Source organism: Euphorbia lathyris, chromosome 7, assembly GCF_963576675.1.
Source record: "Euphorbia lathyris chromosome 7, ddEupLath1.1, whole genome shotgun sequence".
Taxonomy (NCBI): Eukaryota; Viridiplantae; Streptophyta; class Magnoliopsida; order Malpighiales; family Euphorbiaceae; genus Euphorbia; species Euphorbia lathyris.
This window is the reverse complement of record NC_088916.1, coordinates 26,455,065-26,527,153: the sequence shown is the minus strand read 5'-3', so window position 1 is coordinate 26,527,153 and position 72,089 is coordinate 26,455,065. Positions and strand designations below refer to the sequence as shown.

The following is a 72,089-nucleotide window of genomic DNA, read 5'->3' as shown; positions in this document are numbered from 1 at the left end:
TGGCACGTATGGGCCTTGAACTATTGCAAGCCATGCAATCATGTTTGTGGCTTGGATAAAGTTCTTCATCCTATTCTTCCAGAATGTATAGTTAGATCCAAAGAATAGGGGAGGCCGACTAATTGATAATCCCTCAGGGAGTATCTGTGTTGTTTGGTTCCCGAGAAGGAAACGAGTGCTGTTCTCAGCCATTTATCGGGATCAGCTCAAGATAGTTATATCTTTGAGTAGTGAGCTTAGGCTCTGATACCACTTGTTGGTCCCGTGTGATTAGTTCCAAGGGGGGGTTAAGAACTAATATAAATTTTTCGCTAATTAATCTTGCTGACTTAATAATTTTGGTGAGTTTATTAACTCAGCTTTGGTCAGCTTGGCCGATCTTAATGTAAGACAACTTTAGTCAGATGATGACTAAGACTGTTTCACTTGAGAGTTGGGAATTGACACTTTTGTGGTCAGCTTCCAACTCAGCACTCCAATTTACTCAGTGTCAGCTTCAACCAGTTTATATGCTGAGTAAATATAACAAGCAACACATTCACATATATATATTTAAGAGAGTTAGAAATTACTCAGTATCACTTATCCTGGTTCGGCCTCTCCGCCTACGTCTAGTCCCCAAAATCCTCCGGGCTTTTAGAATCCAATACTGAGCTCTTTAAAGGTAGAGCACAAACCGATTACAGGCAGTTGAATATGCAAGAGTACCTTCCTCTATTCGTCTACTCAACTCCTACTAAGCGCTACAACCCAGCACTTAGATTTCTCTACCACTAAGTACTTAATACCAAGTACTCAGCATACACACTCTCAATATTACAATTGATCACAAATTTGTTCCTTTTAAGATAAAGAACACTTTAGATGATTACAAACAATCAATCTAGCATTTACACAAAGAATAGAAGGTTGGTGTAAGTTTTCTTTCTTGTTTTTGAGTGCTTTTAATTTGTATCTTTCTCACTTGTAATTTTCTGTGAATCGACAATCTTCCAAATGATATCTTTGTCCCTTTTATAGTTGAAATGTGAGGAACAAATCATTTGAAATTGATTTGTCCGTTGAGTCCAAAACGGCTCTTTTGGGGGACAAACTTCTGGTCAGCTTCAGATGTGCAGGCCAATCCTGTCTTCTGAATTCTTCAGACATCAGACTTGTCTTCTTCCTACAGACTTTGTCTTCTTGCAGCAGTTTATCTTATAGCATCGAACAGTTGACCCATGCATCTTGGAATTTGGCTTTTGCGTAATTCAAGGCTTCTATTATTGGTGCAGACAGTTGTCGAATTTGTCTTTTAGCTAACGGATCATTCAAGCTGTCCTGAAGATCACTCAGCTTCACTTCGAAAATCATTGTCTTTGATTTTCACCAATACTCATACTGAGTTCTTTTTCCACTCAGCTTCCATGGTCAGCTTCGTTCTGTAGAATCTATTTCTTGGAGCAGACTTCTTCTGTGCTGAGCTTCGTTTCACTCAGCTTCTTTGATCATGCTTTATTCTGAAGCTGTTGTTCTGAAGATGGCTTATCTTCTCTTATGCTGAGTTCTCTTCACTCAGCTTGTGTTGTGTTCTCATGCTGACTTTGTCCTGTCTTAATCTTTATTTCTTTTTGCATTCATATTACTCAATATTGAACAAACAGATTAGTACAATTAAATCAAAGCACTTAAATTTAATTGTCTCTTAATCATGGATTAAACTTAAATGATTTTGTCAAATCAAAATCTTGTGGAAAGGTGTTTCAAAAATAAGCTCTTTCAAACATCTTTTCATCAAACAACACTATTAGATGTTTGACTAGTCAAAACCTCTAAAGTGACTCAAACCTCTAATTTTACTTCAGAAAGCTCTTTACCACACATGGCTTTATCTGAAGAAGCTCTAGTGAAGTAGAGTGTAGAGCTTTAACAATGACAATGAGTGAAATCAAATGATTTCGTGTTACAAGATGTTGGATTCAGCCAACATCGACCATCTAGCATCTATATTGTGATAACAAATCTGCAATCTACAATGCACATAATCCAAGTTTTCATGGAAGAACTTAACATATAAAAATAGATTGTCATTTGTTTAGAAGCAAATTACTAGCTAGAGCCATACATTTACTTCATGTTCGAACTTCACATCATTTGGCAGACATTTTGACAAAAGCCTTTAGGCAAGCTTGAGTTCTTCAACTTCTTCAACATACTACATCGACTTTGCATATAACAGACATTTATGTACTTTCCATCATGAGGAAATATTGATGATAAACAGATTAAACAAATAGTTAGTTAATATAGTTAACTCAATCATACAACTTAAAGTTAAAGGACAATCAGTTAGGCCCTGTTCTTTTTTACTGAAATTAAATTAAATTAACTTAACTGAAATTAAATTAACTGAACTGAACTGAATGCTACTGAACTGAACTGAACTGAATTAAACTTAACTTAACTGCATCAAATAATTATAATTATAATAAATTATATATAATGATATATTTTATATATAAATAATTATAATTACAATAAATAATGATAAATTATATATAAAAAATTATAATTATAAATAAAAAAATTATAAATTATATATAAGTAATTATAATTATAATAAATAATGATGAATTATATAAAAATCATAATAAATAATAATACATTATATATAAATAATTATAATTATAATAAATATTGATGAATTATATATAAATTATATTAAATTATAAATTAGATATCAATTATAATAAATAATAATACATTATTTATAAATAATGATGAACTATTTTTTTTTTTGATAGAAATGGGGACGAGACAGAACTTGGGCGGGGTGAGCACCTATGGCCCAAGAACTGACAAACCCGCAATATATTAAAAAAAAGGTGAATGTTTGAACAAGAGAAGAGAAAGGAGAACAAACAAGAAGAAGGGGGGGAGTAGAAAAGTTTAGGAAAGGTCAAGAAAAACGCAAATGAAAAATATTACAGATGTCATCATTGATAAACCTGTGACAAAAAGCAGGAGCTGAAGGCCACCAATTGATCACTGAGGAAGAGACTCCAAATTTTGCCAATGCATCAGCAACTCTATTTCCTTCCCTAAAGATGTGAGTAAAAAGAATGTTCATCCTAGAGCAAATGCTGAGACAATGCAACCACTTTTGTCGAATACTCCAAGGAACATCCATGGAACGATGTCGAAGCAGATTAACTACGTACATGGAGTCTGACTCAACCCAAAGCTGATGCCAATTTTTCTCCCAAGCAAGTTCAATTGCGAAAATAGCGGCTCTCAATTCAGCCATATAAGCAAAAGAAGGTGGGGTAGAAAAAGCGAAACAACCTTTGGGAAAGCCTCGATAGTTGCGAAAGATACCTCCCGCTCCCGCCTCGCCATGAGTGCCAAAAGCAGAGCCGTCCACATTGACTTTAACCCAGCCCGGAGGAGGTTTAAGCCAATGAACCGAAATAATGTTGGGAGCCGGAGGCGGCCTAGGACAAAAACCTTTAGAAGAGGCAAAGGACTCTCGAATCATTCAAAATAGGGTGATCTTAGAGTGTTGAATAGAAGGAGAAACTTCCTTAAAGGGTGCTTCATTCCTGCAATGCCAGATTAACCAGATGCAAGAAACAGCGGCAACACGCCAGATCATCGATACCTGAGAGCCAAAATGAATGCTACGAAGAGTGCTGAAGAAGTGGATGAATTGGAAATGACGAGGCAAAGCGCAGTCAAAATGAATCTCAAGGGCTCTCCAAAGAGAATCTGCAAAAGAACAGCTAATTAATAAGTGGTTAATGGACTCAGCATCTCTACCACATAGAACACAACGAGAGGTAAAATAGAAGCCTAGATGCTGCAGGAGGTCGTGAGTCGGAACCCGGCCATGCAAAACTCTCCAGGAAGTGAAGGAATGAGAAGGGGGAGTGTGAGCATTCCAAAAAAATTTATACCAGTCCACCGAGGAGGAACGAGGACTGATAATCGAATAGAACTCTTTGGCAGAGAAAATACCCTTCGTAGAGGGCTACTAAGCGCAGAAATCAAAATCATCTCTACCCATGTGAATAGATCAAATACTGTTTTGAACAACTACGGGAAGAGTGCCTAAGTCAAGCCACTCCGAATTTACCAAAAAATCATCAACAGAGTTAAAGCGTGAACGCTTATCGTGAGGATCAAGACCCAATCTATCCGCCACCGATGGAATAATCCACCTATCAGTCCAGAAATTGAGCGATGAAGACTAGCCAATCCACCAGAAGGTCTGGTCCTAAATGGAAGAATAAACAAACTTACAAGAAGACCAAATCGAGGAAGGAGCAATGGTAGCTTTAGGCAAACCAGAGACAGCCATAAATCTAGACTTCATCAGAGAAATAGCAAGACTAGTGCCTTGAATTAAATCCCAACACATCTTACCCAAGAGAGCTTGGTTAAAGATCCTAAAATCCTTAATGCCCAATCCTCCACCCTCCAAACTTTTGCAACAAGTTTGCCAGGGAACCGTGATTAACTTCCTCTGATCAATACAACCCGTCCAAAGGAAATTCTTAACGCTTCTATTGAGCTTTTTCAACAATCCCACTGGCCACTTATAGACCAAGAATGAGTGAACCAGAGAGCCAGTAATAGCCGACTTAATTAGAGTTAAAGGCCCTGCAAAGGAGAGAGAGCTACCTTTCCACTTGCTAAATTGAGATAGAAATTTGTCTGCAAGGCAACTGAGATGACGAGCCCTAGGAGCTCCTTTAAATAGAGGGACTCCTAAGTAACTAAAAGGGAGAGACTCCAAACGGATGCCAAGACAGTGAGTAAGTCGAACCCTCCTCGTGGGACTCACCTGAGAACCAAAAAAGATAGCAGATTTATCCCAACTAACCTGCTGACCGGATATCCGTCCATAGAGCAGGAAGAAATCATTGAGAGCATGCAAATTGCTCAAGGACGCCACTCCAAAAATGAGTATGTCATCAGCAAAAAGAAGATGAGAAGGAAAGGAAGTTCCGCCAGAATAATACATAGGAGAATAAGTACCCTCCATCACCATCTTAGTAAGCGAACGAGAGAAAAAATCCTCAGCAATGTCAAATAGCATAGGAGAGAGGGGGTCCCCTTGTCTTACCCCTCTAGAATAAGAAAAGTAACCCTTTGGAGAACCATTAATCATCACAGAAATACGAGCAGATGCCAGAATGTTAAGGATCCAATCTCTGAAAGTGAGAGAAAAACCAAAGGAATCTAACACAGCTAAGAGAAAGTTCCAATCTAAAGTATCAAAAGCCTTACGGATATCAATTTTTAAGGCCATGTGTCCACCAAAACGTTTTCTGTCAAGCATATTAACTCCCTCGGAAGCTAAGGCAATGCACTGATGAATGCTTCTACCTTTAAGGAAACCATACTGGTTGGGAGAGACAATCCTTGCAGCAATAACTGCAAGGCCATCTGCAAGAATTTTTGAGATGATTTTGAAACCAAAGTTACTCATCACAATTGGACGAAAATTCTCAATTCTGTCAGCTTCAGCCACTTTAGGAATTAGAGCCATAATACTAGAGTTTAAACCAGGTAGGATGCACCCATGATCAAAGAAAGCCTGAACCATATTGAAAACATCCTTCCCAACAATATCCCAAAAGAAACGATAAAAGATTCCCCCAAAACCATCAGGGCCAGGGGCACTGTCAGGATCCATGGAAAATACCGTGTTTTTAATAGCTTCAATGGAAGGTTTAGAAATTAATTCCTCATTTTCCAAAGAAGTTACTAAGTTGGGAATTACCTCATTAATTGGAGAAAGATCAATATGCTCCCTAGAACTACAGAAGAGATTAGAGAAATACTCAATTACATGATCAGATAATCTTACCGTGTCAGAAGTGGGATCCCCATCGCCGATCCTTAAATGATGAATGCCGGCCCAAGTTTTTCTAACTTTAGAAGACCTTTAGAAAAAACTAGTATTCCTATCCCCCTCTTTAATCCAATTAACACGGCTTTGCTCTCTGTACATCATCTCCTGTCGAAGAAGTTGTAAATCAAGGTTGGAGCAGGCGGCAGAAGCAGCACCACTCAACTCAGGAGAATCACCTTGCTCTGAAATTTGCTTTTGAATATCAGTAAGATGAACTTCTTCCAGATGGATATTAGAATCAATTCTGCCAAACACGTTTTTATTCCAATCCCTGCGAATAGGCCTAAGAGTGCGAAGTTTATGACATAATAGTTGTGCAGGAGGGAGAGAGATGCGTGATGTTGTCCAGTGATTAGTAATTACCCCTTTTAAAGAATCATTAGTGGTCCACATGGCATGGAATCTGAACCTAGCAATCCTTGGATCCCCAGTTCTGCATTGAAGGAGCATCGGGCAATGATCAGAACTATACCTTGCCAAAGCCGTGCAATAGATAGAGTCCCAAGAATCTAAAAATCCCTCTAACACCAAAGCTCTATCCATGCGACATTCAACATGAGCCGCCCCATACCGACCATTGGACCAAGTAAACCTCTGTCCTAAAGTATCAATATCAATAAGATCACAATCATCAATAAAATTCCTGAATTCCCTGCAGGATCCAGCAGCAGGAGGGGAACCAAGTTTCTCATGAGAGCCCGTAATAGCATTGAAATCCCCAAACACCAACCAATTATTATGAGGAAAGGCACAACTATAAAGAGAGGACCACAACTCCCTTCTTTCCGAAACCAAGTTACTACCATAGACAAAAGAAAGCAGAAAAGACTTATCACCCAGCTTGTGTTGAACAGTAACATGTTGGGAATGAGAAGAATGAAGAGAAAGAGAAGAAGCATCCCTAGAAAGAAGCCAAAGAGTCGGCGAATCCTTATCATTCCAGGCAAAGAGAGATAGACCCAAAGATCTCCAAAACCGATCAGAAGTGTCACTAAAACAAACAAGGGGTTCTGCAAGACACAAGAAATCAGGACGATGGTGTTGGCACAGAAGTTTCAGGGCTCGTTGAGTGCAATCATTACCGATGCCCCTACAATTCCAAAATAACACAATCATTGAAACCGCACATGCGGCTTGCTATGCCGTTTACCACTGACTTCAAGGGGAGTGTTGTTATCCTTGTGCTTCTTCCTTTTCTGGACTTTAGACCAAGTCTTTTCCTCTGGATCATTAACCACCTGCAAACAGTCTCTGTTTTCTGAATTCGCAATGTTTTGCAAAATAGGAAGTTCAGAAACCTGAGGAATGGGGTGAGAGGCGTGCCAACCCAAGCTTCCCAGCTCTTTATCAAGTTGATAAGCTGGAAAGCCAAGAGAAGGAGAGGCAGGGGCCGTGTCCGAATCAGAATCAAGAACCGACTCATTAATCTTGACAGAACTATGTGTTGGAAATTAGGCTAAGGTATAGCAACAGAAATATAAAATTTTTAACCTATTTCCATTAACCCTAGGATCCGTTAATCGTTATTTCATATAAAAAGGGATAAGAAGAATTACCTTTTGATGATCAATCTACCATTGTTAATGAAGTGCACACAACTCTTCTCCGAGTTCCCAAGCACGAAATAAAACACGGGAAGATTAATTTAGAATCAACCGTTGAATAGCAACCAAAGTAGATTGCCTCTAATTAATCAACACAAGATCAAGGATAAAAGAAATAGATAAAATTAATTGATCGGAAGGAAGCCGTAGAAAATCTCGTCCTCGAACTGGGGGTGTCGAAATTTTCTCTCTCTTGCACTATAGGGATTTCGAAAATCACTCTAGGGTTTGCACTAGTGGGTTTCGAAAATCCTAGGGGAGGGGTATTTATAATCTCTTGTATCTAATCCCTAGTTAGATAGAATTAGGTTACTGAATAGGAATTCAATTCGGAATAGAATTCCTAATTATTATCTCATTATATATCTAATATATTAAGGATAATAATAATAACCTTATTGGATAATAATAGGAGTATTATAATCTAATTAAAACTCCTAACTTATTTATCTCTTAATTAATTTAATTCATAATCCTAATCTAATTAGGATTAACAAAATCAAATTAATTATTCATGTATTTCACTACATGAATTTCGACCCCCCTTTGGTCCATGGGCCTTATTGGGCTCAATTGGGCTTCCATCAATTAATTAACATCTATCTCTCTTTTAGGTTCCAAGTCTTATGTGTGACCCATTAGGTTCTTATTGCTTCTAGCCGTATGCAACGTTATTAAATAATTTTCAAAGAATTATATTTAATCTTTGCATAACAGAATGATGTACAGAGTATGTGATTAGCAAGTCCGTAATCATTCCCCCAGAGCTATAAGAAGACAGGTTGATTCTGTCGTTAACCTTTCCGTATTAGTTACAGTATAATTCGATCCTTTATCAACTACATCCTTGAACTGAATCTTATGACTATGGATGATGTCAAGTCACATATAGCGAGACGTTCGTTTTACTTGTACAGGCCGAGTCAACTCAAATAGATAGGTTAAGTGAAATCTGTATTTCAAGTCTTAAGCTATCACCTTGCAAGGATTTAGAGTCGAGTCTTCCACAAGCGATCCTTGGATGTATCTCCCATTTATCGGGAGTGATAAATGCTTAATCCAATATATAACGATCCCGCAATCACTTCATGTGATACCCAACGTCTACTGTTCACACCATAGAGTCATCTCTATTAAGGATCGTGTTACACCAGAGTCAAAGCGTCACATTCCGTAATCCAGAATACCAATTAATATTCCTTTGAGTCTGATGATTAGTTATACCTATTAATACCAATGAGATGAACAGGTGACAAGGATGAATCTACCCATCCTGTTATCTCAAATGGGATCCCCAATCCTAATGAACTACTTTTCATCGGATCCATGTAACTGTCCAGATATCTGTATATATGAAGCTTGTGAGATCAGCTTTCTGTCGGACAGAAGACATTGTTACATGCAAGTCTCAATAGTGATATATCAATCCTAAACATATCATTTGACTTGGGGTGGTTTTAAGTTTATCAGTTTATTATAAAGTTTTGTCTCACTTCATGCTTGCATGAACACTTTATAATCACTTTAAATAAACTTACGGATTTCCTTTTATTAGACTTTATTTAGTGCTTAAAAGGGATTGCCTTTATATAGTTATAAAACATATATCTCATTAAAACAAATGATATAAAGAACAATTCATTTACATTAAGTTTGTATCCTAGAACAATTGTCTATAGGACACTAAACCCCAACATACTCCCACTTGGACTAAAGCCAATTGTTTCTAAAAAAGCCAATTGTTTCTAAAACTTATCTCAGTAGAAGTTAAATGATGATCATGTACTCTCTGGGTTAAGGGCTTTGTCAACGGATCTGCAACGTTGTCCTCTGTAGGTACTCTTTCTATTCTCACATCTCCTCTAGCCACAATCTCTCTTATGATGTGGTATCGCTTAAGGTAATGCTTGGACGCATTATGAGACCGTGGTTCCTTTGCATGCGCAATGGCTCCATTGTTATCACAATACAATGTAATGGGATTTACAATGTCAGGCACCACACCAAGTTCTGTAATGAACTTTCTAATCCAAACCGCTTCCTTTGCTGCTTCTGCAGCTGCGATATACTCTGACTCGGGCGTAGAGAAAGTTACGCTTCCCTGCTTGGAACTCTTCCAACTGACCGCGCCCCCATTCAAAATAAACAGGTATCCTGATTGGGATTTAAAATCATTCTCATCTGTGAGATGACTTGCGTCTGAAAATCCTTCTATTTTCAGATCACCTTCTCCGTACACTAGGAACATATCTTTAGTTCTTCTCAAGTACTTAAGAATGTTCTTGACGGCAATCCAATGCTCGTCTCCCGGATTTCCTTGGTAACGACTCGTTACAGATAACGCGAACGCTACGTCAGGTTTAGTGCATAACATAGCATACATAATCGAACCGATTGTGCTGGCGTACGGGACTACAGCCATGCGTCTTTTGTCATCATCGGTTTTAGGACATTGATGATTGTTTAACTTTACTCCATGTAGCATGGGTAAGTTACCTCGTTTCGATTCAAGCATGCTAAACCGATTTAGCACCTTTTCAATGTATGTAGCCTGTGAAAGACCAAGCAGTCTTCTCGATCTATCTCTGTAGATCTTTATACCAAGTATATAAGCTGCTTCACCAAGGTCTTTCATTGAGAAGTTACCAGATAACCATACTTTTACCGACTGTAGTAGAGCAATGTCATTTCCCATTAATAATATATCGTCCACATATAGTATGAGAAATGCTATAGAGCTCCCACTTGCTTTCTTGTAAATGCAAGCTTCTTCGCAATTTTGTTCGAAACCAAATTGTTTTATGGTTTCGTCAAAATGCTTATTCCAGCTTCTTGATGCTTGCTTGAGTCCATAAATGGATATCTGAAGTTTGCAAACTTTATTTGCATCCTTCGATATGAAACCTTCAGGCTGCATCATATATACATCCTCAAGCAGGTTTCCGTTTAGGAAAGCTGTTTTCACATCCATTTGCCAAATCTCATAATCGAAGTGAGCGGCAATTGCAAGCATGATTCTGATTGATTTGGACATAGCCACAGGAGAGAAAGTTTCGTCATAATCAATTCCTTGCTTCTGACGATATCCTTTCGCTACTAACCTAGCTTTGTAGGTGCTAACCTTTCCATCCATGTCTGTCTTCTTTTTTAAGATCCATCTGCACCCAATGGGTTTTATCCCTTCGGGTGGATCAACCAAAGTCCATACTTGGTTAGTATACATGGAATCCATTTCAGAATCCATGGCCTCAAGCCATGCTTTAGAATCTGGACTAGTAAGAGCCTCTTCGTAGTTTTCGGGTTCGTCGTCTAACACGAGAACTTCATTATCATCTCCCACTAGAAAACCATATCTAACTGGGAGTTCACGAACTCTTTGTGATCTACGAATAGGTGGCACTGGAGTCTCATCTAATGGGACTACTTCGGGTACCTCAACCGCCTCCGTTGTTTCAGTCGGTGTTTCTTCTTCTTGAACTTCGTCAAGTTCAATCATGCTTCCCTTTTATGTTTCTTCGAGAAACTCTTTCTTTAAGAAGGTTGCTTGTTTGGATACTATCACTTTCTGATCATCTGGATGATAGAAGTAATATCCCACAGTTTCCTTAGGGTATCCAATGAAGAAACATTTATCAGATTTCGAATCTAGTTTGTCGGACGCAATGCGTTTGACAAATGCTGAACAACCCCATACTCTCATGAATGAGAACACAGGTTTCCTACCAACGAACAATTCATATGGTGTGGAACTAGCGGATTTAGTTGGTACTCGGTTTAGGGTGAAGAGGGCAGTTTCTAAGGCAAAGCCCCAGAACGTCTTTGGAAGTAAGGCCATGCTCATCATGGATCGTACCATATCTAGTAGGGTATGGTTTCTCCTCTCGGATACACCATTGTGTTGTGGTGTATAGGGAGGTGTCCATTGTGAGCATATCCCACATTCAGTTAGATAATTCAGAAAATTATCTGAAAGATATTCGCCACCTCGATCAGATCGAAGCGTCTTTATTTTCTTTCCTAATTGATTTTCTACTTCAATCTTGAAGCATTTGAATTTCTCAAAAGCTTCTGATTTGTGCTTCATCAAGTAGATGTAACCATATCGGGTATGGTCATCTATGAAGCTTATGAAGAATCTAAATCCTCCTTTTGCTTGGACTGACATAGGACCGCATACATCTGAATGAATGAGTCCTAGAGTGTCTGATACACGCTCACCTTTATTGCTAAAGGGTGTCTTTGTCATTTTACCTTTTAAACATGATTCACATGTTTCCAATGATTCGGGATCGATTGGATCTATAAGCCCATCTGAATGTAGCTTTAGCATGCGTCTCTTGTTTATATGGCCTAAACGACAATGCCACAAGTAAGTTGAATTATCTAGCTTATGTCTTTTGGTATCAATTGCAAAAACAGGAATTTTGTCATCTAACACATAAATCCCATTTTGTGATATTCCTGAAAAATAAAAGATCGAATCTTTATAAAAATTGCAACTCTTGTCTTTTATTGAAATATGAAAACCGTCGTCAACAAAACGACTAATAGAAATAATGTTACGAGACATTTGCGGAACGTATAAACAATTCCTTAATTCTATTACAAGCCTAGAGGGCAAATTCAAAACATAATCTCCAATTGCGAGGGCGGCAACTCTTGCTCCATTTCCCACTCACAAGTTTATGCTTCCTTTCTTTAGTTCCTTAGTCTGTTTTAGCTCCTGCATATTTGTACAAATATAAGATCCACATCCGGTATCAAGTACCCAAGATTCAGATTGTGAAATTGTATTTATGTCAATATAAAACATACCAGATGCTGAAGCACCGTCATTTTCCTTCTCGTGGAAGATTAGGTACTCCATGCAGTTCCTCTTCCAATGCCCCAAGTCACCACAATAGTAGCACTTTCCTTTGGGCTTCTTTAATTCCTTTCCCTTCGTTTCGGTGAGCATAGCCTCCTTTCCTTTATCAAGATGATTTGGATTGGGAGAGATCCCTTTCCTTTTTCTTGATCCTTCAATAGCAAGGGCCAGTATCTCCTCGTTTTATTTTATAATGGGCTCGACTGACTCGAGCATATGTGCAAGCTCTACAAGAGAGGTTTGCAAGCCACTCATTTGGTAGTTCATGATGAACTGTGAGTAACTCTCGGGGAGGGACTGAAGAAGTAAGTTTTCACTTAGTTTATGGTCCATCGCATCTCCAATACAAGAAAACTTGGTGATAAGGCTGATCATCTTGGCACAATGTGCCATTACAGATGTGCCCACCTGCATCTTGCTTTTATATAACTCCTTTGTTATTTCGAAGCGCTCGCACCGAGTTTCATTCACAAATAACTCTTTTAGGTGCTTGACCATGGAATAGGCATCCATATCTGAATGTAGTTGCCTTTTTACTTCCGGTGTCAATGATGCAAGTATGATGTCTCCCGTTTGATCGTCATCAGATTTATGCTTCAAGTAAGCATAAAATTCTTGGTAGGGAGCATCATCCATTGGGTAAGGGGGTATCGGTGTATCAAGTACATACCCTTTCCTCTCGAACTTCAAAACAATTTTGAGGTTGCGATACCAGTCGGTGAAGTTTGAACCATTCAATTTGTTATCGGTAAGAATGTTTTGCAGATTAGTGTTAGTCATGATTTTAATAGTGTGTTTAATTAAACCTGAGAGTGAGAAAGAGTAAACATATGTCATTCATTTGCTTAAAGTATATCAATCTAAAATTATAGGCCTTTTAGTTTATTTTAGATTGCTCCCACTATTTTGCCAAATTAATAGCCCTCCATATTAATTCGAAGAATTTCACAAATCCTTTAGTGAGCTAGGATCCTAACTCCTGAGATTTCGCCTTGAGTTTGCTCAACAAGCTAGTCTCATTCGTTAGGTAGATTCATGTAATCAATCACATCTTTAATGTGATTCCTAGGTTATTGGGTTACTAACCACATTAGTAACTAATATGCTATTCACATTAATCCCAACCATCTTGCCCATTAGTTTATGAGAACATGAGTTTGCTCATCCAATTATCATAATCTAATTTAAGTATTACCCCATATTCATGAAAAGTAATTTTCGATAATTCAGGTGTTACCGTAAGACCCCGAGCTTGAGTTTGCTCAACAACCCAAAGGCCCCCAGTACTGCCGGCTGAATTATAATATTAGGGAGGGGCAACCGATTTTAATAACTTGTTTATTTACTTAACTTTTTAATGAGGGATTTTATTTTAGGTCTCATAATCTAACTTAGTCTTGATTTGCTTTAGCATACATCAGACACATACATTCACATACATTGGCGTTATGGACATATCATCTAAATTATTCCGTCGAGCCAGAGACGGAATAAAAGGGCAAACCTAAGGAAATACTAACTATTACATATTTCTCTTTAGGTCCTCCGTCTTTTCCATGGCGCCTTGAAATTACATATTAATTTCTATACTACTAAAGAAAACTTCAATTGAATTGAAGGGAATCAGATGAGAGGAGAAATTACAATAGATAGTAGAAAGGCAGGACTCGCAGGCCCTATTTCAAAAATACTAAAAGACTAAAAGAGGGTCCAAATATGTCCATAACTCCAAACATGCATAGACTCAATTAAATAAATTTAATTGGTTGATTACATAACTATCTTATGTAATATTTATTTTAATCACATTAACTTATCAAATTAACTTTCATCCAATTTTACTTCTAATAGTTTCGTATCTTTTATATTAATTTTTAGATTAATATAACTATACAAAACTTTAATTATGCACGTCCCAATTATTTTGATTTTAATTCATTTAACATTTTGATTTACAAATTGGTAAAACAACTTTTAAACAAATTTTCATTCGATAATCAAAACAGAAAACTATCAATTTCTGAAACATATATATTTAAAATATATAAAAACCGATTTTAAACAATTTAAAATTCAAGTGGGTCTCGGGCCGGGCCCGAGAGTGGGCTGCTGCCGATTGGCAGCAGCCCTAGGACGGCTGAACCGCCGCTGCCGCAAGCCAGGCGTCGCGACACAGCGGCCAGTCGCGCCGCGAGGCGCGACTCGGGATGCTGTCGTATTTTTTTTATATAATAACAATTTTAAATATATATATATCAGTTCTAAAACGATTTTAAAACGATTTTCAGAAAATAGGAAAACTACTATAGATTTCCGTTTTATCTTTAGAATTAATAAAACTGATTTTATCAATCTAACTATAAAACTAATAGATTTCATTATAATGATTATCAACCAAAATAATTAGGAACATACGCATAATCTATTTTAATTAACAATTAATTAAAACTTATTTATCTTTAGAATCAATTAATCAAAACAATTTGTTAATTAATCCTAACTATACATATTTATTCAATCCTATTGAAAAACTTCTAAATTTTCATATATGAAATAACGGATTTAACGATGTCTCTGATACCACTGTTGGAAATTAGGCTAAGGTATAGCAGCGGAAATATAAATTTTTTAACCTATTTCCATTAACCCTAGGATCCGTTAATCGTTATTTCATATAAAGAGGGATAAGAAGAATTACCTTTTGATGATCAATCTACCGTTGTTAATGAAGTGCCCACAACTCTTCTCCGAGTTCCCAAGCACGAAATAAAACACGGGAAGATTAATTTAGAATCAACCGTTGAATAGCAACCAAAGTAGATTGCCTCTAATTAATCAACACAAGATCAAGGATAAAAGAAATAGATGAAATTAATTGATCGGAAGGAAGGCGTAGAAAATCTCGTCCTCGAACTGGGGGTGTCGAAATTTTCTCTCTCTTGCACTATAGGGATTTCGAAAATCACTCTAGGGTTTGCACTAGTGGGTTTCGAAAATCCTAGGGGAGGGTTATTTATAATCTCTTGTATCTAATCCCTAGTTAGATAGAATTAGGTTACTGAATAGGAATTCAATTCGGAATAGAATTCCTAATTATTATCTCATTATATATTTAATATATTAATGATAATAATAATAACCTTATTGGATAATAATAGGAGTATTATAATCTAATTAAAACTCCTAACTTATTTATCTCTTAATTAATTTAATTCATAATCCTAATCTAATTAGGATTAACAAAATCAAATTAATTATTCATGTATTTCACTACATGAATTTCGACCCCCCTTTGGTCCATAGGCCTTATTGGGCTCAATTGGGCTTCCATCAATTAATTAACATCTATCTCTCTTTTAGGTTCCAAGTCTTATGTGTGACCCATTAGGTTCTTATTGCTTCTAGCCGTATGCAACGTTATTAAATAATTTTCAAAGAATTATATTTAATCTTTGCATAGCAGAATGATGTACAGAGTATGTGATTAGCAAGTCCGTAATCATTCCCCCAGAGCTATAAGAAGACAGGTTGATTCTGTCGTTAACCTTTCCGTATTAGTTACAGTATAATTCGATCCTTTATCAACTATATCCTTGAACTGAATCTTATGTCTATGGATGATGTCAAGTCACATATAGCGAGACGTTCGTTTTACTTGTACAGGCTGAGTCAACTCAAATAGATAGGTTAAGTGAAATCTGTATTTCAAGTCTTAAGCTATCACCTTGCAAGGATTTAGAGTCGAGTCTTCCACAAGCGATCCTTAGATGTATCTCCCATTTATCGGGAGTCATAAATGCTCAATCCAATATATAACGATCCTGCAATCACTTCCTGTGATACCCAACGTCTACTGTTCACACTCCAGAGTCATCTCTGTTAAGGATCGTGTTACACCAGAGTCAAAGCGTCACATTCCGTAATCCAGAATACCAATTAATATTCCTTTGAATCTGAGGATTAGTTATACCTATTAATACCAATGAGATGAATAGGTGACAAGGATGAATCTACCCATCCTGTTATCTCAAATCGGATCCCCAATCCTAATGAACTACTTTTCATCGGATCCATGTAACTGTCCAGATATCTGTACATATGAAGCTTGTGAGATCAGCTTTCTATCGGACAGAAGACATTGTTACATGCAAGTCTCAACAGTGATATATCAATCCTAAACATATCACTTGACTTGGGGTGGTTTTAAGTTTATCAGTTTATTATAAAGTTTTGTCTCACTTCATGCTTGTATGAACACTTTATAATCACTTTAAATAAATTTACGGATTTTCTTTTATTAGACTTTATTTAGTGCTTAAAAGGGATTGCCTTTATATAGTTATAAAACATATATCTCATTAAAACAAATGATATAAAGAACAATTCATTTACATTAAGTTTGTATCCTAGAACAATTGTCTATAGGACACTAAACCCCAACACTATGAAGTACCATCTGTAAGTCACAATTGTTAGGCTTGTCAGACTCTCCTTTGGCAGGAGCCCCTTTAGATGTTTCACCAGTTTCAATGTGAACTCCTGGCTTCTTCTTCCAAATCCGAGTAACAGACCTACCTCGGGGCTCGGGAGATCCCATCTTTTGCTTCCCATTTCTTTGCTTTATGTCAACATGATCCTCCCGACGAAGGTTCCTCCTACAAGCTCCAGCAGAATGACCAATGGAATGGCAAATGGAGCATAAGTCAGGAAGCCTTTCATATTCAAGGGAAATCCAATGTATTGAGGTGTCAGTATCCACCCTTAGTTTGTATTGAATTTCCTTAGAAAGCTCCACATCAATCACGATACGAGCATAATGACCCATTTCACCCTCCACAGTATTTTTGTCAAAATGAAGGGGCACCCCAATCGCCCTTGCAATGCTTGCCATGATCCGCTTATCCCAGAATTCCCAAGGAAGATTGTAGAATCGGACCCAGACTTGAGCAGAAGTGGATTTGTGAGAGTCCGGATTAAAGCCCGGACTCCAAGGAATGAAACGCATAATCCCAGGCCTGAGAGCAATGGCACCCCGACTCCAGACAGGTTGGAGAGCCTCTGCGGATGCAAGAATGATGTGGTAAAAACCTCTACCCAGAGAAATCAATCTCCAATTAAGAGAGCAACCCCAAATAGCTGAAAGTTTTGCTTTCAAGTCCGGCTGTTTCCAAGGAGATTCCCCTTTAGCAAGAGTGATACGCCCTATAATAGAGTGCTTACAAAGATTGAGCCTTTCATTGTAAATATCCTGCTATATTTTGACGGCTTTAAAGCCGCCTTCTTCAGATATAAGAGATCGATCCACGGGGGGAGGAACATCAGGAGAAATAGCCGCAGAAGGAGCAGCACCAGCAAGCGTAGCCGCATAGGATCTAGGTCCAGCAGAAGGCCCGGGACGCGAAGAAGGACAAATCGCAGCATCACGAGATTCAGGCAAGGCATGTTTCAAGAAAGAGGATCTAGAAAAAAGATGAGCAATTGAGCAATCCATCTCCATCAGATCTACGAGAGCCGACCAAGCAACCAAAGACGACAGTGGTGGCGAAAGGGCGGCGGTGAAAGAGCCAAAATCCTAGCAACGCCAAATCTCCAAAACGACAAACCCTTTTCAAAAACAATTCAATTAAACCATCACAAACCACTTATTAATTAATTATTTCATTATGGATTTATGGATTTATTTCAGGTTGGATATATTAGAGTAAGGTGCAGATTATTATTAAATAAAACACGGCAGGTAGCAGGCGGCAGGCGGCGGCGGCAGGCGGCGACGCAGCCGCGCGCGACAACCAGAGCAGATCCGCGAGCAGACGGCACGGACGGCGGAGGCGGCGAAATCGCGGCGAAGGAAAGATTCGCGAATAAAGCAAACCGACGACCAGATCGGCGAAAAACCTTGCTCCAATAAAGAAAATCGGCAGCGAGAGAAAGCGCGGCGGCGTCGAAAGAGGAGAGCGGCGACGAGAGAGATCAGAGAAATCCTTTGCACATAATAAGAACCCGGCGGTGAGGGGAAGAAACGCGACGGCGGTAGAGAAACCAGCGGCGGCGTCAGATCAAAAACTTATTAGAGCCTCGAAAACCCTAGCAGCGTCTTCGGCTACACTAACTAACTATCAATTCATGATGAACTATATATAAATAATACTAAATTATATTAAATTATATATAAATACTTATAATTATAACAAATAATGATAAATATAAATAATATTAAAATTATAAATTATAATAAATAATAATAAATTATATATAAGTAGTTATCATTATAATAAATAATGATGAATTATATATAAATAATACTAAAATATAAATTATATATAAATAAAAATAAATTATATATAAATAATTATAATTATAATAAATAATGTAATTACTGAAATTAAATTAACTGAACTTAACTTAACTGAACTGAACTGAACTGAATGCTGCTGAACTGAAGTGAACTGAACTGACTTATGCTGAAATTAAGTAAAAAAGAACAGGGCCTTAGTTGAGTAACTATATATATATGACTAGTATATATGTAGAGAAAGAGATAACATCCTAGGAAAAATACTTTCCATACGTAGAAAAAAAAATATACTCCAGATAAATGAGAAATGATCAAATCTACCATTATATAAATAATAAGGCCCTGTTTGGTAAAGAGTGCTTTGCGATAAAAAGAGCGGTTTTGACCAATTTTAGCGGTTTGACCATTGAAACCGCTGATTGGAATGTTTGGTGGAGAGATGTTTGGGATGAAAACGTTAATTTAGAAAAAGCTCTTTTTTCAATTAGTGTTTTGCAATATTAAAATTAATGGAATTCTTTAACCCTAATTATTTTATGTATATTTTTATGTATTAAAAAAAGAAATGCCCTTATTCGTCTTTTTGTACAAACCGCTATTATCAATCAGCTAGTTTTTACCAAATAAGTCTACACAAACAACTAGTCAAATCAGCTAATGTAATCAGCTAACAATTAACAGCTAATATAATCAGCTAACAGCTAACAACTAATTCTCAAACAGGACCTAAGTATTTTCAATGTGGAAATTTTGTAAAATTTGATAACGGTTGTGGCTTAACACCATCTATACGAATGTGTTGAATTTGAATCAAAACTTTTTTTATATAGAAAATTTGAATCAAACTTGATATCTTTTTTCATAAACTTGCATTAACAAATTATATGTAGATTAATTTTTATATTCAATTAAATTAATCATAATTATAATAGAAAACGTATACTACTATTTATTAATTTAATTCCAAAAAAAATGTGTCAAATCCATTCATGTAGGCGGTGCCTCGTCTCTCCTATATAAAACCGTAATCCAATAATAAAGATTTAGGAAGGGACCCTTTAAACGCAGTTATTACGGGGTCACGTCACTTTCCACGACATAGCGCGAATGCATTTGAGTTTTTGACTGCGTTTTGGGCAGCGGTCAAGCAGTTTCCCTCCGTCCGGGTAGCTTTAAATACACACTTCCTCTTTCTTATTAAATAAATAGATAACTCGGCACACTCTCTCTGGTTTCGAGAGCTCGCTCGCTCGCACACACTTCACTTATTAAAGTGATGCCTAAAATGTGGAAAGTTCTTTCCTTTTTTCAGTTCGAGCTACAGCTAAAAGGGTAGCAGCACCAGTGATAATGTTTTAAATTTGTTTCTTATTTTTGGTTTTTTCTTGCGCCCTTTTTGGAGCTACTTAACCACACTGGTCTAGATCAGGGGCTTCGTTGTACTTGTTCTTTTTTAACTTGGTTAATGAATGGTGGATTTGTTCATTAAGTTTTAGAAAAAAACAAGGGTTTGTTGGGTTCATTTTTTCTATTTCTATTTCTTTCTCTGTTTTGGGGGTTCTCTAGGTAATGGTGAGCTGGGTTTTGGTGTGTTGTTGTTTGGATCTGCGGAGATTGACAAGTTAAAGTTCAAAGGAGATTGTTTAGAGAGTAATGGAGAATAAAGCTAGAATCTTTGATTTTAAGTGGTTGATCTTGTTGTTGCATCCGTTATGGCTGGTTTTGGGAAATATGGAAGGTCTGTCTTCTATTTAATGCTTTTTTCCTCTATTCCTCTTTTAAAATTTGATGAATTTGGTCTTGGTTTTTCAATTTATGGAAATGAGTATCTGTTTTCTCTTCCTATTAATGGCTGTTAGTAATGCTATACAATTCACTATTTGCAAGCTTTTATTGCTTTCCCTATTGAATTTTGACCCTGTCTTGTTTTTCATTTACTTATTTCAGCTTAATAGTATATGGTAATATCAGGGCTCAAGTCAAAATGGCTTTTGCTAATTAACAGGAAAACCTCCCATGATTCAAATGTATTTAGTCAACTGATTCCAGTATTAGGTGTATGACACTGTTGGTTGAGACTAGTTCCCAAGTTGTACCTTATGCTTTAGTTTCTTAATTTTGTTGAATTAAAATGCCTTTCTTCCCCAATTTGAACGTTGAATCTTTGTAGTTTCCTCAAAAAAAAAAAAAAAGAATAATCTTTGTAGAAGTTTATCATCTATTTGTAGCATTGGGTGGTATTCAATTTTTCCTTGTTAATACACTGTTTAGTGATGCATTCCCACTTGAATTTAACAGGTGATGCTTTGCACAGCCTTAGAAGCAACTTGATTGATCCTAATAATGTCTTACAGAGTTGGGATCCTACCCTCGTAAACCCGTGCACGTGGTTTCATGTCACATGTAACAACGATAACAGTGTGATACGAGTGTAATACTCTTGCTCTTTCACATCTTTGAAGCACACACTTCTTATGAATTGCGTAATTGTCTTACTCAAATATCTTCTTTATGTCTTAGTGATCTTGGGAATGCTGCTTTGTCTGGTCAGCTTGTTCGAGAGATTGGCTTGCTTAAAAACTTGCAATACTTGTAAGTTAGTATCTCTGGTTCTAAAGTTCTTTAGAAAAATATGCTCTCTTGCTTAAAAATGTGTTATTTATTTAGTAGAAATTTCGTGAACACTATTATATTATGCCATTTCTTGAACCTTTTCTTGCTTGAATCATAAGCTAATTACTTATGACAGGGAACTATACAGTAATAACATAACTGGACCAATTCCTAGAGATCTTGGGAATCTGACTAACTTGGTGAGCTTGGATCTTTACTTGAATAGTTTTACTGGTCCCATCCCGGAAAGTTTAGGCAAACTCTCAAAATTGCGGTTTCTGTAAGTATGCTTCCTTTGCAGCTAGAATATATGATTTCCATGTTTAATGCACGCATGCCAAATTGATATGATATTGCTGCTCAGGTACGGAAACGGACACTGAAAACGTTATTGCTAAACCATAACCTTTATAAAATAGCCTTCAAACAAAAACGGAGACGGACACGAAACTTCTACTAAAAAGAAGTGTCCGTGCAACATAGGCTGTTGACATTGGTTGCAGCTCTTTTATGTACTTCATATTGCAGATTGTAATATTTGTTGTCAATGTCATGTATCCTGTTGTGTTGAAATTTGTGCAATGAAGAGGAAGTAGGAATATTCAATGTTTATAAAATAATGTATTAAATTAAGTTCAAAATCGGTGCATGTTATCCTTTTCTTTCTAGGTGCACACACTCAAATATGTCCAGTCTATTCCCATCACCGCATAGAGCTGCACATGTTTATACATAAATATGAACTCCCAAACCAAAGAGGAGGCTATGTTTTCATTACATGCATCTTCTTATAAGTATAAAGGTCTAATATACCATTTACTACGTGTTTATTCATGATTATATTTTATTGCTATCTCTTGATTGGTTTTAGATATAATTTTTTTAAAATATTTGTTATTGTCGACTTCTATGCAAGAATAGCCGGCTTAACAACAACAGTTTGACTGGTGACATTCCAATGTTATTGACTAATATCTCATCGCTTCAAGTTCTGTGAGTTGGCTTAGCTCATCTAGTTATATTGCTCGGAAAAATTCTTGGACAAGCGTGCTTTTGTGTGTGCACATGCACACATAATAATAACACTTGATGCTTGATTAATTTGTCTATTTACTGTACTTTGTGATGCAGGGACCTGTCAAACAACCGTCTCTCTGGAGTTGTTCCAGATAATGGTTCCTTTTCACTTTTCACTCCCATCAGGTTGTTTGCTAATAAATAGACCTAACATACCTCAAGGCAATTCCGGGATATCTTCTAAAAGGCCTGTTTGCCTTGCAGTTTTGCTAACAACTTGGATCTTTGTGGGCCTGTTACTGGACATCCATGCCCCGGGTCTCCTCCATTTTCACCTCCACCTCCATTTGTTCCAGCACCCCCGGTCTCTTCACCAGGTAATCTTTTGTTGATGCTTATTTTACGGTTTGTATATGATGCTTATGAATATAAAACATTTACCTAAGCTTTCTTTCATGTGATGTAGCTGGTTTTTATTTTGGAATTTTATTTAGCCAGCACAATTGATTTTACGAGACTCGCAATTTTGAGAGTTGCTTTGTTGTCAATATAGAGAGGCCGGGTTGTTGTGGTAGTAATTGCTACTTACCTAAATGTGGCTAAAGATCTTGTGCCTTTGTCCTTGGTCATTGTTGGTTTTTCAACTACAGTTTCTTTTGACTTCATTTGCAAAGGACTTTTTACCTTGTATAGACGGATTTTCTCATTGTAGCTTCTTATTGAAAGTACTATAACTTTTTTGCTGATGATTATAGTTCTCCATGTATCCTGCTGAAATTCAGGAGGTAATAGTGCAACCGGAGCAATTGCTGGAGGAGTAGCTGCTGGTGCAGCCTTACTGTTTGCTGCCCCTGCGATGGCATTTGCTTGGTGGCGTCGTAGGAAACCACAGGAATTCTTCTTTGATGTACCTGGTTAGTGTTATTACTGATTTCCGTGCTGTTTTGATCTTTATTGACAGTGAAATAATCATGTGTATCATCTCCCGACAGCTGAGGAGGATCCTGAAGTTCATCTCGGACAACTTAAAAGGTTTTCGCTGCGAGAATTACAAGTTGCAACAGATACTTTCAGCAACAAAAATATTCTTGGTAGAGGAGGATTCGGTAAGGTTTACAAAGGACGTCTAGCAGATGGTTCACTGGTAGCTGTCAAAAGATTGAAAGAGGAGCGTACACCTGGAGGGGAGCTGCAGTTTCAAACAGAAGTAGAGATGATAAGCATGGCTGTTCACCGGAATCTACTTAGATTACGCGGGTTTTGCATGACACCAACTGAACGACTGCTTGTTTATCCCTACATGGCCAATGGAAGTGTTGCATCTTGTTTAAGAGGTAAAGCTTGATATTCTGTTCTATATTACTTTCTTCTCATTAATTGTTCGTCGATGCTTGTATGTGTGTAGAACGCCTGCCATCACAACCTCCTCTTGATTGGCCAACACGGAAGCGAATTGCTCTAGGATCTGCTAGGGGTCTATCTTATTTGCATGATCATTGTGACCCAAAGATCATTCATCGTGATGTAAAAGCTGCAAACATTTTATTGGATGAGGAATTCGAGGCAGTAGTTGGGGACTTTGGGTTGGCTAAGTTGATGGATTACAAGGATACTCATGTGACTACTGCTGTCCGTGGTACAATTGGGCATATAGCTCCAGAATACCTCTCTACGGGAAAATCATCTGAAAAAACTGACGTTTTTGGTTACGGGATTATGCTTCTAGAGTTAATTACTGGACAGAGGGCTTTCGACCTGGCTCGGCTTGCAAATGATGATGATGTGATGTTGCTGGACTGGGTAAAAGGGCTTCTGAAAGAGAGAAAGGTAGAAATGTTGGTTGATCCAGATCTGGAAAACAAATATGTAGAAGCAGAGGTAGAGCAGCTAATACAGGTAGCATTGCTGTGTACTCAAGGATCACCAATGGAGAGGCCGAAAATGTCGGAAGTGGTGAGAATGCTGGAAGGAGACGGCTTAGCAGAAAGATGGGACGAGTGGCAAAAGGTGGAAGTACTCCGGCAAGAGGTGGAGCTAGCTCCTCATTCTAATTCAGACTGGATTCTTGACTCAACAGATAATCTCCATGCAGTTGAGTTATCTGGTCCAAGGTGAGCTCACCAGCTGCCACAGTAACAACTAAAGAAGAAATTCTCACAATTTATTTTATTTTTTATAATAATTCAATTTTACACATTTTTTGATGCAACATGTCCTGTCCTAATTTGAAGTCAAGTTCATTCTGCATTGTGTTCATTTACATTTGTGCATATAATGAGTCTTGCCTGGCATTGTTTGTATCAATTATCGGCTGATCGATCGGCCGCCATTGCGACCGAACAGAGGCAGTTTTCTCTACTCTTATGCTTTACCAAGAGTGTATGCCTATAGTTGTAATATATATTACCACAAACTTAATGAAATTTGTGTTTGATGTGATACATATTAAAGCATGGATTGAATTATATGGTATTACAATTCTCAACTTTTAATTCTAAAGATGTTCTTTTGCTTTGAGAATTACTAACATAACAACTAAGATGGAAAATGCTTGAGTTTCTACAAGAGTTGCACTTTAATTTTGATACAAAAGGGGGGTTATGGTTGATTTAGTAAGGTAGAAAAAAGGCCTAATACATTTATCGTCCCTTGTACTGCTTCCTCGGACTTTCAAAAATTTCAAAGAGACTATTTTTTATCTAATTGAATCCAAGGGAGAATTTGTAACTTTTGAAAGTTTGGAAGTACGGTACAAGTTTTTGGTCAAATACAGCTTAATAAATATAGTGATTTGTTCACGCCGCCCCTTAATTCCCACATACCGCTTCCAAATTACAATTTTGCCCCTTCCCTTATATTTGCAATATTAAGTTCAAATTCAATTTCTAACTTCCAAACACTTTAGTTCAAACCAAAAGAAAACCCGGACTAATTATGGCTGGATGTGGAGGTAAAGGAAAGTCAATCGGACTCATTTCCTGTTTTTAATTTTTTTCAATTTTTTTTTTTTAAAAGTTTTCTGTCCCGAAATTCGGGACAGAAAAGTTTATTTTGACGACCATGGCGGGTCCAGGACCCGCCATGGTCATATGCGTGGCGGGTCCTGGACCCGCCCGTCAAGAGATAGCGGCGGGTCCTGGACCCGCCGATGTAATTTCGAAGTCGTTTTCTGTCCCGATTTTCGGGACAGAAAACTAACAACTAAAAAAAAAATTAGAAATATTTAGCGCATTTATTTTAGAAATATTAACGTGTTTTTTTAGAACATATTTAGCGTATCTTTTTTAGAACATATTTAGTGTATTTTTTTAGAACATATTTAGTGTATTTTTTTTGTAGAACTTTAACGTGTAGTTTTTGTAAATATTTAGGGATTGTATTTAGCGTATTGCTTTTAGTAACTGTTGAATGTTTATTTTCCAGCGTGACATTGAAGAGGGTTCCGGACCTCGCCATCCTGCTAGACGTGGTGTTACAGCATCTGTTCGGAGGGACCGAGAAGCCGAGAAGCTCATGGCGGATGCTCAAAGGGCGCACGTGACAGTACAGTGGCCCATGAGTGACGATGAGGATTATGCTACCATGGATGATGGTGAGGACCTTCCCGAGAGCGACCCTAGCCCAATTCGTCGGGCGTCGAAGGGGAAGGGTGCTCGTGCCGAGTCATCTGGTAAATAATTTACATTTTTATCATAATTTTTATTTATTAATTTACTTTACTATAGAAAAATGGTATAAATGTTATATATTTAATCGGTGGGTTAATCGGTGGACTACTGTGGGCACTGGCATGTTAGCAGCTCTTCGACGCGTAGATGAAGATACGGCAGAGATGTGGGCGCAGGAAGTGGATAAGCTTATGCATGATTGGCATTTGGCCAAATGATTAATGATGTTTAAACAGTATTACTAGTATGTTTATTTTAGTTGTTTCATTCGTACTAAACAGTAATATTAGTATGTAATAGACAGTATATTTTTAGTATGTTTATTTTAGTAATTAGTAATTCCAATTAAACAGTCATTCCAATTACACAGTCATTCCAATTACACAGTAATTCCAATTAAACAGTAATCTGCAATTAAGTAATTTCAATTAAACAGTAATTCCAATTAAACACTAAATGCCATATCCTGCAGCTCTTGATAATCTATCCCACTGTATTCGCCGATCTGCATACAAAAGGTCCCATCCTTCGACACTATTGTCACGACATATGTTCCAGTTAAGTAGTATCGGTGGCACTGGAAAATCACTGGATAAGTCCAGCCAAATATAATGTTCACACCGACGACCTAAATGAGCAATGACAATTTCTCGTTGTGGTCGTGTAGCAGTTGCGGGTGCATACAGTGGCAGCACAGTACCACATGAAAATAAGCTCCCTCCATTCCCATATCCGAAAAAGAATACAGCAGCATTGTATAATGACGCAATCGGATACAGTGGGATAATGATGCACATAGGCAGGCGGGTCCAGGACCCGCCAACATTTAAAGGGAGGCGGGTCCAGAACCCGCCTCCATTCAGACGCGGGCGGGTCACGGACCCGCCCCCCTTAAGACGAGGGCGAGTCATGGACCCGCCTACGTCTGAACCGGGGCGGGTCCTGGACCCGCCCAAGTCTTAAGGGGGGCGGGTCCGTGACCCGCCCCTCACAAAATTAAAAAAAAATAAAGCAATTTATAACTTAAATTTAAAAAATTTAAAAAAATATTAAATCATTACCTCATCTTCGGAGTTTTCGTATTCCGACGTTCTCGGATCCATAATTTTTTGTTACGTGCTTTGTTCGGGTGTGGGAGAGAGAGAGAAGGGTGATTTCAAATTTTTTAAAAAAATAATGGAAGGGGCATAATGGGTATGTAAGGGGCGGGGGCTGTAAAAAAGGGGCGGTGTACGGTAACGCCCTAAATGTATTGAGCTTAGTAAACATTAAAAAGTTCAACTTAGGTTTAGCTGTACAAATAACCAGCGTTCAAAAAGATGGCTGCATAGTTCTCTCAATTAAGCCCTCTCTGCCTGCATGATGCTTAAGACCGCTTGTCAAGACGGTGATAACAACAAAGAGCGTTTTTTTTAATTATTGTTTATTGTTTTTTTTTTATTATTATAATTTACTTTTGGACATTATTTGTTGGTTTTTGGTAAATTATGTTTATTATTTTTAGATTTTTGTTTAATTGTGTTTTCTACTTGTTTACATTATATTATTCAAGACTTAAAAGGACATTGTTCCATAGTTTTTGGTGAATTGTATTACTTAATGAAATTATATTTTACTTGTTTGAGTTGTTTCAATCAAATTGTTGAAATATTATTATTTGCACATTTTTAAAGATATATGTAACAAATATACATGTTAGATATATTAAATCATTTTATATTATTATTTTAAATAGTTTAATAAATAGTTAAATTGCATTTATATAATAATTTTTTTAGTAACAATAAAAAATACAAAAATACAAATCCGATTAATCCCTCATTAATCTCTTAAGGCCCTGTCCACACAACTAGCACCTAGCGTTTTTTACAACATTGCAAATAACAATCTACTTTTTAGTTTTACCATCGCATGTCCATCCCCTTATTCTATTCCGGCTAATATGTGCTAATAGCAATTTCATTTAAATAACAAAAAATTAGGGACTGTTTTGTAATTTTAAAGCCTACTTGAGTAGCGGGTTTTAGAGGTTAAAGTTAATTATCTAACCTAATTAGAAGAATAAGGAATGTAAAGGGAGTAGTTGGCCTAGGAATAGTTTCAAAGAAACTTCAACAAGAAGTGTTAGAATAGAACCCCAAATCAGTATAAGAATTATTATAGGAGACAAATACTCTTCAACTTTGAATCTCCACCGCCTTTGGCTTAAGTTGATTCGCCCTAGTCCATCGGGGACTAGGAGGCAAGCAACCGTCATAGAATAAAATAGGTGGATGCCCATATGGAAGGAGTCCTATGGTACCAAATTTCACGGGGACAAACTTGACTATGCCAAATCCCCGTGTGGAGCCGAGACTTCCTCGACCCTACAGTAAACCAACCGATTACAAGGGAAGTTCATCCCTATACGAGTCCCGCCAATTCCCAGTTCAAAAAGTATGGCTAAACCTAAACCAATCCTCATAAGCTACTTAGGTGTGGTCTCCTTTGTATCAAACATGCACTAATAGCCAATAGTGTGTCCATAGGACTTCTCTCCTATACCCGCCTCTCTTATCCCAAGTCGGATATCCATCTCAGGATGGATCAGTTTAAGCATGTCCATAGGGCTTCTCTCCTAGGAGATATCCGCCTCTCTTATCCTAAGTGGGATATCCGTCTCAGGATGGATCAATTTAAGCATATGGTCAACGTCCACTGACCCAGAGGATATATATTACTTAGCCATGAAATTCCCAATGAATAAGGATATATATTACCAGAACAAATTGTACATTCATCCTGAACCTCATTGGCACATCACAGCACAAACTATCTGAGATCCCACACAAATCGCAGATTTGTTTTTTTAATCCAAAACCTTGCTGAAGAAATTTGCTGCCATGTTATTACTATACTTGCTCTATAATACTACTGACCTGTTACTTTACAAGTTCAATAACAAGTGGATAAATACAACATTATAATAACACCCGTAAACCAACACTGAATCCACTCACTGGCGGGACCTGGAAATAGATGCTCAGCCACTTGGCGATTCAAATCTAATCCGTGGGGCGAATATTACTGCCTCCAGATTGAGCAGTGTGTCCAAGATTCGAGTGCTGTGGAGTAAACAAATCTGGGTACGAGAAGTACGATTCATCATCCATTGAAGGCAATCTCTCTGGCTGGTGATGTATAGACCCTCGATCACGAACACGTTCATCAGGAGGAGAATCATATTCTACCTTCAGTTTATTGAAGGAAGAAAGGTTTTGCAAATCTGATGGTCGGTGGTCTTCATGAGGATGCGAGTCCAGATAATTTTTAACACCATTGGGATCATCAAAGGAGTCTTGATGACTGAAATGCAGCTTTTCTGTTGTATCAGGTTGATTACAAATATCTGTATAAAATGGATTCTCATCACTATCATCAGGGAACTTCTCGCTATTTTTCTTGGTGAGCTCACTAATTCTGGACTGAGCAAGAGAAGCTGCTGAGCGAGCTGCTGCTGCTGCACGTTCAGCACTTTCTGCAGCAGCTTGAGCAGCAGCTAAGACATCCTGCAAATCAACATTGGCCTTGCTTTTTGTCCTTGAGATAGGAGGCGAACTGCTTGGTATTGCCGAGAAGGATGTAGAAGAAACTGATGGAGGAGAAATAAATGGCAGAAACTGTTTTTGTTCCTCGGTACCTTTAACATTGCGTATTTCATCCTTGGTAACCATTGGCTTTTCTTCTGTCACATTCATACTTTCTATGTATGGTTCTTGTGCAAGATTTTCAGAAGTAGCAGAATGATGTGATGATTCATGATCACTGGTACAAAATGAAAAAGCTGGCATAGGTAACATTTCAGGTGCGGAGGAAGCATTTTTACTTGGTCGTAACGTCACCTTAGGAACTTCCGGAAAATCTAGTACATCGGAATCTGTATCAGAATCCAACTGTTCATTACGGGCATGATCAGGCATAGAGTTCAGTGCTTCATCATGTTTCTCCTTTGGAAGGGGTAATTTAGACCCACTTACAAATTCCGTTGGACCGTTCTGACAACACAAACACATATGTAAGCTGAAGGGACAAAAAAACAAACAAAAAATAAGCCGGCCAGCTAGATGACCTCACTTACCAATAAATCTTCATGTTTTTTCGAAAGTGCAGTTTCAGACTCCGCTGGATCCCAATCTAATTCATGCTCTTCAGCAATTTGCTTCAAAAGCTTCAATTTTACATCAGGTGAAGGCGCACGTATAGATAAGAGTTCTATTAACTGCACAATTTAAATTTACACGAAGAAAGTTAAAATAATAGAAAACTATTATGTAGATGTCAACTTTATGTAAACTATACCAAAATATAAGAAAACAGTTCATAAAACCTGTCGATTGACACCACAATCAGGCATAAGTTCAGTTGCAGCAGCCACAAATTCCTTTCCATACTTGGAAGCAAACATCATTTGCACCTGAAGCAACTCTGGCAGATCGGCACATCTTGGTGCAGCAAAACATATACTAGATATTGCTTCTTTTAGGTCTAATGGGCATTCCCTGAAATAAATTTATCCTTTTAGACATTTCATTTATGAAAGAATTCGAACCTTCAACTCAGAGTTTCCCAAAGCTTCTTATCCCGAAAAACCCTAACGTTTTAAATGAAGTGCAGATTTAGCCCTAACGTATGAAATGGTGCAAATTTAATCATAACGTTTCCAAGCAAGATCAATTTTAGGCCTGCACTATTGAAAATTTGAAAAGACTGGTTTGACTATTATTTAACTGCTATATCGGATTTTCCAAACAAGTTTGTCCATAAATTAAAGCAGTTTAGTACATTTTTGGTTGATTTTTTGTAACTATATTGACAAAAGAAAATTGTGATTAACTTGTATGTAGCAGATTTAGCTTTTAGCATTTTACCAGAATTTTTATAATTTTGTTAGTAATACACTAAATATCTTAAACATAATTGATATTTGGAAGGTCTAAAATTACAGTTAAATATCAGTCAAACCAATTTTCTAATTTTCGATAACATAGGGCTAAAATTGATCTTGCTTGGAAACGTTAGGATTAAATTTGCATCATTTCATATGTAGGGGCTAAATCTGCGTTTCGCTTAAAAAGTTAGAGCTAAATTTGGTCTTTATCCCCTTCTTTTTCAACTATTGTGTTCTAAGGTTAATATTAATGCTGAGAAACTAAACAATTTAGTAACAGAAATTGGCAGAAAACATTTAAATTATTCAAATTATATGACTCTAGTCAAAAAAAATTGAAGGCTTTATTTTTCTTTCTCTGATAGGGAAATGGGACCCCACAAACCTAATTAAAGAAAAACAATTTATAAGAATAAATAGAAAGCCTATAACTGGAAGAAAATAATGCCAATCCATCTCTACAAATAAATCATGGCAATGATGTGCAATTTATGAACCCTTCGAAAATTCAAATGCAGATGCAATTGTTCCTTATTTAGCTTATAACAATAGCATTTAGAAGCATAGTTACTATAAGCACACCTCAGGCCTCAGGCTTCAGGATGAGGCTTGTGAGTATGGCTGTAAATGAGCTGAGCCGAGCCGCTCATGAGCGGCTCGGTGCTCAACTCGATAAAAGCTCGGCTCGGCTCAACTCGATTTATAAATGAGCCACTCACGAACACGATTTAGACGCTCTATTCGTAAATGAGCCAAGCTCGAGCACGACGAAACTTGGTTTGGAAGCTTGCAATCAGACTCAGTTATAGGCTCGTGAACAAGTTCGATAAAAGATCGTGAATAAGCTCAAGAATAATATCAAAAATTATTTATATTTAATAATTATAATTTGATATATGGCCCATTCCAAAATTCTTTTATTTGATATTATAGTAAAATATAAATTAGGTTATTAGGATAGGGAAGGGATTTAAGGTTCACTTCTGCTCCTCCCATTCCTCTTTTCACTTCCACCTCCCTCTCCTCACACTATTTTTTTATTTAATGTTTAAAAGAAGATTTTTAATGTTTATGCATGTAAAATTGTATTATTTCATTGCTAAACATGCTATTATTTTATTTGCGAACACAATAAACGAGCTTGTTCATGAACATGCTTAAGGAGCTACTCGCAAGCATAGCTCGTGAACAAGATAAACGAGCTGGCTCGTGAACAAACGAGCCGAGTTCAAACACAAATGTGAGCTCGAACTGAGTTGGAAGCTCGGCTCGAGCGCATTAACATTGAGCCGAGCCTGAGCAGGCCAAAGCTCAGGCCGGCACGATTACAGCCCTACTTGTGAGGTTCCAATCTCATTGCCTCAGCCTACAAAGAGCAGGGTCTACTCATGAGGCGTGCAATTTTTACTCAAGTCCAAGGCATAAAAGGCGTGCCTTCTCAGCATTATCCTATACTATACTATGCTATATTAAATTCAATCCTTTGAGCATCCTATTCATTAATTAAAACAATGAAAAGAGCTTATGATGTTTCCACCAACATCATATTGGATTTCTGGAGATGGTAGGGTTAAAGAGCAGGCCCTATCAGGCTAGATCAGTTAAATATATATATATAAAGAAAACATGTCATTTGCACCCATCAACACAAGCTGCAAACCTTAGGACAATGGACAAAGGACAAGGTAAAAAAAGTATCTTCTTATGTAAGGGCCAATATTCTAGATTAAGAGTTGAGGATCATAATTTTCAAGAAGAGTACTATAATGATGATTAAAAAGAAAAAAATTGGAAATGATCAGCTTTTGAATGTGATGATAACAATGATACAGATCATGTTGAGGAACTCTTGTGGTTGCTTTACGGATTGTTGAAATTTAGTAGGAGAAGGCATTTTAGGTCTATTTAACATCGTCATTTTGGATGTAGAAGATAATGATGCATTGCTTGTTCACGCATATCTTATGTTATGGATAGTGGCAGTTTTACTATAAAAACTTTGTGTGTGCGTGCACGCACATCTCAACTCTGTAAAGGCACATCAATGTGACTTGCACCCGTCTGAATTACATGCCAATAACAAATCAAAATGCTTTACCTGATGAAGTAAACATTTTTTGGGAGTTAAGAAACTAAAATGTCCTCCCTAACCAGTCAATAATGACAATCCATAGTTGGTGGTACAACTTGGCATCTTCTGTCCTGACTTTTTCCTTTATGTTCTTTCCTTTATTCTCTCTCTCTTTTCTGGTGGACCAAACCCAATAGGGCAGCCCGGTGCACTACGCGTCCCCGCTGAGCGAGGGTCCGGGGAGGGGTCCCACCATAAGGGTGTACTAGGGGCAAGCCTTCCCTTGCCGATTTATTTGGCAAGAGGCCGCTCCTAAGACTCGAACCCGTGACCTCTTGGTCACACGACAACAACGTTTACCGTTGTGCCAAGGCTCGCCCTCGTGGACCAAACCCAATATGATTAAAAAAAAAAACCAAGCAACTCAATATAATTCTACAATTTCACCTAAAACTAAGTTCAAATCATTTCATCTAATCCCAACTTGCTTCATACTACTAGTCTTACGAAGCATCAGTACTAAAAATATGATATATGATAGCCCATGAACAGAGCATTATCGGAAAAGATATAGCATGACAATATAAATTTGTGGAATAACCTTTGTGCTTCAATGATTGGAAGTCGCACAGAAATAAGCTCACAGAAAAGCTCCATGATCTCTTGAGCAGCCATCATGTTCTCTTCTCTTATTATATGCTCTACCTGAAACAGATGGGGAAAAGCCATTATGAAACGATAAGGAGATTTTCATCTTACACCTAGGTACAAATCTTTCTCCAAAAAAGAGGTTCATATTCATTGAACAGCATTACTAGCGTACAAACAATAATTTTAAAAGCAGGAACTTATACCCGAATGCGAGCAGTAGCTTCTTGGCCAGTCTCAAGAAGCTTAGCAATGTCTCGTCGCATTTGCTTTATCTGAATCTCCCTCCTATTGCGTAGCAACTTAATCCGAGGCATAGACAACTTGAGTAGCGTTTTACTAGACATAAACAAGACAATGGCAAAGGAAACCAAACACCAAACATTCGTGTCATCAACTCCAAATAACAAATCAAAGCATTCACTTAAGAGACTAACAAGATCAAAAGCCACATGTGAACCAACTTGTACCAGAAGTAGACAAATATCAGGCAAATTAAAAAAAAATACTGCAATGCAAAAGATGGAGGTGTTTAATTGTTTAATAAAAACTCAATTTCTGAATATTTCACTCAATTGCGAAAGATCGGAAGAATAATGTCATAGAATTGACCATCCAAAACGATGTTTCCGTGTCTAGTCCAGCATTTTCTCAGGAATCGAACTAATCTCATAAGCTCACAAATAACACCCAGTAGAAATACAATGTTCAAATTAAACAGAAGCCTCCAAACAAATAAATACAAATACACAAGAATTAAGGAGCAGAAATTAGAAAAGTTACCATTTGGGAGCTTTAAAGCCCTTATTGAAGAAGGAATCGAGCATCGACATGATCCTTTGGGAAAAAAGAGCAACCAAACTCCTAATTAGAAAAACCTATATATTAAAGTAAAATTATAAATAGAAGAAGTGAGGAATAGAAACCTCGGATTCTGTTGAATTAAAAGGATATTAAAAAAAATATTAAAATTGGAGACGCGCAATCCACCAGCAAGAACTGCTTCCTTACGATCGAAGGCTTCTTTGATTTTTGTAACTAAATTTTGTTTGATAATTTGATTATTCTTGCAGAACTGTGAGAGATATTACTAATGCGAGGGCCCGGGAGGGTTGATGATGAAATTTGTGGGGCCAAACGCTGCCTAATACACTTCCGACGAACCTTCTCCAATAGTCGGTTACTGTCTATCGCATCTCTCACAGGCCCAATTTAACGGCCCACTTCATTTCTATTTATAATGAGATATAAGGCAAAAATATATAATCTTTCTCTTAAAATAGTATAATCTTTTGGCAACTAAAAATAATTTTACTTTTAATCTTTAAAAATGATAATTTTTAAAGTTTGGATCAATTTCGGAAATTATTATAAAATACAAATTTTTTTAGCTGGTTCTAAACAAAATTTACATTTTTTTACTATGATAAAAACAATATTTAGCTTTTACAATATTTGTGTTTGGAAAATATTTATGCTTAAACATTTGAGCACAAATAGACACTCTCTTTACCTTATCTAGGTTTATTTGCTCTTTTAAAATAAGTGGAAATTCAAAGTGTTTTGCATGGTTGTAAGGTGAGTAGACATGCTCTTCAAGTTTTGCACTTATTATCTGCTGATAATAGTTTCTTCTTCTTTCAAAGTGTGTAGGTCTGAGAATTTAACGATGAAATCTCTGTTAAGTAAGTATGACAATATTTCGGATCAAACAGTTAATCTTCAAAAGTCTGGAATTTTCTTTACTATCAATGTGGAGGATAGTTTGCAAACTGATATCCAACGCATTTTAGATGTTCATTCTACTATAAATATATGGAGGTATCCCGTGTTGCCATCACTCGTTAGTATAAAGAAGTATTCAGGTTTTATCATCTTTGGGACAGTCTTTGGCAGTGTTTTATTCGCCCAGAATGATAGCCTTTTGTCTCAAGCAGGTAGAGAGGTTCTCTTAAAATTGGCTGCCCAAGTTATTCCTTTTTATTGTTATCTTTTTCCTTCCGATTTCTTTATGTGATGAGTTGCAATATATGATGAATTCCTTTTAGTGTGTGTGTGGGGAGGGGGGGGGGGGGTCGAGTGAAGGGAAGAAACAAATTCATTGGATTAGGAGTTAAGGGATGCATGATATTATGTTGGAATCAGATGTGAAACAGGTAGTTGATAATTTGTACGATACTTGTTTGGATAATTGAGTGTTTGGCCAATTTACCTATCATTGTCGTAGTATCATTAGAGTGCATCATTGTTTAACTATTTTCCATGTATAGCATCAACTCCAATAGACTCTTAATTCCTCCTCAAATCACTAAAGGGGCGTTTGATTGAAGTAGGGGTAACAAAAGGAATCCAGAAATGGGATCAAAGAGAAACGAAAGGAATGACCCTAAATTTCCATGTCTGTTTGTTTCAATTGTGGAAAGGGAATGATATACTTCTGATTCTATTTATAGTTGCTTGGTTTGGTTTAAAGGTAAATCAAAGTTGTGGATTCTTTTTAATAATAGTTTGTATATAGCTACATGTTTTGCATTAATAAATTGATCACATGTAACTATAGGAATCAAAATCAATTATTTCAACCATTAAAATTAAAAGATGGTGAAATAAAGGAAACTAAAACAAATTAATCAAAGGAACTGCATAAAAATCGTATTTAAAAAAATAACTATTTTAAAATAATTAAAAAAATAAATATTAAAACTGAAATAATATGATAAAAAAAAATTGGTCAAAACTATTTTCAAGGTAAAAAATGTAAAATTAAATAAGTAAAAAGATCAAAAGTAAAATTAGTCTAAAAATAATAAATAAGTAAAATAATAAAAAAAATTAGGAGGATGGTAGAGTTGCAGGGTAATAAAAGATGAAAAATAGTTAGGATAAACTCAACACTAAAAATGTTACAATAATTTAGTAACACAAACACTAAAAAAAATATGTAATATGCTATTTCACTTTCCATTTTCTGAAACCCCACAACAAACGTTGCATAAGAGTCTCAATTTCTTCCTCTCGGCTAGTTTCTCCCTCCTCTTTATTGTCTTTCTTATTTTATTAATAATTCATCATTGATAATTGATTAAAAAAGTAAAAATAAATATATAACCATTTTAATGATACAAAATAAATAAAAATGTGTATGAAAAGTATTGTTGGAATGATTATATTTTAGTTAAAAATCAATTGTTTATATTATTTTTAAAGAGCATGATACATCTATTACTTTGCGTTTTACTTAAACTTCAATTATCTCTGAATTTTTTAAAAAATTCAATAATTTTTTATTCTTATCTAATTGCATTCGATAACTCTTTATTTTCTAATAGAATTTGTTGGATGTAAAATATGAGAGGTATATTCCGTCAGGTGTGGATAAAGAAAAAACCAAATAAATAAATAAATAATTAGAAAACTTTTGAAACTTTTTGGAATGTTAGAGTTATTAAAAATCTGTTTCAAAAAAAAAAGTTAAAGGATTATTGAATGAAAGATAAGAAAAATGGATTATTAAATACAATTGCATATTGAATAATTTATAACATTTTGGACTTAGAGTGAACTTCTATTTGGTTTACTTGCCTTTGTTTTGGAGTTGGGAGGTTAATGGAGGTGAGAGTTAAATGAGGTAATGAAAAGGAAAGTGATGGAAAGTAAAATTAAAAATTAACCTTGTTTGAGATTTTATAAGATGTAAACGAGGTTAAATGTTTAACTTCGTTTGAGAGTTTAAATATAGAAGAGAAAGAAAGTTAAATTTACTTTGCTGTAGAAATAAGAAATTTTAAAAAACTTTACGTTACTTCCATTAACCTCCAAGAGGAAGTAAAGATTTAACCCCATTAACCTCCATTTACTCTCAAAAAATAACTTCCAAACAAGATTAACTTAATATTTAACCTTCCATTACTTCCGAGCAAAGCTTACTTCCAAACAAGATTAACTTAATATTTAACCTTCCATTACTTCCGAGCAAAGCTTACTGTCCAAAACACAAAAATGAGTAAACAAACCAGTAAGAGTAAGAGAGCAGATATGCTCTTCACCCTAATCCAACTATTTGGGGACAACTTCTATAAGGTCTGTTGCAGTTTCCAATGTTCTCTGAGTTGATTTTAACAGATTTGTTTGTTTGGCTTAAAAAGAAGAAAGAAAAATACAATTCGATTGAATAAAACTGCAATCGATCTTGTTCTTCGTGCTTCAGTCGTAAAATTAATAATAAAGCTCTGTAACATATTGCTATGGCCTGGCAGACAGGCATTGATGCTCCAAACAAATTCCATTTTTCTTCTTCCTTACCAAAATACACTAATTACGTTCCAATATTACAAAACTCAACATCAAGAATTTCCAATATAAAAGCATTTTATAATTTATACACAATCTAATCTAAGCAGCTAATTGAATATCACCCAAATCAATTTGAGATGCAATTTCCTCCAACTGTTTCTTCACACTCAAATCAATAAGCTTCGATCCAGATTGTCCATACCTTATGGTGAATCCAGCCACCAAGCTTGGGTCAATCAAAGTCTTAATCCTCACATTCTTAGCTCCAGTTAGCTTCTGCACTTGCTTCGCTATCTGAGCCAAATGCTGAGATTCCAATTTCACCACCGAAGTCACTGTCGCCAGCTCTGTATCCGTTAGTCTATTGTACACAATCTCGAATTCCTTCACGATTTCCCGAACTATTTCGATGCGCTTCGCGTCTATCAAGATGTTCAAGAAATTTGAAGTGTGAGGCTGAAGTTCCGTCTCTTTCGCAATTTCATCCACCACTTCCCGTTTCTTCTCGATGCTGATTGTAGGATTCAAGAAGAAAACCAGCAATTCAGGACCTTCGAATAGCTTCTCGATTTTGTCAACGTCCGCAGCGGTGGCCTCTAGAGTGCTGTTTGATCTCGCGATATCGACTAGGGCGGCTGCGTAACTGCTTGCAGCTGTCGCCGACATTCTCGCACCATAGGCACCGCCGCGTCCGCGGCTGTTAGTGGCAGTGGATATGCTGAGAGAAGGAAAAGTGGCGGAGAAGGAAAGGCTGAGGGGTTTTTGAGATGAAATAGTTCCGGAGAGGCGCGCGGTCGGCGGGATTTTGGACTGGAGAGAAATTGGGGCGTTTTGCAAAGCTGCCATTGCCGGAGCAGAAGAAGAAAGAGAGAATTGTGGCGGATAGAGGAAGGAATGAAATAAGGGTATGATGATGAAGAAGGAAAGAAAGATTATGAATATGATAGGATTGGACGGTGGAGATGTGGAAGAAGGAAGAACGGACGGTGGAGGAAGAAGGGGTTATCTTGTGAGTGGACAACCATAGCCACTGAGAAATCTAGAGGAGATAAGGGAATTCACGAAAATTAGTGGGCTGCCTGTGGGCCTTATGGAAACGGAGAAAATTGTTCATTTTTCTGTGGCTAATTCATTTTTATTTTTCTCCCAAAATTAATTTTTCCTTATCTTTTTGGGATTACCTTATTAATTTAAAAACAATTTACTTGTACCAATTAAGTTTGTTTTAGATGGTTAAGGGATTCAAGTTAATTAAACTAAATCTCGAGTTGGAGTTGTAATAGAAAGCTTTAATTTGAAGGATGTTTGATTAGTCTCGAACCGAGAAATCAAATAACTATATGATACTCTGACAGACTGTTTGTAACACGATAAATATTTTAGAAAATTTGACATCACTTCTTCATTTTTTTACTGATAAAAAATATAATAGGAGAAGGGATATGGGTCAAGCCCAACCCAAATCTACCCAATTAGAAGCATAAGACCCACCAAGGGGCTGCCTCTATCTATAAAAGGAGCTCACTAACCACTAAATAAGGTCTGCCTACTTATCTCTCTTATTTACTACTTTATCTCTCTACCCATTCCAAAACTAACTTGGACGTCGAAGTGTTCCCAGGACCGCTCCTTGCACAATGACGACATTCGATCGCGAAGCCTTACCGCTGCCCCATATTTCCATTATTTGGTACGATGAACGTGGAGTGCAAGCGAACCTCAGATCGGTCTAAAGCATACTGCATACAATGAAAGACTCGGCACAAATCACTCCATTGAATGAGATGTTGGAAACCACCATCAGAACTTCCTTAAACCATGGGAGGGAAGAACCATCGCCAAGCCCTGTAATGGTGCCGGTGATTCTAGCCCCCGATAAGGTGGAGCTGGGAGAAGAAGAAGCATGCAACACCATCCAGCTCATAAATGTCATCTGCAACTTCCAAGTTGTCCAGACAGTCTATACGGCAGCCCAAATGAAGATCATCGACCAACAGGCGAGCCTCTAGGAGGAGAATGAGAAAATTTGGCAGTTCCTTAAGGGGGCACTGGACTGGCAGCTATCTCCACCCACTTGGGAAGCTTGGTGGCTTTAGATCCTGCAACATCACCTTTACCGAACCACCCAACGGGCTCCATCCCACCGTCCGGGCCTTGTTTGCCTACGAGCGGAGTATAAATCTAGGGTATGGCACCCCAAGAAGTTGAAGACCTACTGGAAGCCAAAATTCAACGCTTCCTCGATAAAGCGAGCTCTCGATGGAGTAATGGGGGAAAAATGTAACCTCCAGCAAGACCCATTGTCCACCGCATCATCGAAACTCGTTTTCTCCGAGACTATAAGGCCCCCCCGCCTAGTGTTTTACTTTGGAATCGAGGACCCTAACGACCATGACGTCTTTTTTATGAGCACCATCAACCTATACTCGAAAGACGAAGACATTATGTGCAAGGTTTTTCCAACAACCTTATCAAGGAGCACCCATGAATGGTACCATGTGCTGGCTCCAGAATCGATCGACTCATTCGACCTCATAAATAACCTTTTTCTCTGAAGATTTGCGGTAGCTGTGAAGGTCCGCAAGATCAGTTCTTATCTTAGTGGCCTCCATCAGCGACCCATTGAGCCCCTCAGAAAATTTCTATCCAGGTTCCACCACATGGCTTCGCATGTGAAGGGCCTCAATCTAGAGGTCGCACACGACGTGCTGGTGAAGGGAACCTTATGTGAACTACTGATGCAGAAGTGCTTCCAAAAGATGCCCTGATCTGTCGAGGAGCTGATGACCATGGCACAGACCTTTGTCTGGTATGACGATTGCGACCGCTCTTTGGGGTACGAAGAGTCAGAAAAAGACAAGGCGAAAGGCGAGACCAAATGAGAGGAAAAGGGCAAAGCCCCCGCAGAACCCAAAGATAGCACGAAGAGCAGGAAGGAGGAAGCAACATGGCATATTAGTCGCGGAGAGAGCCCGATCATAACGATCGTATGAGCAACCACAAGTCAGAAAAAGCCTTCGGTAGGGAAGTACACTACGTAGCCCCACCGCCTCTACGCAGGGGTGGGCAGCAGCACTCATCTTCCGAAAGACCTACCAGAGCTCGCACAGATAAAGAGCTATACTGCAAGTATCACAAATCCTCCCGACACTCGACAGAGAACTGCAACCAGTTACAGAAGGAGATTGGCAAAATCATCGAGCAAGGAGCACCCCATAGGGCTCCAAGAGAAACAGACCTAGCTCATAGACATTGTGACTCAGCTCCAAGGCTGAACGATAGCAAGAAAACCCACTATCAATGGGAGATCCACGTCTTCAGAGAGGGGGCGCTCGCCTATAATAGAGCCTGACGCGCCTCAACGGCGTTCGGTTCCGCTGAGGCCGACTAAGGGATAAGTGTACCCCGTCGTTATCAAGTAATAAATCTGGAAAGTCCAGGTATCGAATCCACAGGACTTATTTACCACAAGTATCGAGCTACTTGGTCTCAGGTGTTATCTAGGTTGTGTGGGTTTTGAGTTGGTTTTGTTTAAGTTAATCTACTCCTAGTTAAATTATGCTACTCCTAGCTAAGTTATACTAATTCGAACTAAGCTATTCTACTCCTAACTAAGTTATTCTACTCCTAATTAAGTTAAACTACTCCTAGGTGATCTTTAACTAATGCAATTACCCGAAGAAACATGGTATGAACGATAATAATGAAGATAGATTCTTATGTCAACAGATTAAAAACCTAATCTAAGTCACTTGTATTCAAGGCGATTAACCCTACTTACCCTCCTGAAGTCTCTAGTGCGTGATTCCCTTGTAAGGCCGAAACTAGGTCTAAGGCTCAGCAATTTGGGCTTAATCAACTAAGAGGTCATCAATCTCCTAGGCTCTGACTAGGTCAGATTCAGCTCACAATATGTGCCTACTAGATTTTAGGGCTTTTGAATGAGTTAAACCAATTGAATAAAGCGTAAGACAAAGATTAAACAAATAACCATAGAACAAAATAAGAGCTAAGGTATTATTAAAGGCGAAGAACAATGTCACAGGATACAATTAGCCTAGGATTCATAGACTGTATCAAAGAGTACAAACAAGGAAAGATAAAAGAAGATACGAAAATCCCTTTCAGGGAACCTGTCTACTCTGCAGCCGGCCTCCTAGGTCTTAAGGACGGACCTTAAATATTCCTCGGTGAGCGGAGCTTCGAATGTGCTTCAATGGAGGTTGAAGGAGATGGAGGAGGTGGAGAGGAATCTTCAAGGGTGAAGGCTAAAGTAAATTACAAGAATGAAAGATATCTAATTTACAATTGGAAAATCTTATTTATAGACGCGGTTCGGGCCCTCTTTCTGACCTAAGTCATGTCCTTTTGCAGGTGGGAAGTCGTGGAGTCAACGTGTCTTCGTGGGGCCGGGAATTAGTCTTTTTGACTGATTCCCGTAGGTCAGCTCACCGAGCTGGCCTCCAGCTCGCCCGAGCAGGCCCCTGAGGGCCTGCTCGGTGAGCTGGCACAGCCAGCTCGGCGAGCTGGCCTACAAAGGCCAGTTCGTCGAGCGGCAATGCCCAGAACGCCCATGCACATTTGCTGAATTTCCCCTAAACGTGTTTTTCACCCGAATTCATTCCTGCACATGTACGAAACTCCAAACAACATTAGTCCAAGGGCTAAATTGACCCGCCAATCGCTCATTTTAAGTAAAAACTCCATTTGGTGCGACTTTTGGCGGATCAATTAGCTATAAAAGATAATGGAAATCTGACGTACATGTTATTTTGGCCATATTTGCCTGAAATTACCAGAAAACGAGCCTAAACAACAAAAAGTTAATAAAACATTTCCAATTTCTAACTAACTCACACAAAGGCATATAAATGCGAGAATTGCTCGCTTATTCACGAAATAACGCTAAAAACCGTCCTAAAACCGTACCCAAAGATAGGGGGTTTTGACCCCTATCAAACCTCCTCGCACTTAAAACTTTACTTGTCCCCAAGTAAACTAAAAAACTAAACCCGCAATCACAAGCAAGCTAGAAAACCTCCTGGTTTGACTAGGTGCTTGACACAATTTTGAGCATCTGTAATTACATGCATTCGAAAATACAAAGTAGAGACACGATATCCAAAAGCCGCATTTCAATTATCACAGGTCATATGTTTAAGAAAAAGGACACATGTTCAATTAAACGAGCTTAAGGGAATAGCTAAGTAAAACACCTCACCATAGGTAGTTCACTCAATTCACACAATTTTGGTGGCTAAAGTGTTTACTCTCGGCTTATGTTCTTGCTTAGGATTACGTTGATTTTGCACGTTCATCCGAGTTCCTCTACTATAATATATGACTCCGATGATATCAAAAACAGCCTCGAATTGGGGTTGTAATGTGGTTAGAGGGTTAAAGGTACAACAAGGGTTAGGAGTTCTAGCGCTAGAAAAACAAAGTTTAAAATGACTTTAGCAAATTGGGAAGTGATTGAGCTTTTTATTCATATATATTTTCCTGAGACGTTCTAGTTTTAAGACTTAGGAGATATGGTTCTCCTTCTTTTGTTCGTCTCTTTTCTTTTTCTTTTCTGTTTTTCCTTTTTCTCTTTTTTTTTGGGTAGTAACGCTCAATCACTTCTTAGCCTTTTGGCTTGCTACTATGATGCCATAAACAAAGATAAAGCGCTAGAAGAAAACAAAGGCTCAATGTGAGCTTTGCAAAAACTCGGCTTAAGTAACAAACCAAGTGATGGTTTGCAAAAATTGGGTTAGAACGAAAGAAAAATCTACAAACTACAAAAATACAGGCTCAAAGGGGCTTCCTAGAGTAGATGAAAAAAAGAAAATAAGGTAAAGAAAAGGTTAATTCTAATGAGGCTGATTCATCGTTTAACATCTCAAATCATCGCATGTAGGTTCAACTCGGTATTAGGTGCAAAATCTGTAATCTTTCCACAAGTCAAAGCATTCACACAAAAATGTCAAGAAAAATAGCTTTTTGATGTTCGCTCTTAGGCTCAAATTCAACTCACAGTTCTTGGGTTTCAATTTTGTGCTTACTAGTTCTCCCCAAACTCGAGTTTAATATCACATGCCTTCAATTCTTAAGTTATCTACCTAAGTAATGATTTTAGCATTTCTTCAAAAGTAGGGTCTAAATGCAAACTTTAGCTCATGCTTTTACAGATACAAGGATTGTGTCCTACACCTAAACTAGTTGTCATGCAATTTTAGATTCGGTTCTCAGCCCTCAAGGTAAAATAACGAAGTTTAGATTCGAAGGAGGTTCACGGTTTTAGGTCCTAAACATGCAAAAACATAGATAAAACCCAAAAACGCTAAACTAAACTAGACACGACGCAACAAAAATTTAAAAATTATACAAATTTTTGTAAGTTTGTCTACCCTTCATCCTCACACTTAAATCATGCAATAAGTTCCAACATTGCATATAAAACACTAAAACGCATGTGAAAGAAGTTAGGGTGGAGAAGACAACTTACTGATCGGCCGGGGGGTATGGCCATGGCATGTTGTAGCGCTCATAGTAGTCTTTCGCTATATACTCAAGGCCTGTAAGTCTCCGATCCATGTTCTGTTCAAAATTGGTAAATCGTTGGTCCATTTGTTGAACAGTGTTAAAGGTTTGGAGGTTAAGGTCCCTCATCTCTGCCATCATTGTGTTTACTGCTTGGAATTGGGCCTGCATCCCCGGCTCTTGATATTCCGTGTGGTCCCATGCTGCTGCAGCTGCAACTTCTTCCTCCTCAGATTCTTCTTGCTCTTCCTCCCTCTGTTGTGGTGGCTTCCACGCTCGTTTCTGCGCCCTTCCGCTTGAGCTTGCTCCTCCAGATGGGTCCCTATTTAAAACTGTACGAAAAGTAGATCTTCCCAAAAATTTGGAGTTAAGCAATTGAGGGTGGAAACCCTCTTCCTCGATGTCCACATCTTTGAATTGGTCATCAAGGAAGTGGGTTACCAAGTATCCAAGCCCAAGTGAGCCGCATTTTCTACTTGTTTGGCTCTGAAAACCTTCAAAGATAGCTTTCACATTATCAACGGGTTTATGGTTGGCCACGCACCACAATATGAGCAATTCTGTGCTCGAGACCTTGTTGCTCTCGTTTTTGCCTAGCAAGTTGTGTGCTACAAACTTGTGTACAAGGTTCAACATTGGGTCTAGGAGAGAGACCGGACTAGCAGTGCGGGAGTCATAATCTGATGACCCCGTTAATTGGTACCAGGCTTTGCTCACTGTCATGGGTTCCTCAAAACCCGAGACTGCTTCAGGGGAGTTATAGACTCCCATACAAGCTGCTATCACAGTCTCACTAAGACGAAAAGGTTTACCATTCAATCTGAAGGAATATTTATTAGTTCCTATAGGCAGTTCCTTTTTCAAGGTGGTCAGAAATTCCACGGTGTAATTATCATATGCTAGAGTCTTTTTTTGTGGCTAGGTGATACCAGCCTTGGAATTTTAGGATTTCCTTAAAATCCTTTTCCAACCCTAGAGACGCTAGGTATTTCTGATCAATAATAACTCGGGTAGCATGGTCTTGCCTAGAAAACCGATCGTATAATAACGCCTCACGCTCATTGACTAATCTAAAAGGAGGATTATACTTAGCTTGTAAGGCTTCGCTGAATTCAATATCGGAGTCGACATCATTGTCAACCACGACCTTAGCTTTACCTTTCCTGCCCATAGCACCTGAGAGGTAGACCAAACAGACTAGTTAGAACATATTCACATCGTTGAACCTAAATTCCTAAATAACCAACCTATAGGCATAAGTTGTAGTTTAGAAACTTAGGGACCAAAAAGTATAAGTTTTCATTCCCTAAGTATTTTACCCGTAATTCCAAATCCGTGAAAAATCAAAGATGCCCAGTGACCAAAATGTGTTAAGAATGTGAGATAGAGTCTTACTGACAAGTTTTCAGCTATAAACTGAATAGTTGAATTTTTGAGCTAAAATGGAGATTTTACCCAAATTGAGCAATTCCTCCAAAAATTCACAAATTAAGAACTCAAACCATACCCAAGGCACATATGGATTATAATGACATCATAGATTGTAAGAAGATCAAGAAATAAAAGTAAACAAGTGATTATTTGAGCAAGAAGATAAAAATCCCCAAAACCTAGGGTTATCTCAAATTTCAAAAACCAATGTCCTAAACTAAAATCTAATCCTAGAAACATGTTAGAAATCAAAAATAGGTAAGAATCCATACCTTATTTGTTGAATTTGGGTTAGATTTGTGGATTTGGGGGTTAGATTTGTGAAAAAGGGAAAAGGAAAAGAAGAAGAGAAGGAAAGAAAGAAAGAAAGAAAAAAGAAAGTGGGGAAAGGGATGAATAGTCATCCCCTAAAAAGAATATATATATATATATATATATATATATATATATATATTTTTTTTTTTGTTCGGGAAAAAGATCCCGAATGGCCCCGCGTCGGCCGAGCTGGCTTGCTCGGCCGACCAGCTCGGCGAGCTGGGCCTCCTTGGGCCAAAATATGTTTTTTTTAACAGAATATGGGGGCGCAAAACTTGACAATTCAACAATGACTATGAGAATTATGAAAACAACAATCAAAATTAACAAAAAGGAAAAGAAAATTGCAAAAATAATTGTTCAAGTTTTGAATTTAAACCGGGGAGAACCCGATTTCTCCCCCTTACTCAAACCTTTCTCGGGATCTTCGGATTCTTCTCCGTTGTGCTTGGGAGAGAGCCCTGTGGCCTTTCCTGTCTGTCCCTATTGATCTGGGCTACCTGATTGCTCAGATCCTTGCAGAAGGCTTCGTTATTAGCAAGCCTAGCCGAAATCTCTTTCAAGAGAGTCACCACTTCGTCAGATTCCTTGGAAGGTTGCATTGGCCCTTAGTTCTACGACTGATATGGGGACATGCCAAGTCCCTGCTCTCTGTGTTCCTGAACAAAACCACTGGGAGGTCTAAGCACATTCTGGTTTGAATTTCCGTAGGATAGGTTCGGGTGCTGAGGCCTCCTATAGTTGTTGTTGTTGTAGGAGTTGTAGTTGTTGGGGTTGTAGTTGTTATAGTTCTGGTTGTATCTCGGTTGCCCCCCAATATAATTAACCATCTCCACCCCATCTCCAGTGAAAGGGCTACCTGCCTGACAATTCTTTCCATGGTGGTCGCCGCCACAGTGCACACAGGTGGGAGGTTGGCTGAATTTAGCCAACAGGACGTCCATCTTCCTACTTAGATCCGCAACAACCGGATTTTGTTCTTGTTCTTCCACAGCAAACACCCGCTGCCTTGTGGGGCCAGCGAGTTTCTCCTCTTGCCACTGCACACTCTTCCTAGTCAGCTCATTAATCATGTCATATGCCTCTGTTGCTGTCTTCCTGAACAAATCTCCACCCGCTGCGGAGTCTATAGTAGCTCTGTTAGTGGGTGTCAAACCGTGATAGAAGACGCTTACCAATTGATGTTTAGGTATGTCATGATGAGGGAACATGCGCAGCATTTTTCTGAATTGGGTCCAAGATGTGTGGAGCGCTTCGTGCTCGGGTTGGTGGAATGAGGTAATCTCATCCCTGAGCATTGCTGTCTTCGAGGGAGGAAAGTAGTAGGACAAGAACTCCTCCAGTCCTGCCCAAGTTGTGATTGACCCGGGCTCCAGTGTTCTTAGCCATTCCAAAGCTTTCCCAGTTAGAGAAAATGGGAACAACTTCAGCCTAGCGGTATCTTGGGGAACCCCATTTGTTCTCGCAGTGTCTGCGCACATTAGGAAGCGATCCAGGTGATCATTTGGGCTTTCATGTGCTTCCCCTCCAAACAGTCCGGTTTGTTGAATCAAGTGAATTATGCCTGACTTGATTTCGTATGTGTTGGCCGAGATATTCGGGGCAGCGATGCCGGATAGGTGCTGGTGTCGGTGTGGCGCTAAAATCTCACTCATCAAACGAGTGTCAGTTTCCGGTCCGGTATTCTCGCCATTCCGGTTGTTGTTAGGGGGGTTGGTCTCGGCAATCTTGATAGGCTTAATGATCTCGTCTGGCTTGATAGTTCCAATCTGTTTGCTCCTGCGAAGAGTACGTTCAAGTTCAAGGTTAAGAGGGACACACGGTATTCCCGCTGATCGCGTAGGCATATGCTGAGAAAAAATAAATACAAGAAATAAATGAAAGCAGAAATTTTCCTCACGGAAGGAAAGTATAAACATCTAGTACATTTTACAATGCTATCACACAAGATCACACAATTTTACACAAGTATTCTTATCGGTTTATTTTGACAGATATAGTCTGATGTAAACAAGCACATGGTACAAATAAGTAGAGATAAACAAGTATGTATAAGTATGGGTCAAAATATGAACAAGTATAAGTATAAACAAGTATAAAAGTAGACAAGTATTTATAAACAGGTATATGTATAAACAAGTATAAACGATATGAACAGGGATATTCACAAAAAGAATCGTATATAAACAAGTGTATTTATAAACAGGTATATGTATAAACAAGTATAAACGATATGAACAGGGATATTCACAAAAAGAATCATATATAAACAAGTGTATGTATAAGCAAGTATATGTATAGATGAGTATAATTATAAACAAGTATGAATGTAAACAGCTATAAACAAGTATACATGTATAAATGTTATAAACAAAGGATATTCACAAGGAATGCCTAAACTAACAAATCGACCTTTGGTTCGATATTGTAAAAGAAATAAATCCCCGGCAATGGCGCCAAAAACTTGACGCGCCTCAGCGGCGTTCGGTTCTGCTGAGGCCGACTAAGGGATAAGTGTACCCCGTCGTTATCAAGTAATAAATCTGGAAAGTCCAGGTATCGAATCCACATGACTTATTTACCACAAGTATCGAGCTACTTGGTCTCATGTGTTATCTAGGTTGTGTGGGTTTTGAGTTGGTTTTGTTTAAGTTAATCTACTCCTAGTTAAATTATGCTACTCCTAGCTAAGTTATACTAATTCGAACTAAGTTATTCTACTCCTAACTAAGTTATTCTACTCCTAATTAAGTTAAACTACTCCTAGGTGATCTTTCACTAATGCAATTACCCGAAGGAACATGGTATGAACGATAATAATGAAGATAGATTATTAGGTCAACAGATTAAAAACCTAATCTAAGTCACTTATATTCAAGGCGATTAACCCTACTTACCCTCCTGAAGTCTCTAGTGCGTGATTCCCTTGTAAGGCCGAAACTAGGTCTAAGGCTCAGCAATTTGGGCTTAATCAACTAAGAGGTCGTCAATCTCCTAGGCTCTGACTAGGTCAGATTCAGCTCACAATATGTGCCTACTAGATTTTGGGGCTTTTGAATGAGTTAAACCAATTGAATAAAGCATAAGACAAAGATTAAACAAATAACCATAGAACAAAATAAGAGCTAAGATATTATTAAAGGCGAAGAGCAATGTCACAAGATACAATTAGCCTAGGATTCATAGACTGTATCAAAGAGTACAAACAAGGAAAGATAAAAGGAGATACGAAAATCCCTTTTAGGGAACCTGTCTACTCTGCAGCCGGCTTCCTAGGTCTTAAGGACGGACCTTAAATATTCCTCGGTGAGAGGAGCTTCGAAGGTGCTTCAATGGAGGTTGGAGGAGATGGAGGAGGTGGAGAGGAATCTTCAAGGGTGAAGGCTAAAGTAAATTACAAGAATGAAAGATATCTAATTTACAATTGGAAATCTTATTTATAGACGCGGTTCGGGCCCTGTTTCTGACCTAAGTCGTGTCCTTTTGCAGGTGGGAAGTCGTGGAGTCAACATGTCTTCGTGGGGCTGGGTATCAATCTTTTTGACTGATTCCCGCAGGTCAGCTCGCCGAGCTGGGCGAGCCAGCTCGCCGCGAGCTGGCCTCCAGCTCGCCCGAGCAGGCCCCTAGAGGCCTGCTCGGCGAGCTGGCCTATGAAGGCCAGCTCGTCGCGAGCTGGCCTACAAAGGTCAGTTCGTCGAGCGGCAATGCCCAGAACGCCCGTGCACATTTGCCGAATTTCCCCTAAACGCGTTTTTCACCCGAATTCATTCCTGCACATGTACGAAACTCCAAACAACATTAGTCCAAGGGCTAAATTGACCCGCCAATCGCTCATTTTAAGTAAAAACTCCATTTGGTGCGACTTTTGGCGGATCAATTAGCTATAAAAGATAATGGAAATCTGACGTACATGTTATTTTGGCCATATTTGCCTGAAATTACCAGAAAACGAGCCTAAACAATGAAAAGTTAATAAAACATTTCCAATTTCTAACTAACTCACACAAAGGCATATAAATGCGAGAATTGCTCGCTTATTCACGAACTAACGCTAAAACCGTCCTAAAACCGTACCCAAAGATAGGGGTTTTTAACCCCTATCAGAGCCCCCACATCCTCAAACAAGAGAAAGGCAGTTAGTGAGGCACTGACAGTACAACCACACTACAAACCTCACATTCAAAGGCTCTAGTGATCACTCTGCCAATTGCAAACTTTAGTGTCCATCAAATTTTGGTGGATATGGGAAGCTCCATCCCTGTTGACTTGGAAGGCCTTGGAAGCCATGAAGGGATGAGCGAGTGACCTCCGGGAGGGAAGCTTCCCACTTATTGGACTGTCCAACATCGAGGTCCCAGTTAAGGGAATTATCTCTTTGATTGTCATATTCGCGGAAGGAGCTAGAGAAGCTGAGTGGGTCGTGGTGGACATTCCCCTGACATACAGCGCCATCATAGGATACCCACTCCTCTTAGCAGCAATGAGGTCAACGTAGCGGACCTCAGTCTAACCCTCACATGCTCGGAAGGTCAGATACACATTACCAGCAACAGACTGCTAGCCTGGAAGATCCACTGGCAAGCCACATAGCCCCAAGCCACCACGTGCCTGGATGGAGATCTAATGGACATGCGGGGATACAACCCCCACCCTATCGAGTCAGTTGTTGATTACATAATCACCGAAGGCCACACCGTGAAGATCGACACTCAAGTGTTAACAAGAAGTGTTGGAGGGGAAAAGGAAGTTAGCAGCTGCTGGAAGTGAAGATGAAAATAACTTATATCAGATGATTTCGAGTTGTCAATTTCAGCAGCATAATAACATTAATTTTGAAGCGACAACTATGGAGCACCCTCAATCAAAGAAAAGAAAGATCATGGCTGTAAGTGAAAATGAAAATTACTCAGAGATGATTCTAAACCAGCGGAATCACATCAATTTTGAGAATGAATTTGCAAAAAATGAAGAAACTATTATCAAGCAGCCCGAAGCATTAAAAGCTGCAAATGCTGATGATACCAACATAGTTGCATGTGTTTACAATAATCAAAATCTGTTTTCAATTTCAGGAAGTAACTTCAATTTTGATTTTGGAGGTGGTATTAAAAACACGATTGCAAACATCACAATCAATGAAGAAACTACTATGGAGCAGCCTGAATCAATGAAAGCTGCAGATGCTGATGATACCAACATAGTTGCAGGTGTTTGCAATAATAAAAAAATTGACTTTAATTTCAGGAAGTAACTTCAGTTTTGATTTTGGAGGTGGTATTGAAAACATCATTGCAAACATTGCAATCAATGAAAGCAATGAAGAAACAAATATAGAAATGCCTTAATCAATGAAAAGTATATTGGTAGCTGCGGATGCGGATGATGATGCTGATGATACCAATATTGTTGGAGGTATTTACAATAATCCGAATCTGATTTCAACCTCAGAAAGTAATTCGGTTTTGAATTTGGAGGTGATTCAAACATTGTAGTTACCGAAATTAATCCATACCCGATTTCAAGCCCTGAAATTAGTTTCATGAATCTACTAGAATTTGGAGATGATTCAAACATTATTTCAGGTATGGAAAATACTCCAAAACTTGATTCTAAACTCTGAAATCAACTTCAATTTTGAATTTGGATGTGATTTTAATATTGCAGGTATCGAAAACAATCCATACATGATTCCAAGTCCTGAAATTAATATCAATCTACTAGAATTTGGAGGTGATTCAAACATTGGTGGTATCTAAATTAATCCATATCTGATTTCAAGCCCTTAAATTGGTTTCATGAATTTGGAGATGATAATACACCGAGTTTTGAAAATGCAGAGAACTGTCATCAAGCAACTTTGATTGGAAGCATTATGGAATTAGGAGAGCAACAAAAAGTGAGAATGAATGCAACCATTGAAGATGAAAACGTGATTCGAAGCTCTGAAAATACAAGTTTGGAATTAGGAGATAAGGATCTAAGTAGATTGATGGCTTCAGAAAAAGTGGACCTTGAACAGTTGCTGCCGTTAGATGAAGATATTGATGATAGCATGGATTTTGAATTAGATTTGGCTCAATTTCCATTGCCCGAGTATAACCAGCTCCCGCTCTAACTGTGTTTTTGAGTCTAGGGAACACACCAATACACATTTTACAATTGTATACATGTTTTTTATAAATAAACAAAAAATTGGTTCTTATATGTCACATGGAAAGTGTGATTATAGTGAATTACACTCATTTTCTACCTAATTTCTTTTTTTTAACCAGAAAAGAGGAAATCATATAGATGATGGACTCGCGTCCATAACAATAGTGTTCAAAAGCCATTCCAGCACAACAGTTGAAAAGAAATCGCTAGCATTGGAATAGGCAAGCCTAGCTACTAAATGAGCTGCACTGTTTGCTAAACAAGGAATAAAAACTAGTTTAAAATGTGGGTTGGATCCTAACAACAATCGACAGTCCTGTATAATCATTCCGAACTCAGATATATCCTGTTTACCATCTAGAATAGCATCGACGATAAGTTTTGCGTCAGACTCGAACTCAACATATGTATAATCCAAATTAACAAGCCATATCAAGCTCGTACGAATAGTAAGAGCTTCAATAAAGCTAGGTTCTTTGATACCTAGGATAAAACTGCTGCTGCAGAGTAAGAAGGATCCCTTTTCGTCTTTGATTACCGCGCCCATGCCGCTGCTTTTCAATTCTTTGAAAATTGCCCCGTCGATGTTATATTTGACAGAACCTGGATTGGGTGGCCTCCATTTTTGAATCAGGACTGGTCGTCTCGTAGCCCTGTTAATCGAAGCCTCTTGGGCACCTGATATTGAACTGCTACTCGAAGCCGGGTAAGCCCATGTTATCGCTCCAAAGCACGTCTGAACGGTGTTAATTGGCACTAGACGCCGCTGCTCAGAATCGGGATCAAGTGCCGACGCTTGTACGTTGTTGGCCGTGGTGGAGCTGCCCCTCTCTGATATGCGACGATGCCGCTAATGGTTGTCTGGGAGCCACTCGTTGTTGGTATGCTGTCCAGTCTTGAACCGCCTCCAAACTGGTCCGCCAACTAGTATCAGCCGGCCACCACCTCATGTGCCAAAGAACTCTGTTTCTATGATCCCAAATTGCTTTCAGGGCACAACATATTCTGACAATTTTCACCTGGTTTGGGCCGTATAACTCTTGCAGAAGCCACTCAGACAGATTCGAATTGCCCACAATCAGAGAAGGAACACCTGCAATTCGCCAAATGTCACCTACAAAACAACACTCAGTAAATAAATGGTTATCCGTCTCCTCCTGCTCCACACAAACAGGGCATTCGGTTGTAATAGGAACTCTTCTCTGAGCCAACCGAGCTTTAGTTGGTATACATTTCGAGCAAATACGCCATATAAACTGTTTCAGCTTAGGGGGAATCCTCAACCTCCACAATTTCTTCCAACCATCCTGAGCCCTATTAACATCACCCAATCCCATACCCGCTAGGTAGCCTAAATGCACATTATAGTGCCCATCCTTTGACCAATGCCAGATTCTCACATCTTCCCCAACATTGTATGGCAAAATAATATCACTGATGGCTTGCACTTCAATTTCACTAAAGCACCCATACAATCTCTCCATATCCCACCCTCTCCCATCCTCCAATAACAGGTCAGTAACTGTCAAGTTTTCCAATCCAGGGACTAAAAAGGAATTTATGTGAAAGTTCTCTAAATTAGGTACCCAGGCATCCTCCCAAACTCTAATTGATCTACCATTCTCCACCCTCCATCTAATCCCTTTTCTCAATATGCTAAGACCCTCCCATATACTTCTCCAAACCATACTAGGATTATTGCCTAATTTAGAGAAAAGTAAGTCATCCCTAGGAAAATATTTAGCTTTGAACATTCTACTTACTATAGTATTTGGGAATTTTAGCAATTTCCATCCCTGTTTACCTAACATTGCCAAATTAAACACATGTAAATCCTTAAAGCCCATCCCCCCTGAATCTTTTGGCATGCATAGTTTACCCCAATCAAACCAATGAATGTTTTTCCTCCCCTCAGGTTTCAAGCCCCACCAAAAGGAATTCATTAATTTTTGCAGTTCATCACAGATAGATAAGGGTAAAAGGAACGTACTCATACAAAAAGTTGGCAAGGCCTGAGCCACCGACTTTAGCAATACCTCTTTCCCCGCCTGGGAAAGGAATTTAAGTCCCCAAGCACCAAATTTCTTTCTCAGCCTATCAACCAGGAAGGTGAAAATCCACCATTTAAAGCGTCCAATAAGAGAAGGCAACCCCAGATAACGGCCCGTGTCTAGAGGAATGCACACCCCCAAAATCGTTTTAATCTCATTTCTCACACCCTCTGGCGCATTTGAGCTGAAGAAAACTCCAGATTTGTTCAGATTCACGGCCTGCCCTGACGCCACTTCATATTCAGACAAAATTTCCATCACCTTTCTAGCCTCAGTTGCGGATGCCCCAAAAAATAAGAAACTGTCGTCAACAAAGAAAAGGTGTGTAATTGTCGGTGCCCTGCTACATATCCTACATCCTGAGATAAGCCCTTCCCCTTCGGCATTCCTTATTAGTTTAGATAAGACTTCAGCGCACAGGATGAATAGGTAAGGTGACAATGGGTCTCCCTGTCTTAGACCCCTTCATGGGGTGATCTGATCTGATCTGTCCCCATTCACTGCTACTTTGTACTTCACTGTTGTGATACAAAGCATTATCCAGCTGATCCAGGTCTCGTGAAAGCCCATTCGAGTCATAACCGCTTTCAGGAAGTCCCAATCAACTCTATCATAAGCTTTGCTGATATCAATCTTTAGGGCAACCTGGGCATTCTTCCCTCTATTCAATCTTTTCATGAAATGTATACTCTCAAAGGCTACTTGGACATGGATCTACCTGGGACAAAAGCAGATTGAGTATCACCAATAATTTGAGGGAGGATCTGTTTCAGGCGATTAGCTAATGCTTTGGCAATTATCTTGTAAATAACATTGCACAGAGAAATAGGGCGAAGATCCTTGAGCATTTGAGGGTTATCAATCTTTGGTATTAGGACAATTGTGGTGTCATTAATCCCATTAGGAAATTCTCCATCCTAGAGCCAATTTGCACAAGCCGCACCCAATTCCACTCCCAATGTATCCCAAAATGCTTGGTAGAAACCAGGATTTAGCCCATCAGGGCCAGCGGATTTATTAGGACTCATTGAGAAAAGGGCTTGTTTGAATTCCTCCAATTCAAAGGGTGCAGTAAGGAGATCATTAGCTGCAGAGTCAATGAGCTTATCAATTACCTAAACCGTTTCACCCCTTATCGAATTCGAAGCAGAGAAGACGGTCTGAAAATAATTCTGTGCAAGGCCCAGCATCGCAGCCTGACCCTCGGCCACTCCCCCCAAATCATCAGTCAGAGATGCAATAGAATTCTGCTGTCTTCTTGCTTTAACATTAGCGTGAAAGAATTGTGTATTTCTATCACCATCTGTCAGCCAAAAGGCCTTAGCCCTCTGTCTCCAATAGCTTTCTTCTGCTTCCAGGGTATCATTAAGTTTTCTCTTGGCAAGGAAGTATAAAGCAACAGCCTCCATATCATTGCTACCATGTAAAATCTCCATTTGGGTCCTCTATTTTATGATCTGACTTTTGAACCTCGTGTTAAACCCCTTACCCCATTCTGTCATTTTCTGTATACAACTCTTCAGTTTCTCTTGCATCGGCTTACTTCCCTGCCCTCTCCAATGCCTTGATACCAACACCTTAAACTCCTGCTCCTTAAGCCACGATTCCTCAAAAAAGAATCTGTTGACTCTGTTTCTGCTATTCTCATTTTCCAGAGTAAGTGTGAGTGGTAGGTGATCCGAGTATCCCGACATACAAGATCTGAGGTGGTAATTTCCAAACCGATCTAGCCATTCAGCCGAAGCGAAGCCCCTATCAAGCTTTTCTCTCACCCACATTGTTCCCCTACCTCTTTCCCAAGTAAACGGATTACCATTCAGCTCCAGCTCACTTAAACCACATTCTTCAACAGCTTTGGCAAAGTCCTGCATTAGATAAGTAGGGTAAATAGCTCCACCCACCTTTTCAGAATTGTTTAGGATACAATTAAAATCCCCTAACACCACCCACGGTAGAGACGACTCACTTGCCAGTCTTTCCAATAAATCCCAAGACTCTCCATGCCTACTGCGATCAGCTAGCCCATAGAAGCCAACTAGTCTCCAATCTCCATGTACCATATCAGTAATAACTGCCTCAATATGGTGCTCCGAGAAGCTCTTAACGACCACCTGAACTCCTGCCTTCCATAACAAAGCTAACCCTCCATTACGGCCTCTTCTACAAACAGGGAATGCTCCCTCAAACTTCAATTGCTGTTTTATTACAATTAAACGCTGATCTTCTACAAGTGTTTCCATTAAAAATACAATAGGGGGTTTTTGGGAAGAAACTAACTCCTTCAAGGAACGAACTTCCCGGTGGTTCCCCAAACCACGACAGTTCCAACTTAAGCAATTCATTCTCCCCGGTGGCCCTGTGTTTTAGGGCTCGCCGATTCATTTTTGTTAAGAATCCCCTTATCCTTTACCAGAACAGAGACTCCCTCCCCCTGCATATTCTCCCCTTCCAGCTCCTCCTCCTCCTGCCCCTGCCCCTGCCTTCTCCTCTTCCTAGCCTCATTTAGCTCCATCTCAGTGTCCTCAGGGACCCCCTTGTTTAGCCCTCCCTCTCCTCCCTTCCCTTTACCCTCATTTTCTGAAGTTATTTTAAAAAATGGCCATGAGATTGGGCATATCAGAACCTCCCTCTCCCCTTCCCCCACCTGTTTGTTTGACCCCCTCACCCCTCACCCTCACCCCATATTAGTTATGTCCCTCAGGGCTCCCATCCCACCTCCCCTTCCACTTCCAATCCCCCTTTGGCTCCCTCCTAACATACTGCCCCTAGTACTATCCCGTAACCATTTCACCCCACTTTGATCCCCCCTCCTAACTGGTGCCTTTAGCCAGTCCCCCCCATTCCCTCTGAACTTCCACCCCCTGCAGGTTAAAGACTTTTTCACAAAAGCGTTTTGTATGGCCCAGACAGCCACAAACATAGCAGAAAATCCCCAGGCGTTCATACTTGAAAGTTGCTAAAGCCCATACATTTCCTGAACTTTTTATTTTCTTAAATCTTTTCAACGTTCGGTCACAATCTAGACTGACTCTGACACGCATAAACTGTCTATGGATACCAATATTATTATTCACTTCATACTCCTCAAACACCCCAAGAAAGTTCCCTAGTTGTTTACCAACTATCTCGGACATAGTCCCAACAGGCAGACCATAAATTTGAACCCAGATAGAAAAATTCAGTAAAGGCACATCATCCACATGAACACCATACAGTAAAACCTCTATAAATGCATATCCTTGGGACCGGAAAAAATATTCATTAAGCGAGATTATTTATTTATCGATAAATGAATAAATTATTCATTTATCGATAAATTAATAAATTATTTATTTATCGATAAATATTCATTAGATATGTAATTATCTTGTTTAGGAAATATATTATTTGATTGATTTGTAATTATCATATTAGCATAATTACAAATCAATCAAAGAATTGTAAGATTTGTTCAGAAGATGCTAATATTCCTGAACCAGAAGTTGGTCAATTAGATGAAGATATCCAAGGATTAAGTGATGTCATTTCTAATTTATGCTATAGAAATGTGATGGATGTCGAACATCTTTTGAACTATCCTAGCGAGAATGATGCAGTTATGGAATCGCTTACAGACGAAGAAATTATCCAGTCAATAATGAACAATGATGATGGAAATGATCCAGAGCCAGATGATAGTTGTGTTGTCGCAAATGTATTGTCAAAAGAGGCTTTTCAAGTAATGGTCACCTTAAACAACTACTTGCTACAACATGAGCAAAATATACCAGAAGTTGTGTTTGCACTACAAAAAGTTAAGAATGGTGTTCATTTTGGTTTAGGTGGAAAGAAAAAACAATCAACTATAGATGCATTTTTTCAGAAGAAATGACTTCTAGTTGATTGATTAAAAGGTTTTAGTATATATATATGTAATTTAATAATTATTACTTTATATTTTCATTGGGCCCTTAAGGATTTAAATATTTTTTATTACTTAATGCATTTAGCGAGGTTATTACTTTAGTCCATTGGTCCAAATCGGGACCGGAAGAATTATTATATAATCGAGGTTATTACTTTATCGAATATTCATTTATCGAGGTTTAACTGTAATGTATTCATAATCTACCTAATTTCTTCCTTCCTTGAATTGAGCTGAGCCAGATTTAATTAATTCTGATTTGGGTAGATATCGATCAAATCAATGATCAAATTTAGAGTGGACGACATGAGCTAAGAATTAATCTCAAAAAAAGTGAAAACACAAACCTTCAAACGAGTATTTTTTTTTACCCCTAACATTTAAAGTGGTGCAATTTTACTCCTAATGCTGACAACAAAAAGCAATTTTACCCCTAATATTGACAAGTTGGGTCAGTTTCAACCATTATTATAAAACACAAATTTTTTATTTCTTATTCTGCATCAATTACATATCAGTTGGTTCTAAAAAAAGATTTCATATTTTTTATAATTTAATAATAGAATTACAGATTAATATTTATAAATTCGGCGAAATATATAATTTTTTTTGTCCAACTCATATAAAAGACAATATATTTTTTTAAATTTTTTCTCACGTCCAATCATATGTTTGTTATCTGTTACTAATGAGTGATAAAAAAGACAATTTGATGAATTATTTTTCAAATTGACCCAATTTGTCAATATTAGAGGTAAAATTGCTTTTGGCTGCCAACATTAAGAGTAAAATTGCACCATTTTAGACGTTAGAGCTAAACACAAAATTATCGTTTTGCTGAAATAAGAGGATATATGCAAATACATCTTAAATAAGTTTCCAATAAGTTTCTAATAAAATCTTAAATCACACTAGAAAAACTAAACCCCAAAATCGTACAAAATCACTTCGTAGTTGTCTTTGCGCAAAATATGTTAAGCGATAAAATATATATATATTAAGGATATTTTAGAAAAGTTAACTTCAAAAGTATCTAATGTAGTAAAAGGTGTTATAATGGATCTAAATATATAAAAAAGCCTCTCAATTGGGTCAGTTTTGTAATTTACCATCAAAAAATAAATACCCTAGTCATGTTCGATTTTGCTTATTCAGGTGCCCAAAGCCTCGCCGGAACTCACTCTTCTTACTGCCAGAGCCGCTGCTTTCCTTTGCTTCGCCTTTTTCGAAACGGGCAGTAAGAGGGTGGCGCTATGAATAGTACATACCCAGTCCACGAAGACGATGATGATCAAGGCGAGGTCTTTATCGATGAATCTGATATTATGGAGGAAGTTACCATCGATGAAGAAGGTCATCCCTTTCTCTTTATTACATATACAACTAAATCTACTCCATTTTCTGCTTCCTCATTTGCTTTTTTCTCCACACAGATCTTCCTGATGCGGAAGATGATACTGGCTTAGATGGTGAAAGTGACGGTATGTTTTTCCTTCCAATTCAATTTTATTATTTTAAGTTATTAGTTTGCTTTTTTTAGCTCATAATAAAATAATTTACTTTTTGTTATTTTCTTGCCATTTCCAGATGGAATTGATGATTCAATGCACATATTCACTGGCCATTCTGGTAAGTTTGCGGAAAGAACATATTTGTTTCGTGAATCAATTCTTTTGTATTCTCTATATTCTGTCTGAAATGATTACTATCAGTTCTTTAGTTGAATACTCCAATTGAAGTCTAACCATTTGTTAAATTTTTTTTGCTGTCAAATTGAATAGAAATTCATTATTTTATTGGAAATTAAAAAGAGGTTGGGGAGTTGGGAATGTGAGCTAGCTTAATGACTAAATCATGGCATCTAAGGAGCATTTTTGTGAATCGCTGCAACTGCAAGTGAAAATAATTATCTTGTCTTCCCTTTGTTTACAGGTGAACTTTATACCGTTGTTTGCAGTCCGACAGATCCTCAACTTGTGGCAACTGGAGGTGGGGATGACAAGGGGTTTCTTTGGAAGATGGGTCAAGGAGATTGGGCTTCTGAAATCAAAGGTTTAGCTGTCTTTTCCTTGCTATTTCTGCTAAACATGATACTTGTTACACTGCCTTCCTATGAAGCATGGAAAGTTAGAATTTGAAGAGTTTCCAAGTTTTGGAAACAGATTCAAAACTGCTATAATTCAAGTTTCTATAATTTATAAAAATTAGGAGACTAACAAATTAACTGGTTCATTGTGTTTGGTCAATTTAACATTATGCATCTATTCGATTAAATTTTCGACTTATAAACTCTTAAGCTTGTTATTATGGTTATGCTTTTATTCCTTTTATGCTTGATGGTAATATATTATGATTTTGTTATTTATTGGTTGTTAAATTGTTAACAAAATAAAATGGCTGTTAAAAAGATATATGTTAGTCACTTAATGATATTTGAATAATAGTTGAATTGAATGAGTGAACTTACGCCACTGCATGTTCATTTTGCTTTAATTTTATATAAAAATAAAAATTTGTAAATACATCTATAAGTAATTTCAAATTCATAAATATATCCTTTATTGTTTATGTGTTCCACCCGACATTTCTATTTTCTATATTTCTAGAAACATTATTTCTTGGTGTCCATTTCATGCTGCATATCTGCCTTCTAATCCTCTGGTTCCTTTAAATTTTATTAAGCCCAACGTCTTGGAATTTATTATACAGGCCATACAGATTCTATATCGAGTTTAGCTTTCAGTAGTGATGGACTGCTACTTGCATCTGGTGGGTTGGATGGAGTTGTACGAATTTGGGATGGTCCATCTGGAACCTTGAAATATGAATTTGATAATCCTGGAGGTGGAATTGAGGTGAGCTTGTAGACTACTGTATTTTTTTTTTTTTTTTTTTGGTACAAGAGCTTGCAAACTATACTTAGTGGCACTTTACCTTTATTTTTTCATTAAGAATTATTGCATTGATTATGAATTGATTATGTGTTCTCAGTGGGTGAGATGGCATCCGAGAGGGCATCTGGTATTGGCTGGTTCCGAGGACTCTAATGCCTGGATGTGGAATGCTGATAAAGGTGCCTTTCTTAATATGTTCTCTGGACATGCTAGTAGTGTGGCATGTGGTGATTTTACCCCTGATGGTATGGAACTACTTTCGTTTGGCAATTTTATGAGGACTTTAACACAAAACCCTGGTACATTCTTCTCTTACTTATTTGATATTTCATACCTGCTTTAGGCAAAACAATCTGCACTGGTTCTGATGATGCAACATTGAGAATATGGAATCCAAAGACTGGAGAAATTGTTCATGTTGTCAGAGGTATTTTCTCAATCCAGCTTTACTTTTTTTTTTTTTTTGGATTTACTTCGTTGAAATTTAAAAGAAATAAAAGACAATAGAGTTTCAAACTTGGACAGGACACTCATAAAAGAAATAAAATCATGTTCAAATTAAAAAGATACACTCATTTTATATAGGGTGCTTGGCAAAATGGAGATATTCAAGTGGTCGGCTTAACAAATGAAATAACAAAATAATAATAAAAATACAAGAACTTGTTCGAACAAGATGCTCATTTAGTGTTTTAGTATTTACAAACTTGCAACTTACTAGACTGCAATGAGATTTTAAACCTCTTCTCTTGTGCTAGAGTTATTTATCATGAGAATTTTTTATTGATATGCTTCTGTTTTCATTTGTTTTTCCCATTGACTTGATATTGGTTCTTCTTGCTTTCTTGGTTAACATTTCTCAGTCTAGTTACTTCTAAGTTTAATTGTATTTTGCTATTCGTTGGTAATTTTTTTTAGTTGGTCAGTTGGGAGGCCTGCATTACTACGTCTATGAGATTGAAACCATGTCCGACAACATCAACCTAATTATTAACGCAAATTTTGTTTCTGTGATGGTGATAAAAAAGGAAACTACTGTAGACAATCAGGACTTCAAGTTTTGATGGGAAAGGGCTTTAGTTCTTGGAGTTTTATTTGACTACTAATTGTGAATTTGTCTTTTTCATGTCTTAGGGAGATAATTATTAGAAATAAAAGTTAGGCCTAGGGGCTAGGGCAATGTTATAATCACGTTTAATGTCAATTTTTCCATCAAAGTTTTCATTTTTCCTCTTTGATATTTATAACATAAACATATTATATGAATTATGAAGGTTGATATATGCAAATTGTTAAAAACCCTAAGATAATAGTATTTTTATTCTTTTGATATTGGAAATTCTTATGAAATAGATGATTTTATTTTATTTTGCAGTTTTATTTAACATTGGTGGCAAATGATTCTGCTTTGTAGGTCATCCTTATCACACCGCAGGAATAACGTGCTTGGCACTGAGCTCAGATTCCACTCTTGCCATTACTGGTTCTGAGGACAGTTCTGTCCATGTTGTAAACATAACAACTGGGAAGGTTCGTTCTTCACTGCATTCAAAATCATTCTATTTTGATTTTTATATGCCATCAAGTTTTGTTTTCAAGAGCATTGTCTGCTGGTCATTGCCTCAGTTCTTTGTGTTATTTCCTTCTAATGTTTCGAGTCTCTCTTCTGTGTGATTGGTCTGTACTGTCATTAATGGTAAACTCTTGAATCTTTTCTTACTTATGGTGTAAAGTAATGGAAAAATACAACTACAGATCTTACCATGAATATCAGTAAGAGAACCTAGTTCTATCAATAGAAAGAAAGATCATCTTGAAAGGCTGATCATGGACTGCTAAACGTTTCCTAATATAAGAAGATTCTACTTCTTTCAACCAAATATCTTCTATTATAGAATCTACCATTTAGTGATATATGAATATAGTATGATGGTTGGTCTCTTGTGTTATGAACACAACTTTGGTATCTTGTTAAGGGACCTTGTACCCTATAAGCTTCTAGGAAAGAATGTGTAGGAGTCTTCCTACTCTTACCTATCTTGTTGAATCAATTAGGAGCTTCTTGAGAGAGAACTTGGCGATCTCTGAATTGTTTGGAGCTCATTAAGAGTGAACTCCACGATCTCAAGAATTACTTTGTTGGAAATTTCTTGCCTTTTTATTGAACAGCCATAGCCTTGCCCTTTAAATAAGAATTACAAGTAGTCATTTTTTAGGAATTAATTACTGGAATTAAAATTGAATCCTCCTACAACTAGGAAAGCAAATCATAGATAGGAACTAACTACTTCAATACTGACTCCTGACTTTTAAGAGTAAAGAGGATTCCTAATTCTATTAGGACAAAGCTATTAAAGAAAAGAGGAATATAACTCCTAAAAAATAATTGAAGAAATGGCAGAATACTAATCTCATTTAGGAGTTAGGACTCTAAAACAGTCCGTTTCCTAACATCATGACTGCTGCGTGTCCTTGTGCTTTGTTCAAATCTTAATATTCAGATTGCAGTTTAGCTGTTGGATATTCTTATGCTTGCATGTATGCCTGTGTAGTTTTTTCCCATTAATATGTTTGTGAGCTTTTATCTTTGGTATAGAATGATTCTTAATATTTTTGTGAGCATTTAGATTATAACTTCTTTTTGTTGATTTTTACATTTGGATGATCTCTTATTTAATCTTCCAGAGGTTGCTTGTGATGTTTGGATGTAAATTTTGGACTTATTTTCTCTATTGTAACATTGTTGAGATGCTGAATAAATCACCTAGGCAAAATTAGTAAACTACTGCTTGTTACACTTTTTACATATACAATTTGATCTAGTGGATGTGTGATGATTACTAACATAGTATTGTTATGAATATGCTTCTTGCCATCCACAGGTAGTTAGTTCTCTGGTTTCTCACTCAGATTCTGTTGAATGTGTTGCGCTTGCACCAAGGTAGGCTCCAAATCTAGCTCGCTCTTGTATGCTCTCTGCGTATGTTTATGTGTTCGTGCACTTGTATGATCTGTTAGAAAATTATTATGCTTATACCCATCCAGGGATATAATAGGGTGACGGATAGGGGAGGATGAATTAAAAGCTTTTCTCGAGTTAGACTTTATTGACTCCCATACATACAACATAGAATCCCTAATGTCCTGTTGCCTTCGCTGACTGGATGACAGTATGTAAAGCAGGCGAAATATAATTGGTACATATAAGAGTCAACCCTGTGTAGTTGAAGTTAGGGTAGTTATATCTGATTTTTTGGATTTTCTTTCTCATTTTTGGTGAATTATGGCTCTTAATCCACTGGAAAAGAAGGGGGAAAGAAAAAACTAGTGGGTAAAAAACTCATGCTCTATGATTGGTTGACTTACAGTTTTCTTTTGCCTTGTTTGTCTCTTGTATGGTAGCACCCCTTGGGCCGCAACAGGGAGCATGGATCGGAAGCTTATCATCTGGGATCTGCAACATTCATCAGCTCGTTCCATATGCGAACATGAGGTGAATTATTTCAGTGTTATATTACCCCTGGGTTTCTTATTGCATTAATATTGATAAAAGTATAGCATGGTCTGCTAAAGTTAAAATTGGTTAATATGGCAGTTTTGTAGTTCTTATTTGCGAGTATGAGGATCCATCCCATTTCTTCTTGTTTTGGATATACTGTTCCTATAAGAGAAACCAAGTGCTTTTCATATAGTTAGAGGGTTGCTGATTTATTTTCATTTTGCATTGGGTGACAAAAGGAAAAACCAAGGCATTAGGCTAAAGGAGGAACAAGGCTTGAATTTGGTCTCTGTATTTGTTGTAATTTGTCAATTTGCTTCCCGAACTTCAATTATGTCAAATTCAGTACTTGGTGAAATTTGTCAGTTTGATTCCTAAACTTCAATTTGGTTGTACGTCATAAACGTGCCGTTAGAATGGTGGTTGTGTGATTACTTTGATGGCATGGTTATGACACACAGTGACCAAATTTATAAATTATGCCAGTTACATGGACTGAATGTGCCACAATTGAAGTAAAGGGGTCAGAATGAAGTAAAATGACTAAATGCGCCATAATTAAAGTATAAGGTCTAAAAAGGACAAATTGTGCCAAGTGCAAGATTGAACTTGCCATTTTATGCTGGTTGTGCCTACTCTAGAAATGCTAGGCAAAGGAAGATGAAGGAACATATATCACAGATACAGCAGAACATGCTTGTAAAATAATGGTGAACCTATAACATATTTAAGTTGTAACGACGCTAACATCTCTGGTTTGGGCAGGATGGAGTTTCATGCTTGGCGTGGCTGGGGAATTCAAGGTACATAGCCACAGGATGTCTAGATGGGAAAGTACGGTTGTGGGATAGCCTTTCGGGTGATTGCATAAGAAGTTTCAGTGGGCATGCTGGTGCCATTCAGTCTCTCTCAGTATCTGCTAATCTTGATTATCTAGTTTCAGCTTCAATTGATGGAAGTGCAAGAGTGTTTGAGATTGCAGAATTTCAGTAACCAATACTTGTACTACTAACAATTTTTTTAGATCCTTTTGCGCTTACAATTAGCTTGTATACTTGTGTATTGACAAAAAGAAATAGTTATATATGAAACAGCATTCTATTCATTTACTCATCTGGATAAAAGTTCTAAGTTGATACCATTGGTGTTAACATTGATCTGGGCAAAATGACTTTTGTCAGTAGTCTTATTAAATCTAAGCAAGCTTTGGGATGATTTTAATTTCTATTTTAGGATTTTAATAAACTTAGAACCAACGGTTGATGATTTGATCAATTTTTTTTTAGGTTATGTGGTGTGGTGAAAAGTCAAAAGAACCAAATTTAGGTCCATGTGGTGTGGTGAAGTCAAAGATTGCTTCTTTGTTGCTGTGTGAGTTTATTTGAATATCTTAAATTTAAAGTCACATGAGAAGCCATTTTGGATAAACATCTGACATTTTATATTTTAAATTTCAGAAACTGGTTAAAACATTCTCCAGAAGTATGGATGGGGGGCGGGAACGGAAACCTCTACTTACCCCACGAGAGTCCCTATTTCCACCTCCATATCCATATCTTCAACGTAAATTCTTAAATTTTTTTTATCTATATAATGATTATGCATTTCTATGGCATGTATACTTATGTTTTATTTATAGCTTATATTTATCTACCTATAATTTTTATTTTTTGTATAACTTATAAATTATATAATTGATATACTTTTCTGTGTAAAATATAATAATATTTTATAGATTATATTACTAATCGTATTATATAAAATGTATTTTATAATAATGTCGGAAATTGATCCAACTTGCCAACGTTAGGAATAAAATTGATTTTGCCTCAGGGATAAAATTGTACAATTTTAGATATTAGGAATAAAATTGCTTAGTTTTATCCTTGAGGCAAAACCAATTTTACATTAGGAATAAAATTGCACAATTGTAGACACATTCATAGGTTTCATTAGGTTTCATTCTAGAAGAATAACAGTTTCCTTAAATGCAATTGCATATAGTGAGCCTGGTAGGTTAGAGCATCCCTAGTGGGAGGCATTTGATTGTAACTTTGTAATAATTGGTTACAAATTACCACTATGGACCTTATCACTAAAGTTGGTGTGTTACCAAAGTTGGTAACAACCTTTTTCTTTAAATAATTGTGAGAAAAAGCATGGAGAGGTAGGAGAGTGTTACCATTTTTTTTCATTTTATATAATTTTGAAATAACAACCCACTCTAATGGGTTGTTATTTTTAATTTCTAATTTGTCTTATGTAACAACTAGAAAGTTACAAGGTTACAATCTAGCACTAAGGATGCTTTAGGGGCTGCTCGTGTACCAATAAAGGCAAACCACTCTGCCACAAGTAATAACATCATAAGTCATGAAGAGGTGTAGACAGTTAAATAGAATATATACAATTGGCATTAATATAACCAAAAAGGATGACCATCACGCCAGTCAAATATGCACAAATAATAAAGATATAACTGGTACGTCCTATTCAAAGTCGTGAATAATTCACAAGGCATAACCCTACAGAATCTGAGGCTCCTACTTTATGGGATAATATAAGCTAGAAAAACTCATCTGTCAGAAATTATTTCCTGCATTAAACAGTGCTCGACTCAAATCTATCTTAGAAGGCCTTTCTTCCACTAAAATCATATTCACTACCATATTCCAATTCCAAGTTTGATGTTATGGAGATTAAAATGCAACATTGGCTTTTATGGCAGGCAAACTACGTGCAACTCTCCTGCCAAGAGAATTTTTCTTTAGAACCACTATGAAGACAAATTATGTGCAATTTCATCTCAAAGAATTGCTATCAACGTTAGAGATATTTTTGCATCTTATAGAAAAAATTTCAACGTTATCGACAAGGTACGTATCTGGAATCAAGTTGCAACTTCCCAACTATCATTCCTAATTGTTTTTCATGAATTGATGGATATAGCAAAATAATTTACTACAAACAACATCATCCATTGTTTTGCCCTTTTATCCCTTATCAGATTTAAATGGAAATAGTAAATAACTAATATGCATAGTATGCTACAATCGCTGCATTACTTCCAGAGATCTAAAGAGAAACATACATTAATTCTCTTCTCTTGTGACATATATAAAAAGAAATAGAAGTTTAACTCATCCATATACATTTTTTCAACTTCTCCCATCTGTCTCCAGTTTGCCCTAGAAAACAAAAAGTTATTCTAACAATTGAATACAAACAATTCATAATTTAGTTCAACAAAATTCTTACTAACATGTTTTCTCCTGGTGGATAACGATGATGGTTCATTCTTATCACTTTTTGTTGCATGTAAAATGAATTAATTCAATCCATGTAAAATAAATTAATTCAATCCATATGTTAAAATCTCGATTTCAATTAAATTTCACAATAAGAAAATATATACCTCATCCTGAACATCCGGGAGTGTCATACGAATCGCCTTATATAGGCAGTCCATGGTCATAAAACCATACCCTTCAAATCCATAAGTGTATCCGTCACTATTTAAAAAAATAAAAACCTCTTCACTATCTTGAGAATTTAACTTTCCCCATCCTATTACCAACACCGCATGGTTCATGTTTTCTGATTCGATGCAAGGTAATACATCACGTTTCCCTCTGTATACCCATTCTCCATTGGCCGGGTAATCATATCGTAGCTTAAACAGTCCAATAAAAGCTCTGTCATCCAACAATATTTGTTTGAGTTTACAAATAGTTTGAGGGGTTCCATCATTAACAAATTCAAATGTGAGCCCACACTTGTACCGTGGCTTGATGTTCCGTTCCTGATGTCAAATCAAATATGTTTTAGTTTTATTTTTTAAATCCATTTCATTTCTGAATCACTATAAGAAAATTGCTTTTTCTATTTGTATTTCCTCATAAACTTAGTTTGTTCGTTTACCATATATTAAGTAGACTAAGCAAATTGATGCATCTACTAATGCTAGCAATCAAATGAAAAACAATTTAAACGTAATGTAGGTTTAACAAAGTGTTGCAAGTAGATGTATAACATAAATATGTAATATAGAATTTCAAAAATGCACATAAATCTAAGTTTAAAAGAACTTTCAAGACATGAAACACGTCTAAGACTGGTCTAGACAAGTTTGAGTATTTATAAGAACTAGGGGTGTTCATGGATCAATCCAATAGTTATTGGATAAAAAAACTTAACCAATCCAATTAAAGAATGAATTCATGGATTGGTTGTAAATAACCAATCCAATCCATAAAAACTCTATAAAATTGGATTGGATTGGTTTTGGTTTGGATTGGTTATTAACCACCAATCCATAAATTAATTTCACCAAACACATTACATATTATTTTAATTAGGTTAAGTAATTTAATTTATTTACTTTCAATCAATATCAAATCTGATTTTTTAATATCTTCAATTTTAATTTTATTATATTTAATTTTTCATATTTTTTTCTTCCTAATCTTGTAAATTTTGCTCCTGGATCGTTTACTTTTTTTCTTATAAATTAATGTAAAGTATTCTTGTAAAGTGATTCAAATTAAATATCAATAATTGTGTTTAAATATCAAATTAGATATTTAATTAATCTATTAATTACCATAAAATTAAATATCATGTTAATTAAATACGAAAAACATCAAATATTTCAATAGCTAAATATTTAATCATTCACTAATTAAATATCGGGTAAATTACACTCATGGCCACTGAACTTTACTCATTTTCACGGTATAACCATTTAGCTTTAGAGTTGTTTAGAATGATATTTACTATGAAACCACACTTTTTATTTTCCAAAATCGTCATGTAAGTAGCTTTCTCTCTCCTAACCAAACAATGTTTAAATAGTCTCAAAACGAAATTTTTGAAGAATTAAAGTTTATTAGATTATTATTAATCCTTCGAATTTTTTATTTTGAGGTATTGATTGAAGTTTAATGGCCATAATGTAAAAAAACGTAAAGTTGAGTGACTTTTATGTTATGTTTTAAAGTTTAGGGGCCACATTGTGAAAATGAGCAAAGTTAAGTGGCATAGGGGTGTGCATCGGTATGGTTTAAACCGCATACCGAACCGAACTGATTGAATTCGGTTTTTCAGTTCGGTTTTTTTAACAATTCGGTTCGGTATCGGTTTTAATTTTAAGTCTATTTTGGTGTTCGGTTCGGTCGGTTTGACAAAAAGTGTACAAAAAACCGAACCGACCTAATTACATATATTTTACATTCTTTTATATATATACACGCATATACTTGATTTTACAAGTTTAATTTTTTTTTTTTATTATTGTTGAGATAAGAACCCAATATATATATTTTGAAAGTATTTCAACTTTTGTTGTTGTTGAGGTAAATTTAATGAGAAAATATAGTAATTTTTATTTTTTATTTTTAACTTAATCCGGTTTGTTCAGTTTAAACCGAACTGAACCGCATATTTTTGTTCGGTTTTACCTATTATTCGGTTCGGTGTCGGTGTGAATTATTTTGATCATTTCGGTATTCGATTTTTTTTTGTTCGGTTCGATTCGGTTTTATACCGATACACACCCCTAAAGTGGCCATAGGTGTAATTTACCCATTAAACATCGAGTAACTAAATAAATACAAAATAAAAAATTATTTTGAATTCCATGACTTTACGTAGTATTGTTTTGGTCTTTTTAGTTTGAGCTTACCTTGATCCGTAATTGTTAGAAAAAAAGTTTTGGATGCATATTTTAAAAATGTTGGGCTTTTTTAGTTTGGATTGGTTAATTAACCGGTTAAATTATTTTATCCATGTGAAATTTTTCTATTGGTTTGGTTATAACTATCCAATATAATAAATAAACCAATAAACTAGATATTTGGGTGTTGGATTGGGTTGGATCCTTGGATTGGTTAGAATTTTGAACACCCCAAATAAGAACCATTAAGCACTGATCAGATGTCTTTGTGTAAAATGCTAGTGTAGGTACTACAAATATAATTTTCCATATCACCATATATATTTTCTAGAGATATTTAGCATAGTAACATACCAATAATTCATACCATACCAATAATTCTAGATGTACCAAATTCAACGGCAACATTACAACAAAGCATTCCATGCTTCTCAAAATCAAGGCTTATGAAATACCTGTAGACAATGATTATTTCTTTATTGCCTAAGCAATAATGGACATTTTCCTTTCTAATCTCATTAATCCAACTGAAATTTAACTTCACTAACTATGATATAATAGAACCCCAAATACGAATCTAAGGCAAAATACTTAAAGCTAAGAAGTGTTGGTCCCTTATAATATTACAAGTATAGTTCTAAAGGGGGGTTAGGAACTATTTAAAATTTTTTTGTTAGGGCAGACTTCTTTTTCGTGAGAAAAAGGTTTTAACAGCGGCGCTGAGTGAATATCAAGATACTGGCTTAGTCAACTGGTGACTAGGTCAGTTTCTTTACTTGAGTCAGGAGATAGCACTTAGAGTCTATTCCTGAGCTCAGATATTCAATGCGCACAACTCAACTTGACCTCTTTACTTGGTCAGTTTTTGTTTAAGCAAGCAATAAATATATAAAGGAGTTTAAGGTTAGAAATGTGTTACTCAGCAGATTTATCCAGGTTCGGCCTCCAAGCCTACGTCCTGTCCCCGGAACACGTTTCGAGATTTTGAATTCTTTACTGAGCTCTTTAACGGTAGAGCATCAAACCTTCTACAATCTTAGAAACTGAGTATAACAAGAGTACCTTCCTCTATACCTCTACTCAATCCTAATCTCTCGTTGAGTACTATAACCGAGTACTCAGCCTCTCATTTCTAATCTCTAGAAATGATAAGTGTTTGTCCTAAACAACGATTGCTAAGACACATTAGATGATTGAATAATCACTCTAGACTTTTACACAAAAGATATGAAATTTAGTGTAAGATTGCTTTGCTTTTTTCTTATAGAACTTTGCGTAGGATTTTGGTCAGCGTAATGGCTTGATCAAGTTCTGTGTTGAATGAAGCAACTGAAGGGCTCTATTTATAGAGACGTCTGAGGCATCGGTCATTTCGAATTTTGAAATAACCGTTGGAGGGAAACGGCTTCCTGTCGTTGTCATCCTGTCTTGCTCAGAGCTCTCGGCCAATCAGATTTGAGTATCTTCTGTCCTCGGTCAGCTTTTGGTCAGCTCGGCAGAATGTCTCTCCATTTATTGTAAGGTCAACTAGACAGCATTCTGTGTCTTCTGAACTTTACCCAAAGTGGAAACACTTTGTCTGGAAGTTGTTCTTAGCCAGCTGCTGTCTTGTACTCTTTGTCGAATCAACTCAGCAGCTTCGTCCCGAAGTTGTTCCACGAAGGTCTTCTAGATCCTTCTTCTGCGGAGCTGCGTTTTGTACATAACGACAGCGTTTTGACATACGCGGGCCGAGTTGCCT

At 37.4% G+C, this 72,089-nt stretch overlaps 4 protein-coding genes across 4 annotated transcripts; 2 read left to right on the top strand and 2 right to left on the bottom strand.

Annotated features, from left to right (window-relative positions):
• Nucleotides 1-19,884: 19,884 nt before the first annotated feature.
• Nucleotides 19,885-24,757, top strand: LOC136235894 (somatic embryogenesis receptor kinase 2). The gene is made up of 10 exons (XM_066025977.1): nt 19,885-20,403; nt 20,964-21,096; nt 21,186-21,257; nt 21,415-21,558; nt 22,200-22,271; nt 22,410-22,481; nt 22,560-22,672; nt 23,078-23,209; nt 23,288-23,629; nt 23,701-24,757. The coding sequence occupies exons 1-10, from the start codon at nt 20,319-20,321 to the stop codon at nt 24,408-24,410; spliced, it is 1,875 nt and encodes a 624-aa protein (XP_065882049.1). The 5' UTR covers nt 19,885-20,318; the 3' UTR covers nt 24,411-24,757.
• Nucleotides 24,758-28,828: 4,071 nt separating this feature from the next.
• Nucleotides 28,829-34,693, bottom strand: LOC136235286 (uncharacterized). The gene is made up of 7 exons (XM_066024891.1): nt 34,536-34,693; nt 34,393-34,446; nt 33,816-33,948; nt 33,563-33,666; nt 30,330-30,501; nt 30,081-30,221; nt 28,829-29,997 (listed from the first exon to the last, which is right to left on the bottom strand). Exons 2-7 carry the CDS (start codon nt 34,440-34,442, stop codon nt 29,008-29,010), a joined length of 1,590 nt encoding a protein of 529 aa, XP_065880963.1. The 5' UTR covers nt 34,443-34,446; nt 34,536-34,693; the 3' UTR covers nt 28,829-29,007.
• A 3,083-nt stretch (nt 34,694-37,776) lies between these two features.
• On the bottom strand, nt 37,777-38,920 carry LOC136200707 (ATP synthase subunit delta, chloroplastic-like). The gene has a single exon (XM_065991129.1). The coding sequence runs from the start codon at nt 38,746-38,748 to the stop codon at nt 38,002-38,004; it is 747 nt and encodes a 248-aa protein (XP_065847201.1). The 5' UTR covers nt 38,749-38,920; the 3' UTR covers nt 37,777-38,001.
• Nucleotides 38,921-59,420: 20,500 nt separating this feature from the next.
• Nucleotides 59,421-65,779, top strand: LOC136201010 (uncharacterized). Its single transcript, XM_065991539.1, has 11 exons — nt 59,421-59,634; nt 59,715-59,762; nt 59,869-59,910; nt 60,214-60,333; nt 60,991-61,136; nt 61,273-61,420; nt 61,519-61,602; nt 62,590-62,705; nt 64,058-64,116; nt 64,578-64,668; nt 65,440-65,779. Exons 1-11 carry the CDS (start codon nt 59,535-59,537, stop codon nt 65,665-65,667), a joined length of 1,182 nt encoding a protein of 393 aa, XP_065847611.1. The 5' UTR covers nt 59,421-59,534; the 3' UTR covers nt 65,668-65,779.
• Nucleotides 65,780-72,089: the final 6,310 nt, after the last annotated feature.

Coding starts and splice junctions, on each gene's coding strand:
- LOC136235894 (XM_066025977.1), top strand. CDS start 20,319: ATGGAGAATAAAGCTAGAATCTTTGATTTTAAGTGGTTGATCTTGTTG. Junction 22,272..22,409: donor ATCTCATCGCTTCAAGTTCT/GTGAGTTGGCTT, acceptor TTTGTGATGCAG/GGACCTGTCAAACAACCGTC. Junction 22,673..23,077: donor ACCCCCGGTCTCTTCACCAG/GTAATCTTTTGT, acceptor GCTGAAATTCAG/GAGGTAATAGTGCAACCGGA.
- LOC136235286 (XM_066024891.1), bottom strand. CDS start 34,442: ATGTCGATGCTCGATTCCTTCTTCAATAAGGGCTTTAAAGCTCCCAAA. Junction 30,502..33,562: donor CCAATCATTGAAGCACAAAG/GTTATTCCACAA, acceptor AATTTATTTCAG/GGAATGCCCATTAGACCTAA. Junction 29,998..30,080: donor AAAAACATGAAGATTTATTG/GTAAGTGAGGTC, acceptor TTGTGTTGTCAG/AACGGTCCAACGGAATTTGT.
- LOC136200707 (XM_065991129.1), bottom strand. CDS start 38,748: ATGGCAGCTTTGCAAAACGCCCCAATTTCTCTCCAGTCCAAAATCCCG.
- LOC136201010 (XM_065991539.1), top strand. CDS start 59,535: ATGAATAGTACATACCCAGTCCACGAAGACGATGATGATCAAGGCGAG. Junction 59,911..60,213: donor CATATTCACTGGCCATTCTG/GTAAGTTTGCGG, acceptor CTTTGTTTACAG/GTGAACTTTATACCGTTGTT. Junction 62,706..64,057: donor TAAACATAACAACTGGGAAG/GTTCGTTCTTCA, acceptor TGCCATCCACAG/GTAGTTAGTTCTCTGGTTTC.